Raw genomic sequence first — 70,392 nt, 5'->3', positions numbered from 1 at the left:
CTGATGAACTGGCTGAATTTCTACAGGAGGTGCCTACTGATATCCCTCCACATATCTTTGTGGCCCATGATCTCCAGCAATCGGCATATTTGCCGTTACTTGTGGTCCATTAACCTATTGGAAAGGATTCATCGGCTGAGCTGCCGATGCTTGATTCTGGAAACCAGCTTGCATATGACCTTGTTGAATCCCTACAACCTACTGATTTTGTTGAACTGTATGTTGAACAGGTAACTGTCCTGACCAACCATTATTAGAACTCATCGGTATAAAACTTACCGATGGCTGGTAATTTGCTGACATTGTTGGATAATTATAACCAACTTGAGGCATGAACTGAACCCCAGTTTGACTCATAGCAGGGGCTTTCTGCTGCATCGACAGTAAGCTTGCTGATGGACTTGAATTGGGTGTTTGAACCAAAGGCATCTAGAAACCTCCTGGAGTTAGTTGCACAGTAGTTGCTGTGGCATATTGAGGCACTTGAGCCATCGGTGAAACAGCCGATGGTATAGGAGCTTTTCCTACTGCATCAAACACTTGAGGTAACCCAGGATTGAAAGCAGATGACTCTGGAGGCATACCATATCCCCACCAATTAGCAGGAATCTGGCTATTCTGAGACACGGGGCCTGACATAGCTGATGCCGATAGATCTGTATTAAGCTGAACTCATCCTCCTGGTAGTACCGGATCTGATCGTATCGGTGTAGATTGAATATTAGGTAAGCCTGTCGATACTGGAGGAGAAGTAACTTCTGTACCCACAATGGCTGAGGGAGCCGATGGAGTATTGACAGATGCTGGCTCTGGTTGGTGATAGGCAGGCCCAACGTAATGCGGTGACGCTTGTCCTTTGAGAGTTCGAACCACAGCATTATGAACAGTATTGGACAGCACATTGGAATGATTAATCAAAGCATGATTTACTGCAGAATTAATCATCTCTTGAAGTTTACCAGGATTGGAGTCAAAGGTAACCTGCCGAGGCAACGACAAATCTTGCTTCTGGATGACTTGTCCACTCTTGTTTAGGCTAAATGATTTTAGACAAAGCTGCCTATATTCTTCTACAGCCTTTTCCATAGCCTGCCTCTGCTCTTCCTTAAGAGCTTCTTCTGATACCGCGATAATGTTCCCTGAATCGATCTCGGGATTGAACATATTGATCAGATTGATTTGTCCCACCGAGCGTGCCAAAAGATGTGTTGATGCAAAAGTGGATCTACAAACACAAAGGGCTAATACCCGAATCGATATCCAAAGCGTGCCAGTCGATTTGACCTGTTAATCGACAAGGATGAAGATACAAGCACTTTGGACCTGACAATAGTGATACGCCCGGAAGTCACGGCCAAGAGGTACTCACGCGGAACTCAAGAATCGCCGAATGTCGCACTAAAGCGATGCAACTCACCGAATCAATGAGAACTCGTAAAAAGGAAAAAAAAATATGCAAATTGACGAAGTCGCTGAAAAGTAAGTAGATGCAAATAGGAGTAAAAATTGGTTTTGATATTGATTGATATATATTACATTGTCCCTCAATCTATATTTATACCCTGATCTAAAGAGACATAACCAAATACGACTAGGACACCAAGTCCATATCTAAGGAAACACGTGACTCTTACATGAATCATACTCTAACAAATATAGAAAAGGAAATCAACTCCTATCTATTTCCCTGTCCGCCTCAATTACGATGGAATTCTCACCGACCTCCTTTCCATCGGCATACTTCCTGTTTCATCGGCAGTAGTTTTTAAGCCTTCATCGGCATCGACAATAACATCTCCAACCTTATCGGCAACGCCCGAGTCTAAATCAACCTTTCCATCAATCACCACCATTCATCGGCAACCATCTTTACAAGCTGATTTTCATCGACTGTCAGCGTATACAGTAACTTTCCTCCTACCGATTAGCCCACTCTGATCATTTTGACACGTGCAAAAAACGATGTCAACACATGAAGTATTTGTTGGTTGAAGTTAACAAGGTTTAGATCTATTAAAAATTGCGACAAAAATGTTAATGGTTACTTAGCCTCAAATGAAATCCTTAACTTTCCTAAGTATGGAAAAGTTGTAAGACAATGCTATTTTGACATTTAATTTCTAATAAAAATGTTTAAACACTAGCTGCATATTTTGGTATTATTGATTGCATCAAAGTGAGTACACGAGCATGGTGTTCTGCCATCCACAGTCGCCTTTTGTAGGGCCAGGCAAAGTTGCAGTGCTGCTGTGAGGCTGCCACATGCGCGCTGCTGGTGAAGCCATGCGTGGGGCCAAGCCGATGACACGGCAGTCGCCGTTTGGCCGACATGGCGCTCTTTCCGCCGCTCGAATAACCTACTCACCGAGCCACTGCCTGCCTCCGTAGTCATGTCACACTAATGCTCGTGTCGTGGTGTCACTGCCCTTCCTCACATCATCTTATTGCACCGGCCCTACGAGACGGCCCCGCGCGTGATTGTTGTTCCACTACCGCTGTCCGTGCCCTACCAAGACCAAGTGGTACCATCTCGGCACCTCACGGCACGCTCCCTCTGAGCCTCATAGTGTGGATGCTCCTGTTCATTTAACATAGCTTTGGTCGAGGTTGTCCGAGCCTAGAAGCCGCTGCCCTATCTGCCATGCCGCCAATGGAGCTGTGCCACTTTGCAAGCTAATACGTGTAGTTCGGGACACCACACCTCAATGTGGCATTCCAGTAGTTAGACAGGAAAGCCAGTTAGCAGCCCGACCATTACTTTGGCGCAACCGAGCACTACTGGCTGCCAATTTGGCATTTTTCTCGCCGCTGGCCAGGTGCGTCGCCGTGCCAGTCAAATTGGGGTAAGGTCCGAATTAGTTCAATTGCTTGTATCTAGGAGCTCACCTAGACCTCCTCTATCTAGTGCTCATGTCATTTGGCTAGGGCGCTTACTAGAGACGTGCTGATGCGCTAGTGTTCATCGTAGAGCACGGCCGCCCCGCTCGATCGCACATGACCAGACCGTCACAACGCTTTCTAGCTTCAACTGTCAATAGGGCGTGCACCACGGTGAGCTACGGGTGCTTCTCTGCCATCTCTACCTTGCCATGAGGGCATAGGCTTGCCAGAACAGTCATGCCGCCATCATGGAAAGCCGCTCACCGTTGCAGCTCACGCCAACGCGTCTCTCAATTTCTAACCGCCGCCTATCCTTGCATGTTTAGCTGTAGATGGTGGTTGGCCCCTTACTTCCATCGTAGTGAGACTAGTTGGCTCGGTGTAACCATCATTGCGGGCGCACCGAGGACCGCCTCGTTGCAAAGGCAACACATTCCAGGGTCTTTAATGCAAAGCGTGAGTCTATAGTAATAGTATTCTGTTGCTCTGCATGATTATCCAAAAGCCCGAGCCCTCTTTTGCAAAACACGAGCGCCCTCGACCTTCGGCTGTTGTTGAGCCACCATGACGCGCTGAAAGGTCCTAATATGGCTAGAGGGGGGTGAATAGCCTATTTAAAAATCTACAAATCAACTAGAGCAATTTGATTGGTATGACAAATAGAGTAATGCAAACTTGCTCTAGCTCTACAAGGGTTGCAAGCCACCTATCCAACAATTCTAGTTGCAATGAATACTTAGGCACACAAACTAGCTATGTAAATACTCACTAAGAGCTCTCAACCTTGCTACTCTAAAGAGCTCAACTAGATGAATGTAAATAATAAAGCAAGCTCTCAATTCTAATTACACTAAAGAGCTTGTATCAACTAGTTTGCAAGAATGTAAATGAGTGAGTAGAGTGATTATACCGACGTGTAGGGGATGAACCAATCACAAGATGAATATATAGCCAATCACCGGGAGAATGCAAATGACAAGAGACAACCGATTTTTCTCCCGAGGTTCACGTGCTTGCCAACACGCTAGTCCCCGTTGTGTCGACCAACACTTGGTGGTTCGGCGGCTAAGAGGTGTTTCACAAACCTCGTCCACACGATAGGACACCGTAAGAACCGACCCACAAGTGAGGTAACTCAATGACACGAGCAATTTACTAGAGTTACCTTTCGGCACTCCGCCGGGGAAGGTACAACTCCCCTTATAATCACCAGAGATGGCCACGAACAATCACCAACTCGTGCCGATCCTCCACCGCTGCTCCAACCGTCTAGGTGGTGGCAACCACCAAGAGAAACAAGCGAAATCCGTAGCGCAACACGAATACCAAGTGCCACTAGATGCAATCACTCAAGCAATGCACTTGGATTCTCTCCCAATCTCACAATGATGATGGATCAATGATGGAGATGAGTGGGAGGGCTTTGGCTAAGCTCACAAGGTTGTTATGTCAATGAAAATGTGCAAGAGTTGCCCTTTGAGCCGGCCATGGGGCTATAAATAGAGCCCCCATCAAATAGAGCCGTTATACCCCTTCACTGGGCAAAACGCGCTCTGACCGGACGCTCCGGTCATACTGACCGGACGCTGGCCCTCAGCGTTCGGTCGCCCGATGGACGCCACGCGTCACCAGCTTCAAACGTTGTTCGTCAGATTTCAACGGCTACAAAGCTGACCGGACGCTCCGGTCAAAACTGACCGGACGCTGAAGCCCCAGCGTCCGGTCGTTTCCAGTAAGCTCCCCGAGGCATGTTTTTTCGACCAGACGTGTCCGGTCCACCTTGACCGGACGCAGCCAGTGTCCGGTGCTCAACCCTTAGCCACTGTACAGACCAGTCAGTTTGACCGAACGCAGAAACCAGCGTCCGGTGCATCACAGGTCCAGCGTCCGGTGCAACACCGAAACTGGCGACTTCTCTGACAGCTCGACCGGATGCAGCCTTTTAGCGTTCAGTTGCTGAGTGACCCAGCGTCCGGTCAGTAGACCGACGCCAGCATCATTTCGACCAACTCCATTTCAACTCTAACTTCTTCACCCTTACTCAAATGTGCCAACCACCAAGAATTTTGCATCCGGCGCAATAGAAAATAGACATTTCATTTTCCCAAAAGCGCCTACAAACACCTTGCGCACATGTGTTAGCCTTTTTTCACAAATATTTTCAAGGGTGTTAGCACTCCACTAGATCCTAAATGCATATGCAATGAGTTAGAGCATCTAGTGGCACTTTGATAACCGCATTCCGATACGAGTTTCACTCCTCTTAATAGTACGGCTATCTATCCTAAATGTGATCACACTCACTAAGTGTCTTGATCACTAAAACAAAATGGCTCCTACATTTTATACCTTTGCCTTGAGCCTTTTGTTTTTTTCTTTCTTCTTTTCCAAGTTCAAGCATTTGATCATCACCATGCTATCACCATTGTCATGATCTTCGTCATTGCTTCATCACTTGGAGTAGTGCTACCTATCTCATAATCACTTTGATAAACTAGGTTAGCACTTAGGGTTTCATCAATTAACCAAAACCAAACTAGAGCTTTCAATCTCCCCCTTTTTGGTAATTGATGACAACCCTTATACAAAGATATGAATTAAAGTTCATTTGAATCCATGTTGCTTGCCCAAGCATATTTACCATGTGTAAAGGATATGGACAAGTTTCATGAACTCCATATGGTAGCAATTGCTCCCCCTACATATGTGCTAAGAGTTTGGATTGTAGCTTTGCATATATGCTTAGATAAGAAATATAGGAGTCAATTTCTACCAAATGATGCTAAGGTATAAGAGATGGACCTTTGAAGCGTGATACCAATCGGAGTGCACCAATATACCATCCTTAGCACCATTAGTAACTAGACATACACAAAAACTAGAATACCCCATGAGATCAACATTAAAAGCAAGGGTCTAGTTTTCATAATGTGAGCATGAGTCTAGTTACTTTTAGCCTATGCATGCTAGTTTTTCATTTCATCATTCAAACCTACAACTAGCATACACCACACAAGCATGGATATTGAAACTTAGAATTTGTACCATGCGAGCAAATATATGAAATGTTCATTCAAATGCATCATACAAGTTTATGAGCTTGCTCCCCCTACTTGTGTGCTCAAAATTTTAATTGATCCCTTTCCTTTAGCATATCTCTCCCCTTATGTCCAATACTCCCCTATCACTCATATCTTTGTTTCTCTCCCCCTTTGTCAACAATTAGCACAAAAGGTGAGCTTAAATTATGGATAGGTTGGGGTGAAACCATGTGAAATAAGGATCATTTTCTCAATTTTGGTTCAATCTAGATTACTTGCAAAAGATATTTAACTCGGTTTGATCCAAGGACAAGCTTCTTCACACCTCCAAATAAGGGTTATCTTGTACCATGTTGAGTTAAACACTTATAGCTCATTTTCTAAATCAAACACTAGGTCTACAAGCCCACAAACATGTCATATGCTACCACTAGATCATTTCAAACATACAAGCAATAGTGGTACCATATAAGCATCAAATTCATTTGATTTTCATGAATGAGCCAAGGACATGATAGGAATGACTAGATGCACTAAACAAGTCCTTAGTAATGAATGGATGACATGTCAATCAACTTTACCTTGCTTTGCTCGAAGGAGAGGCATGTCATATAATGGGGTGCATCAACACATATTGGAGAAGTCAAGTATGTTCAATTCATTCCTTAGCTTGCAAAACCTCTTTTCATCAAGTGGCTTGGTGAATATGTCGGCAAGTTGATCTTCGGTGCCCACACTCTCTATGCAAATATCCCCTTTTTGTTGGTGATCTCTTATGAAATGATGGCGGACATCAATATGCTTTGTTCTTGAGTGTTGAATCGGGTTGTTGGTGAGCTTGACGGCACTTTCATTGTCACATAGCAATGGCACTTGCTTGAACTTGATTCCAAAGTCACTTAAGGTAGCCTTCATCCAAAGTAATTGAGCACAACAACTACCGGCCGAAATATACTCCGCTTCGGCGGTTAAAAGTGCTACACTATTTTGCTTCTTTGATGACCAAGACACAAGTGATCTTTCCAATAGTTGACATGTGCCCGATGTGCTCTTTCTCTCAACTTTGCATCCCGCATAATCCGAATCCAAATATCCAATCAACTCAAATCTTGCTCCTTTGGGATACCATAATCCAACATGTTGTGTATGCTTCAAGTACTGCAATATTCTCTTTGTTGCCTTCAAATGACTTTCTCTTGGTGAGGCTTGAAATCTTGCACACATGCATACACTAAACATCACATCCGGTCTTGATGCGGTCACATAGAGTAGACTTCCAATCATAGACCGATACATCTTTTGATCCACCATGTTGCCACTAGCATCACTATCTAAGCTTCCACTTGTCCCCATTGGTGTACTAATAGCTTTACTCTCATCCATTTCAAACTTCTTGAGCATGTCCTTGATATACTTGCCTTGACTAACAAATGTGCCATTCTTCATTTGCTTGATTTGAAGACCAAGGAAGTAGCTAAGTTCTCCAATCATAGACATCTCAAACTCACTTGCCATCATCTTGCCAAACTCCTCACAAAATTTTTGATTTGTTGATCCAAAGATGATATCATCAACATAGATTGGCATTACAAACAAGTCATTTCCAAGCCTTTTGGTGAAGAGAGTGGTGTCAACCTTTCCCATCTTGAATCCCTTAGAGAGTAGGAAATCCCTCAATCTCTCATACCATGCTCTAGGTGCTTGTTTCAGTCCATACAAAGCCTTTCTCAACTTGAACACATGGTTGGGTTTCTTTTCATCTTCAAAACCGGGAGGTTGCCCAACATACACAAGCTCATTGATGTACCCATTGAGAAATGCACTTTTCACATCCATTTGGTACAACTTGATGTTGTGGGCACATGCATAAGCTAGCAAGATCCTAATTGCTTCCAATCTTGCAACCGGGGCATATGTTTCTCCAAAGTCAAGACCTTCAACTTGAGTATAACCTTGAGCCACTAATCTTGCTTTGTTCCTTATCACTATCCCATCTTAATCTTGCTTGTTCCGAAAGACCCACTTGGTTCCAATCACATTATGACCCTTAGGCCTCTCAACTAACTCCCATACTTGGTTTCTTGTGAAGTTGTTTAGCTCTTCATGCATAGCATTGACCCAATCAACATCATTCAAAGCTTCATCTACCTTCTTAGGCTCAATGGATGACACAAATGAGAAGTGCTCACAAAATGATGCCAATCTTGATCTAGTTTGCACACCTCTTGAAATATCACCAATGATAGTGTCCAATGGATGATCTCTTGCAACATTGGTTGGTTGAAGCACTTGCACTTGATTGCTAGCATTTGATTGATCACTTGGTTGAGATGATGAACTAGCCATTTGTTGATCTTGCACATTGCCATTACTGGTGTTAGCCTTTTTTCACAAATATTTTCAAGGGTGTTAGCACTCCACTAGATCCTAAATGCATATGCAATGAGTTAGAGCATCTAGTGGCACTTTGATAACCGTATTCCGATATGAGTTTCACTCCTCTTAATAGTACGGCTATCTATCCTAAATGTGATCACACTCACTAAGTGTCTTGATCACTAAAACAAAATGGCTCCTACATTTTATACCTTTGCCTTGAGCCTTTTGTTTTTCTCTTTCTTCTTTTCCAAGTTCAAGCATTTGATCATCACCATGCTATCACCATTGTCATGATCTTCGTCATTGCTTCATCACTTGGAGTAGAGCTACCTATCTCATAATCACTTTGATAAACTAGGTTAGCACTTAGGGTTTCATCAATTAACCAAAACCAAACTAGAGCTTTCACGCGCGCGCAGCTACGCCGCACTGGGCTGCCGGGCCGAAATGGTCGCCACCGGCCCTTTTCCTTTTCTAAGCATTTTCTAATTTAGCTTCTAAGGTAAATTTGTAAATTCAATATAAAATTGTGTAGTTAACAAAAAATTGTGAAACTAATTTTGTTAAGTTCCTAAAATCATAATCTATCTGCTAGTATATTTTGTTCACATAGTTTTATAATATTTTTAAAAGTGATCTAATTAAATTGAGATGCTTAATATTGTTAAAATATAAACTTATAGGAATTGTTGTGATGAATTGGTGATAGTGTTGGATCTGAAACTTTCACAGTAAATTCCTAACATTATTAGGTGCTTACTGTAATTTTTGTAGCTCCATAATAATTAGTTTGCTAGGTAGCTAAATGGGCCCTAGTTCAAAAATATAGGTTTAATCAATAAAATGCCGAAACACCTTGGGATTTTAAAACTAGAACATTTTTTCGAAGGCAATGCCTTACTTGATGATGTGGATACATAGACTAGCATGTTAGTGATTAAAGCTAGCTCGTTAGCTTGCGGAGCGTAATCGTAATTCAGAGTTGTAGTTGTCATTGATTAATTACATCTCTGCGTTGCATCCACGTATATCATAATAGGAACAACGATGGATCATGGAGTCAACCGAGGTAGCAGAAAAGATGATACCTTGATGATCGTGTCACTATGATGGAATGCTAACTTTTGGTTATATCTTACCCAGGCAAGCCCCGGTGCATAACCCCTATTATTCTGCACTTTATTTTATGCTTGTGCATTAAGTTTTAAGGAGTTGGATGGAAACCACTTCCATATATATCCTTATCCTATGAGTCCTACTAGTATGTCAGGATCATGTAGATTGCTATGCTATAGGATCCGGTAGAAGTCGAGTGATTACATGTCACTCGCGAGTGATAGGAAAGATATTATTGTTGTTATTATATTACTGTCACATGGAATATATATGAATGATAATTGGAGACCAGGCGAAATGGTACTTTGGATGTAGACTTGGTTAGGCATTCGAGCGAGGCTCGGATTACACTTGTTTCGCCTGTGTCGATTGAGGACCGTCCGTTGCTGTGGATGGTAGTTAGGTAACAGACTTATTATCCTGAGCACATACTTGCTTATGGGAGTAGGAAGGCTTGTTGCTCTCTTGTCGTGGGTTCCGACTCTTTTTGGACCAACTGATTGGAGGTGGGGATGCTGGAGGTCTAAGCACCACACTGAGTTCAGGACTTCGGAGCAGGGGCTTGGAGTCCATGTTTGGACAAGGACCTAGACCCCTTGACAGGAGAGTGGTGGGTTGGTCTTGCTTGTGCCTAGGGTACAAGCAAGGCGTGTGTTTTGGGGTACCTAGCTAGGATACATTGGTTCATGAATCACCGTGTGATACGATATGACTTGGTTATAGTCTAACACCGTAGTAAGAACTGGAATATGAAAGATAGTAAAATGGTTCTGATTGGTTACCACCTGCTTGAAAGTAGCATAGGTGCTTACATATAATGGTTAGTTAATGAACTATTGCTAATGAAATTGAATATAAGGACGCACGTTTAGTAATGCTTCCGCAGACGCAATAACCCACAAGCCAAATAGCCTTGCATATCCTTGGAGTCTTTTATTTTCCTCCTGTCGGGTAAGTCTTGCTGAGTACAATCGAGTACTCAGGGTTTTATTCCCCTGTTGCAGGTGATCGGAGGATACTTAGAGCTGACTCGTGTGTGGAAACCTCCTGGTGAGCTAAGAGAGGATTCCTTTCATGCTACGACCGTAGTGTTTATTTATAACCCTCACGAAAGGTCTTTATATGAAAAGATGTAAAATCTGCTAGCAGCTCTTGTATAAAAATGTCCACTATGTTAATGCTCCACCATGTCATTAAATTAATCCTGCTTCATCTGTAACTCTGATAACATTGTTATATTCCGCTGTTATAATAAATTGAGGTAATATTCTGGTACTGTAATAAAGTGATGTAAGAAATGACTTAAGAATGTTGTAAGCTTTATTCTCTCATTTATGATCCTGATGGAAAAATATGGATTTTTTAGTTCTCCCTTGGGTGTGCTCGACGGAACTGCGTAGTTTAGTGTCCTCTCTTGGGTACTTAGTGTCTAATGGAAGACAAGTACTCCTAGGAGGCATTAGATTAGGCGGTTCTGCCATAGAAAACCTTCCTAGAAGTGAAATGTGACCAAGATTTAATGTCTATGTTTGAGAAACACCATAAGACAAAGGTTGTGCATATGTTTGTTGCATATTGTGTCCCCTCTGAGATGTATGAAGCTATCACTGAGTGAAATTTTGATGAGGAAGAGCAACTCAATATGAACACAGAAGAAATGGAAGATGATTCTTACCTTCATAACCCATTACTAGAGAATGAATTTGTAGGTGTTGATGAAGAGGGTATGTATCTACAGATTGTTCCTATAGACAATGTGGGAAAGCATGTGGATGATGATGGTGATGAGGGAGGTGAAGGTGATGGGGGAGGTGATGAAGATGGTGATGGTGATGGTGAGGATGGTGATGGTGAGGATGGTGATGGGAGTGAGGATATGGAAGTTGATGAGGAGTTGGCTGGTTATGGGAAAGATCACACACCTAATGTCGATTATGATAAAATTGACCCTCCAATGGCAGTAGGCACCATGTATCCCAATATGAAAGAGTTCAAGGTTGCCCTTTCTCAGCATGCAATCAAACATGAATTCGAATTCAATATTGAGAAGAGTGCACCATCTTGATACTGGGTCTATTGCTCAAGGAGAGACAAAGACAATTGTCCATGGAGGTTACATGCATCTAAGAAAAAGGGGAAAACCTAATGCTACTTCTCAGGCATCGAAAAGGTTACTACCTGTACTTTTCAAATTTATATAATGACACATGAAAACTTGTTTGATTTCTAAGTTTCTTATTTTTTCTCAGTCAAAGACAAGGAACTACAAGTAAGAAGAAGGAAAATTGTGATAGGTCTGCTTCTGGACATTCAAGAAGGTAATACTTTAATTCGGAATATATATTATGATACATGAAATATATAGGAAATTCCAAGTTGCTTGCTTTTTCCTACAGTCCAACCTTAGAAACCACAAGTACTAATAAGAGAAAACATGCTAACTCAGATTCTGGAACATCAAAAAGGTAATTCTCTCCGTTCCTATATGTATAGCTGCTGTCCATTCCCTATAGTCCAGTATTGCTGTTGTTTTAGTCCCATGAGTTTCATCCAAAAAATATTGTTCTTTGAGATGTACAGGTGCAGATCAAGAAGTGGCTCCAATCAGCCGGAGCCGGTCTCCACTGAAATCTCTTTGGCGGGTGAGCAAAAAGCTGCACCTGTGAAGAAAAATGGTAAAGGGAAAAAGAAACAAATTGCTAAAAAGATTCTGATCTATCCTATGGCAAGCCCTGCCATGGGTACTAGAAGCAAAAGGAGACTCAACTTGTGATTTTCGCCAAAAACTAATCATATGTATGCATGTCGATTTGATGTAATGTTTGAACATATATGTACGCGAACATTAAGAGTGTAGGTAGCTATGGACCATTTGTATTTGCTACATGAAGTGAACTGTTTGAACCAATTTATATTGAGATCTCATTAGTGTTTATCTATATAATGTGGATAAATTTTATTGCACAAATAATGGAGACCGTCAATACATCTCTTTTTTGATAAATTTTAACCATAGTAGATAAGAGATAATGTGGATGAATTACAAAGCTTAGATAATGCATATTATCATAACAAAATTATTTTTAAATTATAATATAATGTGGATGAATTTTAATATCAAAACAAACCATACAAATACTCACTGTTATAGAGGTAATATTGTAAACATCAGATGAAGCAGGGCCATACAAGTAATCAGCACATTTTCCTGTAACAGGGGTATTATGGACAATTCACATGGCACTTAACAGTGTTAGGGTCCAAAACTGACGGTAGTGTCATATAGGTCATTAAAATTCGAAGACATGGCTCCATGCCGCTCCAACCGTACGCCGCGTCTGCAGTCGTCAGTGTGCCTCACTCAGATCGAGCTGCTGAGATCTCGCCGCTGTTCCTCGCCAGCTTCCTCCTCGTTGCTGTGTCCTCTCTCGAGTCTCCTGTCTGCGTCTCACTCATCTCAGGAGTCAGGAATAGTCCAAGTCCAGGCTGTTCGACCCCATACCAAAATGGACCGGATCGGACCAGCCACCAAATTAGGCTTTCGTTCGTTCCCTGCCTAGCGAGAAAAAGCTCCAATTGCTTAGCTAATTAAGCTTGCAGATAGAGATAGCAATGTTGTTATACTTGTGCGTGCAGTCTCTCTCTATATATAGTTTGGTGCGCTATTTCCACACTGTAGCCGTAGACGCTTCGTTATTCTGCTTGACAAATTTTAATGGGACAATGCAAGGATTGGATGATAGTGAAGGAAACACAGTGCCTCTGAAACGTAGATTAGGGGATAAACATCTTACTTAGATGGAGAAACTTATTTCTCTACTTCGTTCTGGCGCAGTTGTGTCGCAGCTGCGTGGACGCCGGTGTCGTGGGAGCTCGGCGTGGTGGAGTCCAGCGTAGTGGTGGCGATGCAAAGGTGACGGTGACGCGAGGTGCCGCTGTCCGGTGGTGACGGCAAAGTCAGTAGGTCTTCCCGTCGCTGGCAGCACTCTCTTTAGATCAGGTGAGGTTTAGCTGTTGGTGGGTCACGGCGGCTCCGATCAACCTCGTAGTTTGAGCCATGGTCCCCATCTCTCTTTATAGTATTATGCGACAGGGGCTCACCAATCATGGAGTGGTTCGACGCCGCCGATCAGGGCGTTGATCCAAGGGTCCAATTGGTCGTTGGGCCAATTGATGGAGATCAAACTAATATTCTCCCCCTTGATCTCACACCATCTTTCAATTTCATATCATTTACTTTTGTTCATTCCATTATAGATTAGCGCATAGAGCATGTTTCATCGTCACGATCAATTGCCGATAGATTTAACAACTACAACACACTACTCTATTATGAAATAGTAACTTAACTTTGGGCCTTCTTTTATCCAGGAATTATAGGCTTTCTCTTAAACCCATGCCGGCTACATGTTCTCTGAACACGTTGGGTGGTAAGCCTTTTATAAACGGATCCGCGAGTATCTTTTCGGTACTTATATGCTCAAAACTTATGGCATGATCCTGGACTTTATCTTTCACAACATAATATTTTATGTCAATATGTTTGGCAGCACCACTTGACTTATTGTTGTGAGCATACTATACTGCCAGATTATTATCGCAGTATAACTTAAGTGGTCTATAGATGTCGTCAACCACCTTTAAACCGGGTATGATCTTCTTTAGCCAGTTCACCAGCCCCGTTGTCTCATAACATGCTATAAACTCGGCATACATTGTGAACGATGTAGTGACGGTTTACTTTGAGCTTTTTCATAAAATAGCTCCCCCTGCGAGAGTGAATACATGTCCAGACGTAGATTTTCTATCATCTCCCGCATAATCAGAATCTGAATATTCCACTATATGGAGTGAATCAGATCTTCTATGCGTCATCATGAGGCTTTTCGTTCCTTGCAAATAACGCAAGACTTTCTTTACTAATTTTCAGTGTTCTGTTCCAGGATTGCTCTGTAATCTGCCAAGTAACCCGTAACAAATGCCAAGTCAGGGCGCGTACATACTTGAGCATATTGCAAGCTTCCGACAGCTGAAGCATATGGAACCGTTTTCATTTGATCGATCTCATACTGATTCCTGGGGCATTAAAAATCCACATATCTGTCGCCCTTAACTATAGGAGTAGGTGATGACTTATAATTTTACATACTGTATTTCTTTAGAACTTTTTCTAAGTATAATATCCCTTTACTTCTATCTCGGTGAATTTCGATCCCTAGAACGAACGAAGCTTCACCAAGATCTTTCATATTAAATTTTAAGGATAAAAACTTCTTTGTCTCTGGTAGTAGACTGACATCACTACTAGCAAGTAAGATATCATCCACATACAAGACAAGCAAGATAAACTTCCCATTCTTAAACTTTGCATAGACATAATTGTCCTCTATATTCTCTTTAAACCCAAAATTCCTTATTATCTGATCAAACTTCAAGTACCACTGTCTTGAAGCTTATTTTAATCCATAAATTAATTTCTTTAGACGGCATCTCATTCGTTCTTTTCCTTCCATGACAAAACTTTTCGGTTGTGCCATGTAAACATTTTCCCCCAAGTCCCCGTTGAGAAATGTCGTCTTTACATCCATCTGATGTAATTCTAAATCGTAATGTGACACTAATGCCATTATAATTATGAAGGAATCCTTACATTAGACTGGAGAAAATATATTATTGTAATCAATGCCTTCTCTTTGCGTAAAGCCTTTTGCCACAAGTCGCGCTTTATATCTCTCTATATTCCCTTGAGAGTCAAGTTTTGTTTTCTAGACCCATTTATAGCCTACTGTTTTGGCTCCTTTAGGAATTATTTCCAAGTCCCAAACTTTATTGGCATTCATAGATTTCAATTCATCTTACATACCCTCAAGCCACTTTGATGAATGATCACTTCTCATGGCTTCTTCAAATGAGGTGGGATCATCCTCCATTTAAAATTCCTCAGTATTGTATACTTCATAGTCAGCAAGAATAGCTGATTTTCTAACTCTTTGAGACCTTCTAGGGGCCTCCACATTTGGCACATCTTCTGTTTGAGGCTGTTGTTGCTCCCCTTCATATGTGGCAATAGATTCTACAGGATCCTAAAGAACAGGTTCATCATCGTCATTCATTGTTGTCATAGGCGAAATAACAACAGGTGCTAGTACCACAGTATCTTGCACTGTCGGTGCAGCGACAGCAGGTAGTGAGAAAAATAGCTCATGAATCATCGGAGTGGGCGCATACACCCGCTTCTCTTCAAGGTCAATTTCTCGAGCTACCATGCACCCTCTCATCACTTCACCCTCTAGGAAGACAACGTGTCTTGTTTCCACAAACTTTGTATGTCTATCTGGACAGTAGAAATGAAAACCTTTTGACTTTTTTGGATAGCCAATGAAATAGCAATTTACTATTTTGGGATCTAGCTTCCCAATGTTTGGGTTAAATACTTTATCCTCAGCAGGACTTCCCCACACACGTAAGTGATTTAGTGAGGGTACTCTTCTAGTCCACAACTCATACGGTGTCTTGGGCACCGACTTACTTGGTACTCTATTGAGAATATGAATGGCTGTTTTAACGCCTCCATCCACAGGCTCAACGGTAAGGTGGAGTAACTTATCATACTGCGCACCATATCCATCAGGGTACGATTGCGTCTTTCAGCTACTCCATTCTGCTGAGGTTCGTCCGGTGTAGAATACTGAGCTACTATGCTATTCTCCTGTAAGAACCTTACCAAAGGTCCAGGAACTTAGCCATATGGGGTATGCTGACCGTAGTACTCCCCCCACGGTCGAACCTGACTATCGTAATCTTTAAATTATGTTGGTTTTCAACTTCTGCCTTAAATATCTTAAATTTATCCAATGATTCTGTTCTTTCTTTGATTGGATAAATATAGCCATAATGGGAGTAATCATCTGTGAATGTTATAAATGAATCATAACCATCCACACTCTTTACAGGAAACAGACCACAGACATCTGTGTGAATAATCTATAAAATTCCTATGCTTCGTTTGACATCTTTCTTAATTTTCTTTACATACTTTTCTTTTATGCATTCTCTGCATTGTTCTAAATCTGAGAACTCTAATGGAGGAGGAATATCATTCTTAACTAGTCTTTCTATTCTCCCCCTCAAAATATGGCCTAAACGACAGTGCCATAATTTTGACGACACATCGTGAGCTCTCTTTTGTTTTCTGTTTACATCCGCAGATGAGGATACATTTTCATTATCGCATGCAACATTCCCATCATCGCATACAACATTCACATAATCACATAGTGATAACAAATAAAGCTCATTTTGTAAGATAGCATAACCAACACATGCATTATTAAATGTTATCTTACATTTGCCATTTTTAGAGTACCTCTCTGTCACCAGCTGCTTTATCAGTTGGGTAACATATGTCTTTGAAGAGCTAGTGAATTGACTCTTTATTCTATTAAGGTACTCGGTGACCATGTCACACTCTGGGATTGAGCCCATAATTGCAGGCTCAATTGTGTTCTTTATCATAGCCAAACATTTCTGGTTGGTAGTGACCCACTTCCTATGCTCAAGGTCATAGGACTTCTTTTGGGATTTAAACTCCCTTTCTCTAGTTGTCCAAGCAGCATCAACCTCGTTTGTCTCCCTCACCGGTGCCATAGGCTCAGTGGGACACGGTGAGGTGACTACCCAGTCCACCTCAACCAAGATGAAGGCCAGGTCAATATTTTTCTTCCACTCCGTGTAGTTGTCACTTTTGAGAGTGGGGATCTCTTTGATACAACCCATCAAGTTGTATCCGCTTAGCAACACAATTCACATAGAGTGAGAACATAAACATAATAATAACAATTGCATGCCTTAGTTCTAACGTTGGTCAAAATTAAAACATACAATTGTCCTCTACACTAATTCTACATCACCGTTTGGCAGAAATAAAATTAATGCATGAAATCATTAAAATTACGATATTATTATTAACAACGTTGGTAAGAAAATAACAACATCATAATCATGTCAAAATCTCTTTTTTCAATTAAATATCACGTTGGTTCAAAATAACTAGAGAATAAACAATTTCTTTAGCAGCGAAAAAACTAATTCAATTTAATAAATTTTGCCCACAAGGAAAATCTCTTTTCTATTTTCTTTGAGCCATTTATCTATTTTCTAGGAAATAAAACTTTTACTGGAAAAGGAAAAGAAAAAACTGACTCATTTCTTTCACTGTCTTCGGCCCAACCGGCAAAGCGGCCCACGGCCCATGGCTGCGCGCGCGCTCTCCCTCGCGCTCCCCCGCGCCCAGGCCACAACCTGGGCCTAGGCCGAGAAAGTGGCCCAGTGCTCGCAAACCGCCTAGGCCAAAAGCCAGCCTGACCGTTCATAGCCGCTCGATCAAGATCGACGGCTCAGCATCTTTTTTGCACGAACAAAAATAGCGGTTGCAGCCGGCTCCCCCAAAACCCTAGCTCAGTCTCACTCCCTCCCCTTCCTCTCTGACCGCCGCGACGAAGAGCAGAGCGCAGTGTGAGAGACCAGAGCCAAGAGAGAGAGATGGTGCCATCGTTTGCGGCGGCGAGACCTCGCTCCCCCCACGCGGCTGGCCCCCTTTAACCCTAGCCTCACTCTCCTCCCTCCCCTTCTCTCACTTCAGCGACTGAGAGCGAGAGCGCAGTGGAGTATGGCGTCGTCGTCGGCCCCCTCGCCGGCGTGCGCGCTCCCCAATGAGTGAGCGTGCCTCCGTCAAGCGAACTAGAGGCGGTGCCCTTCGTCGGAGCTCGCACGGCTCGGCCATCTTCACGCGTGCCTGTGAGGCGGCAGCGTGGTGAATAGCGAGGTAGGCCCCTTCCCCTTTTTCCCCTTTCTCCTTTTCTTCATCTATTTTTGGATCTTCTTCAATGTTCTTCTCGGATTTCATCCGATTGGGGGTTAGGGTTAGGGTTACATCAAGTTAGGGTTAGGGTTTGACACACTGGAGTCATTGTTCATCTTCCCTATCGAGTTCTTCGTGGGTTTGAGCTCGGATTCGGGTTCTTCTTGAAGCCGAGTCTCTCTTCTTACTCCTTTCCTTCACCCAGTTAGGGTTAGGGTTTCACTAAGGTTAGGATTAACCCAATTCATTTTTTCTTTCGGTTTGGGTTCGGTTGAACCCTCTGATCTTTTCTTGCCACGTGCCGGCAAAGATGGCGGTGCGGCACCTTTCCCCACGCGGTGGCGGTGGTGACCGGCAGTTGAGTGACGCCCGCTACCCCCTAGTCTCTTTTCATTTTCTTTTACCCGGTTAGGGTTAGGATTTCAATCCAAACCGGATCGAACCCTCTGTTACTCTTCGATTTCTTTTCAATTCTCTACCCCATACTAGATCTACACACTGGCAACCCGGCTCTGGTACCATTGAAGGGAACACAGTACCTCTGAAACGTAGATTAGGGGATAAACATCTTACTTAGGATGCAGAAACTCATTCCTCTACTTCACCCTGGCGTAATTGCGCCGCAGCCGCGTGGACGCCGGTGTCGTGGGAGCTCGGCGCGGTGGAGTCCAGCGTAGTGGTGGCGATGCAGAGGCGACGGTGACGCAAGGTGCCGCTGTCCGATGGTGACGGCGAAGTCAATGAGTCTTCCTGTCGCTAGCAGCACTTTCTTTAGATCGGGTTAGATTTAGCTGTTGGTGGGTCAGGGCGTTGATCCAAGAGTCCAATTAGTGAAGATCAAACTAACAGATAGTCCACATATACTTACAGTCTCAGTCACAGTCCTAACTTTATTATGTGTCCTTTAATTGCTGTTCGTCCAACAGTGCATGGCTCCCCTATAGGAGTAGCTAGCTAGATCGATGGTAGTAGTACACGCGCGAACCAACAGCGTCCACAGCAACTGCACACGCGGACAGTGCTGCCAGGACGATCGAGGCAGCCATTATTGCGCCCAATCATGGATCAAACCATGAGCTTAACATAGTAGCTGGCTTCTTGAAGTGACTTGTTGCGACCCAGGCCGGTGCCCCCATCATGCGTTGGCTATATGTAAGGGCGAAGGGCCACCGTGGTTCATCATCCAATTCCACATCGCATAATCGCTCAGCTCGATCGATCTTGCTTCACATGCATACATTAATTCTTTGGCTAATTCGCAACAACTAACTGGTTGGTATAGTATATAACACGATGGACCAAATGGGCAAGCACCTGCAGATGGCTTCCATGACGAGCGGCGGCGGCGGCTGCCAGTCGTCGTCGTCGTCTTCTTCTTCTTCGCAGCAGTACCGGGGCGTGCGGAAGCGGAAGTGGGGCAAGTGGGTGTCGGAGATCCGGCAGCCGGGCACCAAGACGCGCATCTGGCTCGGCAGCTTCGAGTCGGCCGAGATGGCCGCGGTGGCGCACGACGTGGCCGCGCTGCGCCTGCAGGGCCGCGACGCGCAGCTCAACTTCCCCGGGTGCGTCGCCTGGCTTCCCCGCCCCGCGACCTCGCACCCGGCCGACGTCCGCGCCGCGGCCGCCAAGGCCGCCGACCGGGTGCGCTGCGACCCGGCGGCGCTGCTGCTGCAGCAGCAAGTGCAGGTGCAGGCGGCGCGGTGCCACGACCACGACCACGAGTTCGGAGCCGGGCCGGGGCTGGTGGTCGAGCTCGGGAGCGACGAGGAGTTCGAGCTGGGCCTGGACTCGCCCAGGCTGTGGACCGAGATGGCGGAGGCCATGCTCCTCGACCCGCCGGGCTGGGCCACCGGCGTCGGCGAGGCGGAGGTGGCCCAGTGCTGGTCACACGGCTCCCTCTGGGACGCATGCTAGCTCAGCGCCTCGCCGGCTGCTCACTCTCAGTTGCCTTGGCTTTGGCTGCAAAGTGTTTGGGCATGGCCAAGGGCCACTAGACGCTGCTTAACCTCACACGTGTCGCAATGCTTTTGGTGTGTGCCGGGCTGTTCACTCTCTATTGATTCTCCCGTGTGGCTTCGTTTTCCTGCTGCTGTTGGGCTTGCCGTTTTTTTCGTTCCCTGTTATCATCTTACCTGTATTAGGAAAAATGATGACAGTCGAGATCATTTGAAAACAAAAATAGTACTGATAGTATGGTTTGGTCTGTTCCTGCATTTGTACTAATTTGTGCAGTCAAATTGGAGATGACCGCGCATGTAAGTACTCACCAAAAATGGTCTTGTATTTTAGTATTTTATTATTTATAATAAATATGTATGGTGATTTTTGTAGACAATTATATCTAATATGAGAACCGTGCTGGTATCAAAACCACTATATTTCCTCGATCTCAAAATTATCGATCTTCTAACTTTGTCCTAAGTCAAAATTATTTTAAATTTAACTAAATTGTAGGACAGAATATAAACCATTTATGGCACCAAATGGGACTTAGATATACTATAAAAATATATTTCTTAATAAATCTAATAAAACTTACTTGATATTATATATTAAATGTTAGTATTTTTATATAAATTTAGTTAAACTTGAAATGGTTTGAGTTAGAATAAAGTTAGAACATCTATGGATTATTTTTTAGACTGGGAGAGTATGTTTAGATGAAAATAGAGCGACTCTTCTATATATTTATCTAAAGACATTAAGGTGAATTCTTGTGGTCACCTTGTATGTTTTTTCACGGGCGCAAATGTAATCATTTGATTGTTGGGGCATGAGTGCATGTGTGTGGAGTTGTTTGCGGTCTTGCCCTTTTTCTCTTGTTGATATAATGATGTGCAACTTTCATGCATTTTCAAGAAAAAAAGGTGAACTCCTGTGGTTATCTCCTTACCTTACCTAGTTCGTACCCGTACCATACTATCCACTTCAGAATATAGGACAACATATAGAGTGTGTTTGGTTTGTGGAACCCTGACATGCTTTATGAGGTGGTGCATCATGAATTCATTCTATGAATTTTGGTGAAATCAACTCATTCCTCGTGCATATACTAATTTTTAGCTTGTGAGAAATGAGATGATGATAGATCAACTCATTGTATTCCACAAACCAAACAAAAAAGTGAAGAGTGAGAATTCATTCTATGAATTTTGGTGAAATTAACTCATTCCTCATGCATATACTAATTTTTAGCTTGTGAGAAATGAGATGATGATAGATCAACTCATTGTATTCCACAAACCAAACAAAAAAGTGAAGAGTGAGAAGAAGATGGACCACCTCATTTCATTTCTCAAACACATAATGATTTAGCCACGACGATATAGGGACTACTTTTGGTGCAGGAAAATAACTGTTGCTAAAATCTGAATCAATCATATGCAGTGAGCTAGTTGTTCTAAAATAAGGCAGTATATGTCGTTCCATTTTGAAAAAAAAATGCCATAACAAAAGTTGTTGGACCCAAATACAAATTGACTAGATAACATGTACGTGATGGGTGTTGAGGTGCATATGCACATGAGCAGTACAACTTGCGTTACACAAAATGTCATGTGGTATTGATCTTATATTAGGGGGAACTGATCTTTCAAAAGGGGGAGGGGCTAGCAGGCTGTAGAGTTATCGATTCCTTTTTTAATGGAAAGGGTCATGTATACATAATATTACTCCAAGAGCTTCTCTAAACTTCAATCTCTATATCTTTATTTAAGAGCCATTCCATAAATATTCTCATCATGTCTTTTATATCTCCAATGGACTCTTTAAGTTTCATTCTCTAGCTATAATACAATGGCTTGTCATAATTTTTTTATATGAAAAAATCATAACAAAACTACCATATATTGAATTTAGAGAGCAATGTAACATCTCCATTAGTGGAGAGTGAGAAGGGTAGTTTTGGAGAGTGGGTTAATCGTTTAAGTCTATTTGAGCCTGATTTTTTTGGTTTGTTTTCTAAGTTTTTGTGGTAAAGAACCAATAGGGGGATCTTGGAGATGCTGGTGGCGGAGATAGAGAAAAAAGATAATGGAGAGGTTACACTACTCTCTAAATTTAGTATATAGTAGTTTTGTAATGAACTTTTCAACATATGAAAATTTGTGATAAGCCATTGAAGTATAGAGAACGAAATCTTGAATATATAAAGGAAATATTAGTGGGTTGGCCCTCTAGATAGAGATATAGAGAGGTTGTATCCCTTTAACATGACTTCAACCAAATAGCCAATAAATTGTTTGTTTGAATTTTAAAATATAGTTTCATGATGTTCAAACCCACAGTAACATGGTCCTTACTTGTTGGCTACTTGATTGTAGTTTTATAGTAAGTCAATATGTCAACCCATCACCAATACTAGAATCAGTATTAGGTAGAGCTAGTAATGGTAGTATAGTGAGAGAGGATAGTTAGCAGGGGTGGATGTATAGAGACAATTATGGGTTGTTTGGTTCAAGAAATGTATTGATCTACTATCTTCTCATTTAATTTCTCACTTTTTTATTTTGTTTCTGAAATGGAATAGGTTGGTTCATCTCCATCCCATCCTTCACAAACAAACAATTAGTACAAGCACGAGGAACATGGTTATTCTACTAATGACAATAAATGAATATATGATTCACTGCCTCATCTAGGATCAGATAGTTCCACAAACCAAACATCCCATTAGGTTTTATTTGAGAAAATCCTAAATTCTTCACCCACTTCTCATTGGTCTTAACCCATCAGCATGTTGCAAAAACCATGTGGATTGTTTGAACTAGGAGAGGTGCTACCAAAGAGTGTGATTCGCGCGTGAATTTTTCCTTGATTCTTTGTCACAGTGAAATAATTAGAAACATTTTCCAACATTTTGTTCAAAGAATACTCATCCATCATCAGACCGTTGACAAGGATTCTATAGTTATTGGGTCTGTTTGGTTGTGAGGTAGTATGGAATGTGAGAAGTCAAGGTTGGGCCCTTGACTGAAGAATGATCAGCGATTATCAAGATTATTTGAGAATTTCCTGGTTAGGATCTTAACTCATATGTGCTTGATTATGCTAATGGCTAACTGAAAGTGCATTTGCCCCCTATGTGGGTTTTGGTGTATTGATGACATCCAAATTAGGGACTAATGAGATCTTAATGAGATATATTATAGCTTTAGTTCCTTGAAAGTTTTAAAGAGTTGATCTAAGATGAAATGGTATCCCTCAATTCTTCAAGTGCAAAAAGCAGACGAACCCAAAGCACTCTCCAAAACTTTTATATTTTGTTTTGGGTTTAGGTATATTGTACTATAAAGAGAGATGTAAGTTTAGGTGGTCTGAGGAAGATAGAGTGCTCAAGCACAAAAATCAAATCAAAAGAGAGACACAAAATCACCTAACGAACACATAGACATAGTTTTGGACTTTTGGTAGTCAGAAATCTCGGTGTGAGCTAGGAGTTCTGACTGTCGGAAGTCCCGACGTTTGGTGCCGGAAGTCCCGGCACTTGCTGGCCTTGCTGCCAGCCCGCCTGCGCACCTTCGCCCGTCGAAAGTCCCGACGAGAGTCGGGAGTTCCAAGTGCCAGAAGTTTTGGCTCCCGCCGAAAGTCCCGATGCCCTGGGACTTAGCCCCCTAGCTTGGCTGTGCGTCGAGAGTCCCGACAAAAGTCGGAAGTCCCGACTGCCGGAAGTTCCGACATTCCGCCGGGAGTTCCGACTCTGGTTGTGTTGACCACCTTTGACTACGCCATGAATAGTGTTTTGTAGAAGGGCCGGAAGTTTCGACGATCTGTGTCGAAACTTCCGACGCAGATCTGAACGGTTGGATTCTACTATGAGTATAAATAGCTCTATCTTCTCTTCTAACCGTCAACCACTCATTCATTGCTCACCAACCTTCGTCTAAAGTAGCTCCCAAGCATTCAAGGCTCCCCTCTCCTCTCTCCTTTGCTCCAATCTTCGATTCCCCTAGCGTTTTGAGTGAAAGAAGAGTGGATTGAGTGAGAGAATCACTTTGGCAAGCTTGAGCACTTGATTTCTTCATCAAGCTGGTTGAATTTACATCTATTACTCTTGGGTTCTTGGAACCTTAGCCGGCTAGGCGTCGCCCAAGAGCTTCCTTCTTGTGGAAGAGCCTTGGGAAGTTTGTATTACCCTCGATTTCTTAGTGGAAAGCTCAAGTGACCTTTGTGGTTGCTTTGAGAGAGGCAAAGAGGTGGAAGAGACTCCGACCTTTGTGGTCACCTCAACAACGAGGACGTAGGAGCTCCTTTATGGGTTTGTCAAATCTTGGAATAAATCCTTATGTCCCGCGTGCTTGTTGTTATTGAGATTTGTGCTATCATATTTGTTCTTGTTGGTTTGTCTTCCTCCCCAACACTCCTCTTAGGGTTTGCACTCGATCTACGGAGTGGTGTCCTTCCGGCATCAAAGGAGCAGTCCCAACACTTCATCTTACCACTAGGAAGTGGGGTTGTAAGATATCTCGCACTCAAAGTTTATTTTAGCACTTGTAGTGAAATTCTCGTAGGTGCCGGAACTCCTGGCTGTTTGCATCGGAACTTTCGGCTGTCGGAAGTTTCGGCCCAAACTGTCGGGACTTTCGACTGTCGCTGACATTTGACTTTGAGATTACACAAAAAAATTTAGGTACGCCTATTCACCCCCTCTAGGCACTATTTAGATCCTTTCACTAACCAGCGATGTAGTGTTGTGTTGTTTTGTGTGGGGAGACATGTCTTCTATGTTGTGTCTCTTGGCTTGTGATGTGGCAAAGTGTAGGTGATAGATGTGTCCTGGTGATCGATGATAAAGGGTGAAGATCAAGCAAGGTTTAGGTCAATGGACCAAGAGTAGTGAAGGGTGAGCAAGGAGGCTTGGGAGCTTGGACCAAGTAGGGCCATGGAGGATCCAATTGCTCACATGAAGAGCAAGAGTACATGGAGACAAGAGGATGATGAAATGGCATTGGTAAAGTCAAAGAGGAAGACGATGGCGTTGTGACACCTGGTGTAGGCTGGACACGCCTCTACATCAAGATGATGAAGATGGTGTCTATCAAGTCAAAGAGGAAAATGAATGCATTAGGGCATTGGCGGAGGTTAGACATGCATTGACATCAATGGGTCACACTTTGCAGGATGTGCAGTGGGTTTGCTAGTTCGGTCCTCAAAACTAGGTGTGTATGGTTTGGTGATTTGGGCCTCAAAACTACTAACAGTGGGTTTGACCGGTTTAGGGGTCAAGACCAAGGTGACAAGTTGGATCACACATGGCACTATCATGAAGTTTATGTCAAGGTAAGGCTCCAAGTTTGTTTGATCCACCAACAAAAATATGGACGGTTTACTACCTAGGGTATTTGAATTCAGTGCTTATGTAAGGACATTTTGGAAAATAATCAAGTGGTTTGTTCCTTTGAGGTGTCTCCCTCATTTGTGTGTCAGAAGGCTAAGGTTAAAGGAAGAGAGGGAGACAGAAGTGACTTTTTGTTCTTAAATTTTTTGCCATCCTTGATCTATGTTAGAATAGGAGAGGTTTTTAATCGAACATTTTGAGGTAATCCAAGTATCGATCTTGTGCAAGTTTGTCCCCAACTCTCTAAATCTGAATTTATCCTTTTCATTCTTTCATGAGTATTTTGGGGGAGTTTGGTGTGCTACATTGGCTGAGTTATAGGCACAATTTTAGAGTGTTTTAGGGTCCTTGGAACATGTTTATATCATGGCTTGAAGCCAAAATCTTATCTCCCAAGTCCCTTCCTCCAAAAACCCTCTTTTCCTACCCCTTTTGGTAGATTTCATGAAAAATCTTTGAGCTGGAGTTCTTGAGTGTTATTTACTAGCATCTAGGTGTCATGAGGTCTTGGGAGAACATATTTAGGCTTTCCCTTTAACAAATTTCCAACAAACCACCTTCAACTCCGTCTTTTGCGCTTTCTTGAGAACACCCTGGTTTGAGAGAGTAGTTCTTTAATTCATGGTTAAGCCTAGAAATTTTTTGAAAGATTCCATGGGATTACCTTCGCCATAAGTTAGTCAAGATTTGGACCTAGTTTCATGATTTTGTAAGGTGATTTGGAGTGGTTTTGGATTTTTAGAGCTAGTCCTCTATTTTTTTGGAGAAATAGGCTATGTTGGGTTTTTAAATCGGTTAGACTAGTTTTTGCAACTTGCTTTTTTGGAATTAGATCTCATAGATATTGATTTATCATGATGTTGTGGTTCAAATTTCATATTCTTTGGAGATCATTTGACTAGTTTACTTTTTTTCTTAAAAACCTACTAAGGTTGTTTATGAAGAAATAGGTTAGACTGGTTTCTATAGTGTTTTAGTGTTTTTTTGAACGCATAGTGTTTTTTCCGTTCTTCACTTGTTTGGCTTCAACCTATTTCTAGTCTCGTTCCTAAGCCCACTAGTTACGTTGAGACTACGTGATCATAGCGAGATACGCAAGAGAAGCTTGGGTTCAGCTTTAGCCCATATCGTCATCTACTCGGCGAGAAAATTTGATGCTCCCATTTACTCCCCTCCCTTTTTTTATCCTTCGTGACGATACCATTCTGTATTTTAATTGTTCTGTGTCTCTATTTGGTTGGAGGTGAGTAGTTCCATTTTGTTGTTTCGTTGGAGGGGCACAAATAAATGGATACAATTTTTTTGCGAGCAAAATAGGATGCAAATTTGTTAGCCCAAATCAACGTGTGGCCCACCTGTTAGTCAAAGACCCTCCACTTCCTTATCTTGTTCCTTTAGCTAACCCTTGTCGCATACGTAGGCCCAACAACGACCACCACCCACCTGCCCACACATAGCTCATCCGTCTCTCCACTCAGTCTGTTCGGTTGGCTGGTTCGTATGGTTGCCGGTTCGTAAAGAAGTATTGCTAGCTGGTTTGTGTGAGAGAAAAATACTATTCTGACTGAAAATTTACGATCGTTTACGACAAGCCACAGCCAAACGAACAGGCTGACTATCATTGCGCTCTCGCTCAACTACACGAGACACTGGAGCAGTAGCATCAAGATGCAGGTCACGCAGATAAAGGCTAGCGACGTTTGGAACGAGAGCACTCGGAAAATTTTGCATGGGGCAACCGTTCCTAACCTAGGAATGTTCCACTTTGAGGTTAACTCTAACAATATGTTCTGGTACGAAATATTTCAAAAACTAAGATGGAATTGTTCTATCCCATACCGTTTCTAAACCAAATGCTATATAAGAACTTATAGCAAATAACGCCTTATTTTGAACAATGTATATCATGGTATACTTAGAGCATTCGCAATGGACGTATCCAAGTTAGTTCTATACAATAAATAAATGTCGCTATAGGAGTTGGTCATTTACACTGTAGAGGTGTTTCCATGGAGTAGTAGCTGCTATTCATGGAGTCGGATCTTAATGATTAAAAAACACAACTGGCACTGCAGAGCATAACGGTCTTTTTTTTTTGTCAGCATAGATCCTACTTATGGAGCCAGTTCTAGATCTAAACACTATCGGCCAAATAGTAAATGACGTTTAATCATTGTGGAGTCTATTCAATGCGGTCGCTCTTAGGCCCCGTTTGGTACAGATCCGGACGGCTCCGGCTCCCACCTGTAAGACACTGTAGAAATACTGTAGCTCGGAGCCGGTTCCTCTCTCCTGCTGCCTTCTCTCACTGTAGCTCGGGTACTGTTCACGAAGCCAGCGGAGCCAAAATTTCGAGCTTCGCCGGTGAAGCCGCTGGCCGTGACTGTCTGTGAGAGGGAGAGGGAAGGAGAGAGAAAACGGCTCTTGCTACAGTGGATGAACAGTGAAATTGCAGGCGGGAGTCGGAGCTGTCTGGAGCAGTGCCAAACGGGTACTTAGTGTATGTTTGGCGCAGCTCTCTACGGCTCCGGCTTCACTGTGCGCTGCGTGAAATAGGCTCCGACTCCGCCTGCCACCAGAGAGGAGCCCAAGGAGCCGGGTATTCGGTGCTTCGACCGGCTCTGTCACAGTGCATCTACAGGGAAGGAGCCGGAGCCACCAAAAGCTACGCCAAACACACTCGGGCGTCCCCATCATGTCGCTAGCGAGAGCCTAGCTCGCATGTCTTTCCGAGTCTCTGACATGCATTCGATGTCTAGCTTTTTTTACTATTTCTAGCTAGCATGTTAGCGGACGATTTATAGCATGTTCGGTTGGCTGGTTCGTATCGTTGCTGGTTCGTGAAGAAGTACTGCTGGCTGATTTGTGTGAGAGAAAAATAATGTTCCGGCTAGAAATTTACGATCGTTTACGACGAGCCATAGCCAAACGAACATTTTATTAAACGTGCTTCTTGGGATACCCTTACAAAGCAGAAGAAAAGGGTAGCAACCTGTAGTGTCGTCAATGGGATGGCAAAGTGCAACACCGCTAGCAGCAGAGTTATGTAGCGTCGATGCTAGACCCCATATATATTTATTACGGAGAAAGAAAGAAAAGAATGCGGTACTTTATGGAATGTATATACGAGAGATCTCAACAGATTATATGCGTAAGTACAACAACGGCGAAAGATTTACTAACCAGGATTTCTCACGAAATTGAACCGTATCTTTAAAAAGCAATATAATAAGAAAATAAATTAAAATACAGCTGAACCGTATCTCTAGAAAACCAATAATAGGGAAATATATAAAATAAAATAATAAAATACAGCTGTGAGCAACTGTCCTGTTTGGACCAACCACCTCTCCCCCCCCCCCTTCCGTGTGTCTCCTCCTTTTCCGTTCCAATTCTGATTCTCACGAGGACAGACATCGAGCCTCGCCTTGCGGGTGGAGGACACATACCGATCCCAGCGGCGGCGCGGGATAGTGCACCCGCGCGGCGCGCGCTCTGTCGCCGATCGCCGTGGCCTACGGCCGACACACCGGCGCTGGGGGTTCGCTAGCGCGCCGCTGGTATCCCGCTGCCCCCGCCTCGGCGCTCCGGTGCATTGTTCTGCCGCCGCCTCAACCGACGCTTCCTCGGCTGCTCAATCTCGCAAATTCGTTTGGTAAATTACCTCCCAACTTCTTCTTTTCTGATGAAAATACCTCCCGACTTCGTTTGCTCTTCCGAAGCAATTTTGATGCATCGTTATTAAACTGATGACCTAGGATTCAATTTGTTAGCATTATGAGTTGAAATTCTTCGAATCGTACGGTTAGGGATTCTATTCTGCGGACTTTATGATCGCTCGGTTCTGCTAAGGAATTGGGTGGGCGGGGGATAGATTGTGTGCCTTATATTAGAACCTTATTGTTAGTTCTACAGTAATTTTCGAGAATTTTGCTTCTATACGTCCAAGACCCTTAGGTAGTTTATAGATAATGCAGTAGATTTACCTCTCTGAATAGGTCAGCTGATCCTGCATCAATCTGGATAGTTTTTGCTTGATGGAGTCTTTACTGTCGTCTTTTCTTTTTCCCTGTCGTGTTGGTGTTATATATGTAATTAGGTAATGAGCAATGATCACCCTAATCATAACGCAATAGTTGGTGGATCTGGAGAGGAGTTCCATCCATAGAAGTCACCGAAATTTTCAAAGGGAAAGTGAGACAGAGCTTTGTTAGACAATTCAAAAGGGAGTTGTAAACTTGTAATAGGCTTGTGACGCTGAACACGTCCAATGTTTGGTGGACAGAGCCATGTCAAAGATAAGCATGAAGTACTAGATTGGAAGCTTCATTTGTTATTGTTGCCCATTTGATGTCTACCGTTGACAAGTATTATGTTTCATCTACTGTTGCAAATAAATAGATGTGTTGCTAGCACCTACTTTTGTATGTGTTCCATCTGTTGATAAATGTCTTGCTCCCTTTCCCTTGCAGGTTTCCTTTCTTAGTGTTTTGTTCGGTTTCTAGGATGTGAGAACAGCCTCTGTGTTGATAATAAAAGTGAGAATGCTTGGTGGTCTGGAGTTGTGGTGCTTTATGTAATGCACCTGATCACATATTTCACCAATATCATTGGTGTGGTGACCATTGCTCTCATCTCTATAGTCTCCATCTTGGGCCTAATTTGCCTCTGCCGCTCAGTGTACTTCCAACTGTGGATCAAAAGAAGAGGCTACCAGCGGCTTAGCTACTTCAACGGGCCATGGCTGACTCGGATAACATTGATGCTGGTTGCATTCTGGTGGGGTATTGGCGAGGTACTCAGGCTCACCTTTGTGAACGGGGAGGGAAGGCTAATCTCTAACCGGGCATGGCAAGTGAACGTGTGCAAATTCTACATCATCTCAAATCTGGGGTTTGCAGAACCAGGATTGTTCCTCTTGCTCTCTTTCCTTCTTAGTGCAGCTTTGCAGAAGCAAGAGCTTGGTACCTTGAATAGGAAATGGAACCGGAAGACTATACGTGCAGTATTCATTCTCTGCTCGCCTTCTTTGATCTGGGAAGCTTGTGTTGTTTTCGTTGGTGGTCGTGTTTCCTCAGATGACGGTCAGCAATCAAAGGTTTCAAAGTACTGGTATTCTGCCTCTGCAATCCACAACGGCGACATTACATGCACGTATCCACTGTTGAGCAGCGTATTTCTTGGGGCGTTTTACATCATTTTGACTGTCCATGTCATGTTTGTCGGACGTCAGATGCTGTCTTTGGTGATCAACAAGGGACTCCGGCGAAGGATATATATGCTCATTTTTGCCACCGGAATATTACTTCCCCGAGCGTCACTTCTTGGGTTATCAGTTCTTCCTTGGCCTGGTGAATTAGTCCATGAGGCTCTTGTGTTTGTTTCCTTCCTTGTGTTGATGCTTGCTGCTATGGTCGGTATCGTTATTCTGGTTTATTTTCCAGTCGCCGATACTTCTGCCATAGGTGACCAGGAGCATATAGAGATGCAAGCAAGTCGTGACATATCCTATGATAGCCTTTTGACTTGATGTTCCGCTTTTTGTTCAAGGACTAACTGAGGGGGATCCCATGCTACTTCCCCTGGCTCTGGCCATATTTAGTCTTGAAACTCCGGCTGTGACTGTATCTCCAAAATTTTGTGAAGATAGAACAGGTTAAAGTAGGGATAACATTCTGGTGTTTACTTTTTCCCCCTTCATCTTAACTCATGTGGCATGAGAAGTCCTGTAAAATAGTTCCTTAGATAGTGAAACTTTACTTTGTACATTGAGGTAAAGCTTTAAATATCAGCCTTTTGGATGAGCTATATCTTTTAAGCGATGCCTACACCATTTAGCAGGATATTGTTTTCTGCGCGTTCTGTGAGAATGTTTAACGATGTCCAAGATCTATACCAGCTTAAATGTGCTTTGACATCATCAATTATTTGGTAATAATTTGGCAGCTGAAATCTGTTGTTAGCAATACTCCTTTTGTTTTTAAATATGGAATTTTGGAACTAATTAACTTGTTCTGATGATCTTTTTTGTTATTAAAGAAGATGTAACTCGTTAAGCTTATTTGAATGTATTTTATCTTAGGTTTTTTTTATGTGTAATTCTAGGAAGCTGTTTGGTTCTACCGTTGGTAACGCAAACATAAATGAATTAAAGCTGCAGCCGTTACTAATGAGAGATACAATTGAACTAATTTTATTTACATTTGCGTTATTGTTGAACCAACTAAACAACACGTAGGATGTATTTGCTGAGTTTTAATATATAATTCTCCCTTTCCTCTGAAAAAATACTGGCATATAACCTAGTCAAGTGTTGTAGATACGTTAAGGCATGCTTGGATCCCTTGTTCGTGCTCCTCTCGCCACATTGAGTAAGAAACTAGAATAGGTAGCGCGTTTGGTCACTTTGTTCGCCTACCTCTCATGCAAGCAAGGTTTTTCTTTCTAGCTTAGACAAGTTGATTTGGCTCGCCTCACTAGATGAGGTAAGAAAATCCAGTGAACCCTTAGAGCAATACCAATTCCTTGTCCTATCCTGATCTACCTCTCTTTTAACAGGCGGAAACAAACCTCCAACTAGCTCCTCATTCAAGCCTAGATGGATAAGGCCCTCTCATTTCTCTGTCCTCACTCCTCAATCCCCACGTGTAGGAGCCCCTGGTCTAGCCATGAGCAACCATCAAGCCTCCCACGTTAGACATTTCTGTCATAGGGAACTCCTACCTTGTCGGGCCATGAAGGGAAGAAAGAGACATTAACATAGAGAATACCGTCACCGAAATCCTACTAAAATCCTACTGGTTATCACCTCCGTCTCCTGGTCCTACTTGCGTCATGTCACCCTCGTAGTAGAGCCACTCGTGCTGGCTCACAGATTCACAATAGATCTGTCTAGGCTTGCCCTTGCCACATCCGTCCGCTTGTGGCTCCTGCTTGAACCACCCTAGCTGTAGAAGGGACGAAGAGGATTGAGTGAGCGGGGGAGAGAACAGCGGGGCATTGAGGAAGGAGAAGAATGAGAGAGCACGCGCAAGAGGTTGATATTTGAATGTGTTGTGTTTTTTACTTATGTTATTATTTTCATTATTCTTAGGTCGTTTTATTTTTGTTTTGTGTTGTGTGTGTGTCATATGTCATTTTTTCTATTTATAACCACATTTCTCTACTAAAGTTTAACTTGCAAGTTACAAGACATGTATAAAATATATAGATGGGTGAAATAGGGAAAGGCAAGTAGGTAGAAAGGCAAATAGGAGTGTTCGGTTGGAGTGCACTTGGAAAGTAGGGGCTGGATCTTGGACGAGAAAGTCCTATTTGAAGAAAGAGCTAAAATTTGATGTTCTGAGTGTGTTGGTTTCACGAAGCAGAAATGCCGGAAACCAGCTGTCCCACTAGGCGCAAATAAAAATGTTTGGGCTTCTACACCGGATTAGTACTGTACTTCACAGCCGAATTGCTAACCATGTAGGATTAATTTCAAATGTTTAGGCACAATGCTTGACAGACGTTTTATTTTTGGGCTTTTTCTCCGTCTTCAGCTGCTAAATACTACAGTATGTTTGGATTTGGTACACCTTTCACAAAGATCATCCATGCACGGGCATAGTTATTTGGGTTTTTGCTCGTTTCGGCTCCGTGGCAAAGATAATTTGTGTGGCTTTTGAAAATTGCTTCTCAAAGCAGGCTTCTTCGATTGATACCCACTAAGCTTGTCGAAGCCAGCAGATAGAGCTATCATAAAGTGCTTATCCTGCTTGATAGGAGTATAATAACCTCACGGAAAGCATTACAATGCACTCAGCTTTACATACAGACATACAAGAACCCTCGTACAAAAGACACCGGCAGGTCGCAGAGTGATGTCATAAACAAAGTAACTCATGCGACATGGGGGAGTTTGCCACCAGATGATGAAACCAATGATTGATTGTTCACGCTTGAATGATCATCTTGAACCTTTTTTTCTCTTCGACAGGAAGAGAACTCGGATAGGCAGATCTATGCATCATTTTCCTCAACACTGCCAATACTTTATGTCTAGTGCTGCCATTTTTTAATTAGCCCAGGTATCTGAGAAAAGTGAAGTGCCAAATATTAGGTCAAGGCAAGGAAACGAAAAGGGGGAGAAATTGCATATATTTCATCAAATAGTAAAGGTGAGATCAAACGATAGGTTCATTACTGACCTCGACACCGTTCGGCCCTATTCTGTTGCGGGATATGAAATTCAGTATGTGCGATGCGAATTCTTCAGGTACATCTTCCTGAAATAACAATTTGATGATGTGTCAAAAGTGGTAAAGATTTGTAATTCGTTGGCTAAAACCATATTCCTAAACCAATGCTTCCAAAAGAAAAGAAGTTCACAGACCAATAAACAGCACTCGGAGAATGAACCTTTCATTGCTAGTTCCTGCTGTTGCTATGTGTAGTGAAATTTTTAAAGTAGCCCTAGAGCATTCAGGCAGAGCAGGATCATCACAAGCTCTAGAAATAACCACTGAACTGAATGAATCTAGAGGAATGGTACAAAAGCTCCTAACCTTGAAAGAATTATGCAAGGGACTCATATATTGACATAACTAAAACATACTAAGAACCAACCTGTATGGCATGTCCAGTGTGCCGAACCACCACCATTTGAAACTTTCCTTGCATTTGACCAATTGTTAAAGCTCTGCAAAATGTAAAGCAAATAACCAATAAATTACACAATTTATCTTCAATAGTGTATCGTCGAGTGATCGAAGGTGTTTGATGTTTCAGAACACTTAACTATAACGACAATAGGATTCCACATCCAATGAAAGCGACATTTCAGAACATGACAAACAATTTTACAAGAGGCTTCACTTCAATAAAAGCAGCATTTTGATAATTGATTAGCACCCATCTGTTTGTCATTCAAAAGCTCTAGCAGCAAAGCCTGGCAAGAATTTCCATATTTTGTGAACCATAATCATGACAAGCAATTGACTTTTGCTACCTTTTGATTTATAGTTTATCAGTGATAATCAACAGCTGATAGACTAAAATTCATAAAATATATATGCTACAGGCTGACTTTGCAAGCCCAATCTCTTGCAACTGACAAGCAGCAAAACATTGAATGCTAGTGAGTTGAGTCACTAGCAAAAGGTGATGAAATTAAATGTTGAGTAAACATCATGAACATGGACTAGAAAATAGATAATTCCTCATACTCGAACATAACAAACCTGTCTAGTCTGTCAGTACCAGCTAACAACAGGATCTTTTGCACTGGGCAAGATAGGAACTTGTCTGAAAGACCTTCATACCTAACAAAGAAACACATGCACTTTAGTATCAACTAATCACAGAAGAGAATTAGTAAAAAAAAAAAGGGGCATCAGAAGACAAAACGATTTTACAAAACATGAGTAAATGACAGATTTTCTTTTTTAAAAAGGAAACATCACATTGAAAGCATACCATCCTTTCCAGTACTTTTCTGTTTGCTCAAGAGGAGTGCGATATGTATAGCTGAAACAAAGTATGACAGCATAATTAGTTTTGGAAATAATAACAATACTACATTTGCAATGGTGGCCAACAGGCCAGCATGATTCTTTATGGGCATAGACCTGTGAGATACAGTACTAAAAACATGCACTACTCAAAGTACTGCTCACCATTCTCGTGATTCATCGTATTTCAAGGTAGATGGAATGGACACACGAGCAGACTCGACGTTCCTTAATGGCCCACCTTTGACACTCCACTCAGTCTGCATAATTCCGAAATTGACTGAACAAGAAATAAGGCGGGGAAATAATTTTAACAATATCAACTGCTGCCTTAGCAAGAATGGTTATAATTGCATGGTTTAATATGCATGACACTGATTCAAAATGGAAATTAGTTTCATTGTATAGTTGTTCTTCCATTTTATTTTCAGCCTTTGCATGTTTGTGTCCATGTCGTATATACACAACTCAGGCAAAATATTCAGTGCAAACCACATCTTCGGTGCAATCCATGAAAACCCCATTAAAACCATACTTAGGAGTTTTCAAAAAAATTGAAACTATGCACACCAATAGTGCATCTGTAGATGTGCATTGTCACAAAATTTGAGATTCAAACTCGTTCTGCAAAAATTCATATAAAAATAACAAATTTCATTGGCATATGAATTTTGTCCTCTACTAGTGCATATGCCAATGAAATTTGTCATTTTCATATGAATTTTTGCAGAACGAGTTTGAATCTCAAACTTTGTGACAATGCACATCTACAAATGCACTATTACAAAAACTCGACCGGGGGGTTAAGACTGCCCCCGCAGCATTACAAATAAGAAGGACCTTCTCACCCGGCCGAGAAAACCTCCGCCCCCACCCTTACACGGTGGCTTTCCGTCGCCCAAGTGAGAATTGGGCCGGTGCCCCCCCAGTGCTTTGGTTATGGGGACGGACGAGGGGATTTTTTTAACCTCAGCCTGAAATTCGCTTTTTTAACCTCAGCCTGAAATTCGCTCCCACGAGGAGTCGAACCCAGGACCTGAGGAGTGCCGTTGGGTCACCTAACCTTTGAGCTAGGCGCCCTTTGGCTACAAATGCACTATTGGTGTGCATAGTTTCAAATTTTTTGAAAACTCCTAAGTATGGTTTTGCAAAGGGTTTTCACGATTGCACCGAAGATGTGGTTTGCACTGAATATTTTGCCACTCATATGTGACTGACAGTTACTCCTTTCAGCTTAAAGTGATGAACGAGATATCTCTTAAGATACTGAGGACAATGGATAACTACACACATTCAAAGCTGATTTGAGGTGTCAGAAACAATGTAGATCGAAATCAACATACTGCTTTTTCAATGCTAGGAAAATGCTGTGCACGATTTGCTAAGATCTTCTGCATATGAACCAGTGAAGCCATTGCTGTTCCCTGTTTAGAATAAAGATATGCCAGAATCAGTAATAATGATTCAGATTGTACAACCACAAAGTAAGATGCCAATAAGGAAAAACTCTTACTAACCTCAACAACATCAACGACAACAAGCCCATGAAGATTTCGAATTTCTTTTCTTGCAGCCACATGTACAGCCACTGAACCACCCATGCTAAAAAGGAAGTTCAACCATTCTATTAGTAAGTTTTTTCAATGCTTTAAGCTATAGATAGAAATAGAAATATTCTATACAAACGGGCTGGCTGAATTTAAAAGATAAAAGGAGGAATTCTATAAAGCAAAGCGATAACATATATTAAGCTGGAACCGACTAAGAGCAAGGTGTTTCAGTGGAAGTTTCAAAAAAATAACTTTTCAGGGTCTATTTAGGTAATTCGCTCCTCTGTTTATATTGTCTTTGGAAAGCCTCATCTAGGGTTAGTTAACCATTTGTAGACTAATTCAGATAATGTGGGCACAACAGAAGAAAACAAAAGGGAAAAATGCATGCTGCTGACTCACCTATGCCCAACGAGTATAATTGCTGGTGGCAAATCTCCATACATTGTACGTATAACAGCTATGACATCATTGGTAAGAGTCTGCAGAGGCAAACAAAAACGCTTTTAAAGACTGAAATGGTCCAGCAATGAGCCAATCACAAAACAACTTATGTAACAGAAGTGCAGCCACCAATTAACTAAATAAGCATGAGAGTGTAACCATTATGATTATAGAAAAGAAGTCTGGAAACATGATGAACATACTTCGATGGACAAATCCAGATCATCAATCGTTGTTGATTTCCCATGCCCCCGTAGATCCATGGCAACAACATGAGCCTTGTCCTTCATTCGACTTGCTGCTAGAGCAAATGAAAGCCTAAGGCAGATCAAAGAATAATTGCAGCAAAGTAAGCACACCTTTTTCCAATAGACAAGTTTGCTATGGCAATATTGCATAAGAAGGCAAGTCATTTAAAGCAGGCGCTACAAGATTATCGGGAAAAATTGTCTTTACATGCTTCCCTACCAAGCAAAGCCTAAGGCAGATCAAAGAATAATTGCAGCAAATTAAGCACATCTTTTTCCAATAGACAAGTTTGCTATGGCAACATTGCATAAGGGAAGTCATTTAAAGCAGGCATTACAAGATTTCGGGAAAAAAATGTCTTCACATGCTTCCCTACCGAGCAAGGTTTCAAATTGTGTTTGTAGCGGAAAGGCACCAATATATACTAAAACACCTATAGAGGCATATATAACACAGCTATAGCTAGCTATTTAGAACCATACCAAGAATAAAGATCAATTGTGAACATTGTCGGGAAGAAAACATTTGATTGCAGCATCTGTACATTCAACATGTGCCCTACTGTGGGTTAATAGTTAACCAAAAATGAAATTCAACAAAATGTTTGTGATTTCTACGTTTTCAATAACACACATAGGGAAAAAAAAAGGTTCCAAAAGGATTGCTCTGGAAATCCAGCAAGATGCACACACAACTCTTAATTTCACAAAATAAGCATTTCACACTGGTTTATTCAAGCGCAGCCCTTAAGCTCATTAATATGCACTAACTTTGCCCCACGACTTTGAATGTCACAGATAGCAGCTGTTGCTTAAAAATTCTTTTATGCTCCATCCCCAGTTCCTCACCAATACGTTTACAGTGCAAGAATAAAGACTATTTAGAGTTCAGATTGAACCCATCCCAATCAACCTCAGTGCCCATGCTAAGCATTTCCTGCAAGTCCCAACACATGGACATTCGCACAATTCACCAGCAAAACGTGTAGACTATTCGTAGATAAACCTCGGCGCCTACTTACCCTGAGTAGCCACCTCCGTGCAGGCAGAACACGACGGGCCCCTCCGATCCGGCCGTGTACACATTGAAAACCTATAATAATTAGAGAAAAAATATATATAAGAGAAGAGGAGGATCCAACATTTAGATCGCATCGGGTAACAGAAGCACCCGAGAGAACTCCGGCTAAGGCCAAAAGCCCAAAACCCACGTCGTCGGTGTCGGGGATGGCTACGCGGCGCTCCTCGTCGAAGTAGGCGGACCAGTCCAGCGGCGCGTACTTGTGGAGCGAGTGGCTGCTGCAGAGGCACCGAATTAGGGCATCGCAGTTCCGAAAGGGGAATTAGGAGGTGCGAGAAGTGTGTGTGTGTGTGTGTGTGTGTGTGTGTGTGTGTGTGTGTGTTACGTGTTGCGGGGAGAGAGGGCGGGTGACGGGTGGCTTACTGCGTGGCGGGGCGAGGCGGGACGGCGGCGGCGGAGAAGGCGGACGAGTCCTCGACGGTGGGCTCCTCCTCCCCCTCCTCCTGCAACGAGGAGAGCGGCGGGGGGTCCATGGACGGCGCTGGGACTACGGTGGCAAAGGAAGCGGCCGGTGGTGCCCGCGAGAAGAAGCCGCGAGACTCAGAGGGGAACACGACGGCGAGGAGTGAGATCCTCTGCAGTTGGCCAGAGAACTTCTCTCTACGGTTGCTGGAAATCTGGCCGCCCATTCCTATCTAACGGTGACCAAAGCATATACAGATGCCCCCCTCAGCTCGCTGGGCCTGGCCCAATATCTTTCCGAATGTTTTGAGGTTGTATTGTACTCCTCCGTATAAAGTCTCCTCCAGCGTCCCCTTCTCAGGCCAATATACTAGTAGTACTAGTAGTCCATTGACGCGGACGGAGATGGCCGAGGAGCAGCAGACCAAGGTGGTATTGTCCGGCTCCAGCTGCCCGGTCTTGAGTGCCGGAGTGAAGGAAGAACCGGAGCAGGGAGGCGTAGCCCACGCCCACGGCGGCGGAGGATCACACAAAGAAGCCGCGGCGGCCGAGCAGGCAAGCCAAGCCTTGGAGCGGCCGCGGATCACCATCAGCGTCGACGTGAGCCTGCTCCACTGCGCCGTCGCCGAGTGCCACCGCCCCCTCAAGCCTCCCGTAGTCAAGGTGAGATGTCACGACAACCAAATCTAGGCAACAGATGGTTTGTTTGCTTTCCTTCAATGGCCTTGGATTGGATAGAACGAAGATTGATTCTTTTGCGCCACGGCTGTGTCTTCTTCATCCTTCTGGCTGGCTGCAGTGCGAGGCCGGGCACCTGCTGTGCGGGGCCTGCCTCGACGGGGGCCACTGCCGCAAGTGCGACCGCGCCACCGCCTTCGCCCACTGCGGGCCGGAGCTGGACCTGTTCGTCGGCGACGCCAGGGTGCCGTGCCCGTTCAAGTCCTACGGCTGCGGCGCCTCCGTCGCGTACCACGCGACTGCCGCGCACCAGGACGCGTGCGCCTACGCGCCCTGCCACTGCGCGGTGGCCGGGTGCCCGTTCACGGCCACACCGCCGAGGCTCCGCGACCACCTCGCCGTCGACCACGCCTGGCCCCTCGACACGCTCCCCACCTACGGGAAGGCGCTCCCGCTCCGCGTTCCGGCGCCGGCGTCGTCGGAGCCGCAGCCGCAGCAGCTGCACCACCGCCTGCTGGTCGTGGAGGGCGACGAGCGCAGCCTGTTCGCGCTGTCCGTGCGCCCGTGCGGCGGCTCCGGCGCGGCCAGCCCCATCCTCGCCGGATCTGGCGCATCCGTCCTCTCCAAGCGCAGCGAAGCGGGCGTTTCCTCTGCAGGTAGCAGGTCGGCGCCGCGGCACCATCCTCGCCATTGCAGGCAGTAGGTCGGCGCGGCGGCCCCATCCTCGCCAGGCGCATCACCAGATCGGCGCGGCGCTCCCTTCCTCGTCATGCGCGGCACCGGGCCGGCGATGCAGCCCTCGCAGGCGCGGCGCGCCCGCCGTTGGTGTCGGCACTCCTCTTCTACTTCCTGTATGGGAGATGCACCTGCTTACGGATGGAGAGCACCATAGCAGCATAGTCCGATCGCCGCCGCACGCCCTTTCGCTCCAAAAACGTAGTCCCGGCGCCAAAAGTGACGAGCAGCCGCGCCAGGAAATAAAATAGGAGTCTCTGGTACGTGAAAGGCTACGCAATATTGGGCCCCAGGCCCAGCGAGCTGAGGGGGGGGGGGGGGGGGGGGGGGGGGCATCTATATATGCTTTGGTCACCGTTAGATAGGAATGGGCGGCCAGATTTCCAGCAACCGTAGAGAGAAGTTAGGAGAGTGACCAAAGGAAACAGAAGAACCCAGAGGCCAGAGAGAACGGCCGATTCCGAAGTCAGAAAACGCTCTCTACGGAGGAAGTGGTTTTATGTTTGTCTTTTTCTTGGGTAGTCATGTTCCTAAATAAATACACTTCTACTGTACAATATTTTGAAAAAATAATGTACTATAATGTAAAACTATAAATACACATACTTTTCCCATCTTATAATAAGTTAATAAATAGCATCAACTTCTTAAATTTTACAAATTTTATAAGATAGAAAAATAACATCTAGACACCCAATAACCACATTAAGAAAATATAATCCATAGCGAACCTAGTAATACTAGTTCAGTGTCATATTTTTTTATAAATTTAATTAATTTTAAAATAGCTTGACTTATGACAACTCTAGAGGTTGATTCAATTTATGATGAAGGAAGTGATAGTACCTAAATTGTTCCATCATGTAATAATTACACTTTAACAACTGAGAAAGTAGTAAAACCTGTAAAATCTAGATAGTCCATTGTCTAGAAGTGTGCGTATTTATTATAGGATAAATTTTAAATGCTAAAAGTACACATATTTTAATACAGAAGCAGTAACTCGTAGCAATTGTTGTGTACCTGAAAAATCGTAATGGCATCTCATCATGTTTGTAAAATTATAATTTCTCTATTTAAATTATAAGATATTTTGGCTTTTCTAGATACATAGCTTTTATTATGCATTTAGATTTATACTATGTTTAGATACATATTAAAAATAAGTGTATCTAGAAAAGTCACATGTCTTATAATTTAGAACGAAAGAAATAACTCGTAAGCAATAAGAAATTGTTGTGTATTATCTAAGAAACATTTTACGTGGTTTTCTATATTTATATTTATACCTAATATTAAAAGGTTAAAAAAATCTGTGTACCATCTCTCACTCTCTCCTACGTCCATCCATCTCTGCTCTCTTCACCGTCCTTATTGAGTTTGGAGCTCTTCTGTCTCTCACTCTCTTCCACGTCCTTTTGGAAATTGGATCTGCAAAACTTTCATCGGTTTCCTCTCTCACTCTCAGCACTGCCCTTTAAGTTTGGAGTTACATAACCTTCGTTCGTTCCATCTCTCGCTCTATCCCATGTCCTCTTTAAGTTCGGAGCTTTAAAACCTTTGTTGGCATTGCACCACTCATAATATAGTTGCCTTTCACCTTTCTTAAACTCACAAGGGCACACAATAGTCATCTATTTAAGTTAAATCAATATCATCTCAATTTGCCATACATGATTATCTTTTATAGCTCTAGCATTTATTATGGTTCTTGGGATTTATTTGATTTAAGGTTGGGCTAAGTTCAATTAAATCCAACAAAAGTTACCTCATTATCATTGGCACAAGTGCCGGCCAACAAATTGTACATCAAATTATAATGCACGAACATATTTGTTAGCTGTCGGGGACCAATACTAGGGTACCCGAAGAGGAGGAGCTAATGACCATCAACATTGATTCGTCTGCGCGATCAAGAGCGCAACTACGCCACTTGCCGGGCTCTGCCTCGTCCGGTCACCGAGGCCATGGGCCATGCCACGTCTGATCCCCGAGGGTTGGTTCCGCCTCGGTGGGCGATGCGGCCGTGGGGCCCGTCTCGTCCGACCCCCGAGGGTTGGCTCGGCTGGCTCCGCCTAGCCCGACGTCTAAGGGCTGGCTCCGCCTCGCCCGACATCTGCGCGCGACTCCTTTACAACAACGCGCGGAGTAGATAAGGCAAGGCGCTCAAAGTCAACCGCAATACCGAGGACCGTACCCTATACACCTGTAGGACAGTACCGTCAGGCCATGCCAGAAGGGTGCTTTGCAACCTTCCAGGCATGTCAAAGCCCAAACAGTGTTGTAGACGCCGACATTTGCCTCACAGTGTTGTGGGTGTCGTCATTTGCCCTCGAGCACGGATCCTTACGGAAGCTCACAACAACCACAACGGTCCAGAAGGTGTGACCCAAGGTCAAACTTCTGGAGTCGTGCAGGGAGCGTTCACACCTCAGCACAACCCGTCCCCGCGACATGTCATTCTAGGGAGCTCACATTGCCCAAAGTGATGGACACGTGGTCATTGTGCTGCCTACTCTCTGTATGGCTGCTGATCAACACACTGGTTCACCGCGCCGCCCGCCGGGATGGAGTGAGATGTGATGACCCACTAACAATGCCAGGGCGTGGCGTTGCCAGGGGACAGGTGCCCGGTGTGGCCATGTCATGGTCAGTAGACAGGCGCCCAACGTGAGGCTATCTCTGTCACCGCCTGCCATGTCAGCGGGGCCCGCATGGAGTAAAAGGAAGTTCCAGCGACCCTGAAGGACTTCCTTTGCCTCTCGTTTTCCTTTTTTTCTCCCATCTATAACACATGCTCTCCCTTGGTCTATAAAAGGAAAAGCAGGACACCCCACTAAAGGGATCGATTCATCGCATCACGCATCACGCCGCATCACAGCAGAACCACTAACCTCGAACACATAGCTGAGCAGCAATCAAGCTCTCATCACCCATTCGACCTTTCCATCATAGACTTGGGACCTATCCCTCTCTCGCCTATTTGTAACCCCTACTATGAACTTTTCAGTGCTAATAACACAAGCAGCAGCCATGAACTGGATGTAGGGACATTTTGCCCGAACCAGTATAAACCTTGTGTCTTTTTAGCACACCATCCGGGCCAGATGTGCAATAACACAAATTTACTCGTTGGTGTTTACTCAAAACATCAATAATTGGCGCGCCAGGTAGGGGGTTTGTGCATCCCGACATTAACATCAAGCCATGGATGTCTAGTCATGGCATCAGCTGGGTCCCAGGTGCACACGTGCGCTTCGGGGACCTAGACTTCGTCATCACAATGGAGGGAGAGCTAGCGCGAGCGCCCGTCGTTGTTTAGCCCTTCCACTCCACTGGCCTCGGCGTGATCACCGAGAGGCTCGAGGAGCTACGGCCACATGCGCTGGAGGCCCACACCCTCGGAAGCGGCCAGCTCCTCAACTTTGACTATGGAAGGTTGGAGCGTCAACTCAGCATCTTCCTAGGACCCCAACCGTCCTAGGAGGACCTGCGCCACCTCGCCTTCTCGTTTGCCAACCTCATGGTATAGCTTACTGGAGGAGAGCCGCTCTCCCTAGAATGCCTCATCCGGAGCACCTCGACAGTGCTCCCGTTTGGTCTCTGCAACGCCGTAGAGACCATTGGCCACCTTGTGGCGCAGTGCATGATCCCATCCCCCATGAACGATGAGTTTGTGGGGGTAATTGAACATGTCGTGGAGTCTTTCCACGATCTCCTCGTAGAGGAGCTGGAGTCACCCTCTAGCTTTGACTCCAGCAGGGGGAGCCATCACCCTTCTCGTGAATGCTTCATGACAGGTACCCCCGAGGGGCGCATCGAAAGCATCCACGAGGAAGAGGCTACCCCGATGAATGACCTCAACGATGAGGCTGAGGGGGAGACAGCAGCCCCACCTCACATGAGGGTGGAGCAGCTAAAAGCCCGACATCAAAAGCTCGAGGAAGCATGACTCCAACTCGAGCAGGAACATGCGAAGCTTGATCGGGAGATCGAGCGCCAAGGAGACGGTGGGCGCTCATGCGCCATGGCCCGCGACGTGAATTGGAGGATCATCACCGACGATGAAGCCCTCCCTCGGTTCGCTCGGGAGAGCCAGAACATCACCACTACGGTGGCCTTGCTCCATGGTCTTCCAGAGGCTATGACGCCCGAGGATCATTGGACCCACCACAAAATTTGCATGCTGCTTGAGCACGTGGCGGCGCAATAGGTCGAGACTTGTTGTCTTGGCGACACGAGCTCAACACCAGCTAGTGCATGCCTTCGAAGCGCCCTAGTAGGGACATGTTGGTCCACCAGGTGCCACAAGGCGGTAGGCAGCACACCGCGGTCCTGGTGTGTCAGCGTCTCGGCCACAACCGTGACGCACTCAACACCCTCGATGCTCGCAGACGTGCCTACGATAACCCGAGAGAGGGAGCTAGCTATGGCTATCACCCTCATTATGGTGGGCGCTATGATAGCGATGAGGACCAAAGCCCGAGCCCTGACTTACCAGGGCCTCAGGCCTTTAGCTGACACATCCTTAATGCTGCCTTCCCGCCATGGTACTGACCACCAACCAACATCCCCGAAGTACTCTGGGGAAATGAACCCCAGACTATGGCTCAAGGATTATCGGCTTGCCTGCCAAGCTGGTGGTGCGGATAATGATGATTTCATTATCCGTAACCTTCTATTGTTCTTGGTCGATTCGGCAAGAACATGGTTAGAACACCTCCTGTCCGATAGAATCCAAAGCTGGGCGGACCTAAAGGAGATCTTCATAGGAAACTTCTAGGGCACATACAAGCACCCTAGGAACCCATGGGACCTCAAGAACTACCGACAGAAGGCCGAAGAAACCCTCCATAGGTACATCCGGTGCTTCTCCCGGCAGTGCAACGAGCTACCTAAAGTCACCAACACTGACGTTATAGGAGCTTTCCTGTTTAGGACCACCTGTGAGTCCCTAGTTCACAAGCTAGGACGCAAGGGCCCGCGAACCACCAAGGAACTCCTTGACATTGCCACCAGCCATGCCTCAGGCAAAGAAGTGGTCGAAGCAATCTTCGACCGCCTCAAGGACAAGGTGAGGTAGGACGAGGACGCCGACGAAGGCACCTCCAATCGTCTTGCTAAAAAGAAGAACAAGCAATGACGTGAGGGCTCGCTCATGGCCGCCGCTGACCGCAGGGGTGGTCTGAAGCCCACGGAGGGCACTCCGAACCACTTTGAAAATTGCTGCCATGACCAAGTCATGAAGGAATTGTGGCAGAACCACCTAATCTAATGCCTCCCAGGGGTGCTCGTCTTTCATTAGACACTAAATACTCAAAAGAGGACACTAAATTACTCGGTTCCATCGGGCACACCCAGGGGAGAACCCAAAAATCCACATTTTTACCATCAGGATTACAAATGAGAGAATAAAGATTTTATCATTCTTAATCATTTCTTACATCACTTTAATACAACATCAGAGTATAATAATTATTATTATAACAGCGGAATGAAATCATATTATCAGAGTTATGAACAATTTAATTGAACAATGGAATATAAACATGTGATCAGAATTATAGCAGAAATAAATATCTATTCATGACATGTTGAAGTATTGATATATAACAATTATGACAACAGATTATAAACTTTCATTTATAAAGACATTTGGTGAGAGTTATAAATAATAACTACGATCACAGCATAAAGGAATCCTCGCTGAGCCCACCAGGAGGTATCCACATACAAGGGTCAGCCTTAGCATCCACCTATCACCTGCAATAGGGGGAATAAAACCCTGAGTACTCAATTGTACTCAGCAAGACTTACCCAACAGGAGGAAAAAAAAGACTCTAAGGATATGCAAGGCTATCTGGCTGGTGGGTTTATTGCATTTGCTGGAAGCATTACTAAGCGTGCGTCCTTATATTCGATTTTAATTAATAGCCGCATTGGTTAACTAACCATTCTATGTAAGCATCTGTGCTACTTTCAAGCAGGTGGTAAGCAATCAAATTTCCTTTTCTTCCATCTTTCATCTTTTAGTTCTTACTACGATGCTAAACCGTAGACAAGCCGTACCGGATCGCCTGGTGATTCGCAAATCAATGCCCCTAGCTGGGTATCCCGAAAACACACGCCCTGCTTGTACCTAAGGCACAAGCAGGACCAACCCATCACCCTCCTATCCTAGGGTCCAGGTCCCTGTCCAAACTTGGACTCCAAGCCCTCGCCCCTGAGTCCCGGACTCAGTGCGGTGCAAGGACCTCCTCCACCAAAAAGAAACCCTGACAGTCGGTCCAGAAAGAGCCGGATCCACGACAAGAGAGCCACAAGTCTTCCAAGCGCCTATACACAAGTATGTGCTCAGGATAATAAGTCTATGACTTGCCTAAAGTCTTATGCAATGGCCGATCATTAATCGACACAGACATGGAAAGCAGTGTAACCAATCCATGCCCTGCATCCACGGCGACACAACCTCTTAAACCCACCAATACCCAAACCATATCCCTGCCCGGTCACCATTTTCCTTTCCACCATTTTATTTTCCAAGTGATAGTAATACAGTAATATATTTCCTATCTCTCATGAGTAACAAGCAATCACTCGACTTCTATCAGAGTCCTGTAGCATAGCATTCTACACAATCCTGTTATACTAGTAAGACTCATAGGATAAAGATATATATACAAGTGGGTTTCATTCAACTCCTTAAAACTTAATGCACAAATATAATTTAACTATAGAAGAGTAGGGGTTATGCACCGGGGCTTGCCTGGGTAAGATATATATTAAAAAGTTAGTATCTGCATCTTCAGATCATCCACCAACAACTGGATAGAAAACCCATTGCATCATCTCCTAGAGAGATTATCATTACACCATCTTCGGATTCCCAATCATCCTTCAATTGATCCGTTGATCCATCATCGTACCTATATGATATGTATTAACGCAAATGCATAGATGTAAATAATCAACGATAGCCGGAATGCTTAGAAACCCGATCACGCCTCACAAGCTAACAAGATAGCTCTAACGCTGGTCTACGTATCCTTGTTGTCGAATAAGGCATTGCTTTCCAACCAATGTTTTAGTTATACAAAATCCAAGGTGTTTCTTTATTTTATTTTATCAATTTGATCATTATTCAAAATAGGGCATCATTATCTATCTAACAAACTAATTATTTTGGAACTACGACAATTACAATAAGTACCTAATATTGCTAGGAACCTACTATAGAAATTTCACGTCCAATACTATTACCAATTCACCATAACAATTCCTACAGGTCTACATTTTAATAATACTAAGCATGTTAAAATAATTAAAGCAACCCTAAAATCATACCAACCCTATGCGAACAAAATACACTATTAGGTAGATCATGATTTTAGAAACTTAATAAAATTAGTTTCATAATTTTTGGACTCCTAAATAATTTTATATTTACATAACAAAGCCCGCTCAGAATTTATATTAGGAAATCTACTCCAATTCACTGGAAACGGAAAAGATCACCGTGGCCCCAAAAGGCCCACGGCGAGCACGGTTCCAGCGCGGCCCAAGCCGATGATTTAGCGCGGCCCGTAGGTGCACAACGCGGCCCAGGCATGTGGCACCAGTCGGCCCAGCGTGGTGCAGCGGCCCAGCAGTCCAAGGCGACTCAGGCAGCATGGCGTGCGCGGCCCAGGCGCAGGCCACAGGCCGGCCCAGCGGGGCAGGCAGCGGCCCACGTGGGCGAACGGCCTAGCAGCGACGGCAGCCAGCGGTAGGCCAGCCCAGCAAACCGCGCACGGGCAACAGGCCGGCTCAAGCAGCTTGGCCCAGTCTCGGCACGCGTTTATGAAGAAAAGACCCTAGGTTTTTAACTAATCAACCTACCATCAAGCGCACTATTCAAATGAGTCACGTATTTCGCAAGAACAACCCTGTACAATATTTTTCTTGGATCCTTACCCTTCTCTTCATCTTCTTCAGACAGAGGAGCAGAGGAGGTCCGGTCGGGCGCTGCAGGATGTCTATGGGGCAACGCGGCCGATGAGCATGCAGGACCAGGGCGCGGGCGGTCGTGGTTCGGCCGGCGCCGTGGCGTGGCACGCTGAGGACAGCAGGCGCTGTGGAGATGGAATGGCGTGGCCACATGGCCCAGGCGTGCATGCGAGGGGACCGGCCACAGACGGCGTGAGGCGTGGCAACGGCGTTGGCCGGGCGGAGTGCGGGTCACGTTTGCTATTACGCTGGGGTGCAGGGCACGGATGCTGGGGTGCTGAGCGGATGGAGGCAAGGAAGAAAAGGGCCTCGATGGCAGGAGACGCATCGGCGCCGTAGCTGCGCGTGGCCCGAGGCAAGCAGCCGTGGTAGGGAGGGGCGGCGCTGTGGCACGTTGCATGATGAGCAACTGGGCACAGCGCACCTGGGAGAGGCAACGCCGTGGAGTAGAGTGGCGGTGCAGCGTGTGGTGGCTGGGAGCAGCGCTCGCGAGGGCCGGTGATGGAGGCTCAGGAGAAACAGGAGCCACTTGTAGCTGCAATGGCTCGGCTGCTGGCTGTGAAAATTCACCGCTGCAGGTGCTCAAAAAAGGTGAGCCGCTATCGGACTATTGTGCTCCCATTAAAAAAATATTGGACAAGACCACTCGCTGTCCCAAGCAAGAGAAAGCCGTGCGAGCAGCATGGACAGCAGCAGTAGTAGTAGCTCGACACATGCAGACAGTGAGAGTGTATATATATATATGGCGAAAAGTGGTAGCCGCTGAGACAATGCTAGAACGTGCAGTCGAGTGCCAGCTCGTGTACGTTTATCTGCAGCAAGAAACCAAAGCAGAGAGAGAGGGAAAAGCAAAGGCCGAGGATAGAGCGAGCAACGGTTCGGCATGGCAGACAAGACCAATGCAGCAGAAATAGAAAAGGAGGAAAGCAGGTCGCATGGTCATCTGCACGTCCAGTACAGCAGCAGCAGTACCAAGTAGAGAAACAGACACGTAGAGGCCGGCAAGGACACGTAATGCAGAGACAGACAAGACCGAGGCAGGTGGAGGCAGCGAAGGTAGCACGGCAAGATTATTAGCTCGATGAGACAACGGTGGCAGAGTGATAAGGCATAGCATGGCCGTTAGTTGTGCGCCTGCGCTCGCACAGAACGCGAAAAGACATGGCGAGGACTGGGGGAAAGAACCACGTGCTTTAAATAAAAAAACAATTCGGACTAGATCACCAGCTTTGAAAGCAAAAGATGAGCAGTCGGTCAACTTGTATCGTCTTATGTAGAGACGACAGATAGGGACAAGTTATCACTGCACTAAGCGCCACTGTTACACATAGGAGTATATTTTAAATAAAAAATCAGAGAAACTCATTTCGAAATTTTACTTAGGCCTAAATCGCGGTGCTAAACAAGCTCATAACACCAGGGGTGTTACAGGAATCAAGCTACCATGACACCAAGATGGCTGCATACTACTGAGAAGTCTGCTAGCTACTGATAAGTTCAACGACCTCGAGCTCAACCACATCTCGAGGCGCCTTAACGAGGCGATCGACGGGCTGGCAAAGGCGGCATCTGCCCGGGAGTCGGTACCAACGGGTGTCTTTGCCAGTGACCAACACAAGCCCTCGGTTTGCTATGAGGGGTCGAAACAAGCCAGTGATGGTCCACCCGTTCTAGGCTCAGGGGCTGACCAATCGTCGGCTCCATCTGGCCCTGAAGTCATGGAGCTTGAAGAGGACTCAGCAATAGAGCCCGACCCTCTAGTCGACTGGAGGACGCCCTACCTCAACTACCTCATCCGTGATACACTGCTGACGAACAAGATGGAGGCTCGATGGCTTGCATGTCACGTTAAGTCCTTTGTTCTTACAAGCAAAGTAACACTGGGATCCTACAACACTGCATCCCTATCGAACAGGGGAAGCATTTCTTGAGCGATATCCATAGTGGGGTCTATGGTCACCATGCCACACCCAGAACCCTAGTCAGAAACATGTTCCAACAGGGCTTCTACTAGCCTAACACGGTAGAAGCTCAGCCGATCTCTATGATGAAATCCGAGCAGGCTGTGCTATTCTTCCTCGACATCATCCATCGCTTTAGAGTCCCGAACTCCATCATCATGGACAATGGCACGCAGCTCACTAGGAAGAAGTTCCTCCGATTTTGCGATGAATATCACATCTGCGTCGACTGGGCCTCCATAGCACACCCCCAAACGAACAGGTAGGTAGAACGCACAAACGGCATGGTCCTACAGGGTCTCAAGCCTAGGATCTTCAACTGGTTGAACAAGTATGGCGCAAGATGGGTCGCTGAGCTTCCCGTGGTGCTCTAGAGTCTAAGGACGACCCCTAGCCGGGCCACCAGCTACATGCCATTCTTCATGGTCTACGGTTCTAAAGCCGCCCTCCCAACTGACCTTGACTACGGAGCACCGAGGGTCAGGGCATATGATGAACAAGGAGCCGAGGCATCCCTCGAGGATGCCATGGACCAGCTAGATGAAGTGCGCAACATTGCCCGCCTCCGCTCAGCTAAGTACCAGTAGGTGTTAGGACGATACCATAGCCGTTGAGTGTGGGGTCAGGCCTTCAATGTCGGAGACCTAGTTCTTCACCTCGTCTAGAGCAACAAGGACCATCACAAGCTCTCCCTGCCATGGGAGGGACCATACATCATCATAGAGGTGCTCTGGCTAGGTGCTTACAAGCTGAAGACCATCGACAGGGAGGTCTTCGCCAATGCCTAGAACATCAAGCAGCTATGTCGCTTTTATCCTTAATAAACACACACTTTCTTTTATTAGTTTTGTTATCGAACTCCCCGATCTTTTAGGACATCCGACCCTAGCAACGGTAAAGGGTTGAGCCTCACTCGGGGGCTAATATGAGCACATTTATCCAGCAAGCATTCTCTGTGTCTGCCCCCCTTTTTATGTTAAGACCTAAGAGCTAGGTTTACAGGAACAAGCTCTGAGTATAACTGGTCGGACTACGAGAGACCTACGCCCCAGTGGCTACGGTGTCTTTGCTCACCAGTGTTATTAGAATTAGCTCACCCACACTTCGAGCTTTTACAAATTTAATGACGGAAAGGGTCGGAGTATGCTAACCGTTTTATACAAAAAGGCGAGAAGAGCTAAAAAGATGTTTGCTATAACAAAATTTGAAAGCCTATCCATTTGTTACAAGTTTCTCTGCCTGGCTTATCTGCCTAACTAAATTGTTGTGTGGGATGTTCTCATCCTTTATCTCTGTAAGAAAATCTTGTCTCAGCAGGTAGCACAAGTCAACTCGATGGCTTAGCCACCGCCGAGAAACGATTTGGGAGCAGACATGGATCCCGCTCATCTCTGGTGGAGTCTTTCCAGACCCATCACTCTTACCATCGAGGTAAAACTGGTGCCCAGGTCGATCGAACGGCTCAAAGCCACTACCAAGAGACAAGCACCTTTACTTTACACATTAATTTTGCTACCGAGCCTCCGACCCTAGCAACGGCAAGGGGTCGGACATCGCTCGGGGGCTAGCAAGAGTGTCTACCTGGTAGACATTCTCTATGACCGACCCCACCTTACATTAAAAATTGGAGGCAGGGTGTGCGGACACAAAGTCTAAGTAAACCTGGTCGGACCGCTAGGGCCCTATGCCCTAGCTGCTTTGGTATTTTTGCTCACTAGCGTGATTAGAGTTTTTGTCTCCGCACCCCAAGCTCTAGCCTCCACCTTCTCGGGATGGGTTTGGAGGGGCCTACCTATGGAATCTTCATCGAGGAGAGGCCATCAAGTCACCCAAAGTCGATCGAACGGCTCAGGCCACTGCCTAGAGATAGATAGGGAGTAGTGGGATACACCATGCAGGTTACGCCGGCTCCACGAGCGTCGGATCCAAACCCCGCACAGACATATCCGATAAGCGCTCCCCGAATCCGTCTCTAGAGCCATCGAGGTAACTTTATCGACCCCCGCTTTTTCTTTTCCATTATATGATCATCCATTCATCCATTCTCATTCATTCATTTATCCATTCATCCAATCTCATGCATTCATTCATACATTCATCCCATACACCCAAGCATTGCATATGTAATTACTACATCACAACGCTTCATGTCGCGTCATGAAGCGGTAGTCATCTCATTTGATATGAGCAGCGACCGACCGTGGTTCGAAGGTAAGCCCACGAAGGGCTCAAGGCCGCCTTGCGTCAAACAGAGCTAGGGAAGAAAAACCGAGATGAGCCCCAGCGGCCTTGCCCGACCCCGCTCAGAAGCAGACAGGGACATCTTGACCTTTCTCGTTCGATTCTAACATCGAACCAAGCCCATAGAATCTCCATCGAGGAGAGGCCAACGGGCCACCCGAGCCTATCGAACAGCTCGGGCATCTGCCGGGAGGCGGGTTAAGAAGTAGTAGAATGCCACATGAGGGCTCTACCGACCCCGTCAGCGGATGACGGACCTAGATTCTACTCGAACATGCCCATTAGCAAGCTCACCAAGCGCGATACTTGAGCCATCCAGGCAAGTGTCGTTAGCTCAGCCCCTCCGATTGTGAAAACCAAGGACGGGGTGACACATGAAACCTGGCCGACCCCTACCGAACCCTGTGAGGCTCGGGGGCTTGGGCCGCTCTACCCTAAATCGGGAGACCGGGGTTTGAAGGCCGGCCTATGGAGGGCCTAAGGCCGCCTCACGTCCAACAAGAGCTAGGGGAGAAAACACAGATGAGCCCTTATGGCCTCATCTCGACCTTCTCGTTCGATTCTAGCCTCTAGCTAAGCCCATAGAATCTCCATTGAGGGGGCATCTGTTGGAAGGTGGGTTAAGGAGTAGCGGAATGCCATATGAGGGCTTTGCTGACCCCATCAAGAATGATAGAACTAGATTCGGCTCAAACATACCCATTAGCGAGCTCATCGAACACGTCACTAGAGCCATCAAGGCAAGGGACGATTATCTCAACCCCTCTGGTTGTGGAAACCTCGGATGGGGCAACAATCACAAAGACAAGCCGACCCTCGACTAAACCCTTGCTACACGTGGGGGCTCAAGGAAGGTTGGACTCATAGTGAGACTGAACGTGCGGTTATAGAACAATAGCTCAGATCCTAGGGAGGGGGTACATGCGAATACAAAAGATGCTTTCTTCTACTAGCATCGCTATCCTCTCCTCGATCTTCAGTGACATCTAACCCCAGTAATGGCTAGGGGTCAGATCTCACTCGGGGACTGATAAAGGTATAAATACACCTTTTCTGAAATAGTCGTCGTGTCAGACCTCTTCCTCACATTAAGCCTAGCAGCAAGGTTTGTGAAAACGAACAACTAAGCATCCCTGGTCAGACTACAAAAAGCCTACACCTCAATGGCTACGGTGTCTTTGCTCACCAGCGTGATCAAAGTTTTGCTCTTACACCTCGGGCTCTATGATCTTAACGAACAGAAGGGTCAAAATACGTGAGCCCCTTTGTCGCTTATAAAAAGGAAGGAAAACAAGTTCAATCAAACGAAATGATGAATTTGTTCTTTACAATACATAGGGGTCGGCACTTGTCCTTTGATTACAATAATGATCATCCGACCTACTTGACTAACTAGCCCCTCTGGAGAGAACTATATCTTCTATTCTATTTGCCAGGTCCTATGAGAGAGGAGCCACCACCGTCTCTATCTCATCCAACTCATGGGCTTTGTAGCCAGGAGTGAAGCCAAGGCTCATCGTCTCCAAGTCAATGCTGTCCACATAATGAGAGCGAGCAACTGCAAAGGCTTGGTTGATCCTGGCATGAAGGGAATTCCTTTCAAGTTGGCACACCCACACCATGATCTCGACGGCATGGGCCACGAGTGAACTGGTCCCCTCTGACCGCACCACCTTCAGGTTGTCGTAGACCACTCCAAGGGTGATGCTTAGGACACTGAGCTCATTGCTCTCCGCCTAAAGGTTCCTCCTCGCCTCAGTGAGCTCCATGGCCAGCCCGGCAGAGACACCCTTGGCCTCTAGCCTCTGGGTTGTAGCTAGGGATGAAAATGGTACAGATATTTTCTGACCGTACTCAAAACTGAATCCGTTTAGAGGGGTTGAGATCTGTCCATATCTGAGTCTAGATATCCAACATCCGATACCATATCCGTATCCAAATACTCAAATAGCATATTTATGATGTCGATATCCAATTGTATCCTATCCGACATAGTTGACACTATCCGTATTCAAATCCAAATCCGAACAGAAATATGAAAACAAATGTAATATCGGTGATATCCATTCGTATCCGATCCATTTTCATCCCTAGTTGTAGCGGTTCTGAGCTTGACCTGAAGGGAGCCAATCCTCTACTGTGCCTCATCGCACTCTTGGATGGCCTAATCGCGCTCCTCGTGGGCCACACCACGCTCTGAGTAGAGCCTCCCCATGGTTTGGAGCAGCTCATCTCGCTCCTTGTGTAGCCAAGCGACTGCCTCAGCATCTAGACTCGCCCTTCGCTCTAGGTCTGCGAGCTTCTCCTTGGCTACTAGCTTTAGCTCCTACTCCTTCTCAGCCTTGGCCAAAAGGTCGAGGATCCACTGGCGGGTCTCAGCGTCCCTCTGAAGCAGCTCATCCTGCTCCCTCCTGACTCTGGCGGCCTCCTCCTCATCTTGTCATGCCCTCACCGATAGGGCCTCGAACGCCCTCTTGGTCTCCTCCTCATGCCGATGGGCCTCAGCCTCCCACAGTCAGAGATTGTCCACCTCCTCAGCAAGGGAAGTTAGCTTGACCACCCTCTATTGGATAGCAATGAGCTAGGTAGTCATATCCCCATGCAGCCATGCCTCTTCAATGAGGCAGTCCTAGTTCTCCTTCTGCTCATGAAGGAATCGGGATTTCTCTCGACTGTGAGCAATAAGGGACTAAAAAAAGATAATGGTCAGAACACAAAAATACATGAAGAAAGAAGAAGGCGAGAGGCAAGGTCAAGTGAATACCTAGCTAGTGGGAATGACAACTTCACGTAGGCCACCCCTGGCATGGTCCAAGGCTTTTAGCACGGCCGCAATCCCCTCATCGAAACTCTCCCACTCCATGCTCTCAGTGGCATCGTCGAGGGTGAAGAGTGTCGACGTCGGGTCCTGTGTATTCGTCCACTAGAGTAGGGGCTCATCCTATGTGGGTGAGTGGTTGCCCCCTGATGTCAGGGCCAGGGACGATTCCCCACCAGTCTTCTCTGCCACCGCCGCAACATCTAGGGACCCCTCGGCCGCGTCCCCCTCCGTCCAGCCCACGTCGGGCGCCGTCACTTGGGCCGCCAGTGACGCGGATCACGCCACTTCCTCGAGTGCCACTAGGGTTGCATCTAGCTGCTCTCCCCCATCATAGTGGCTGCCATCTCCACCTGCATTGGTGGGTCCTCGACCGATGGTGTCGCTCCCACTGCGGTCGGTAGCTCTGTCTGCCCTATCGTTGGCAGCGGAATCACCTCCAATGCCAGATGCTCAGCGACCTCTGAGGGTGCCCCTCAAGCTCGGTGCCCGCCTATCCCCCCGAGGGCACAGATGCCACCATGGGCGGTGCATGACCGGCCGACAAAATAGTCGCACTGACGCCGCTCCCACCCAAAACAGGGGTGATGTTAGCTGATGGCTGCCGCCTCACTTGAAGGGCGACGCTCTTTTTTGGTGCCAGCGCCAAAAGATTGCACCGCCACAAGACGCTATGAGAAAGAAAAACATGAGTCACGGTGAAAACAGAGAAAAACAGAGGAGTTGGTGACTTACATTGGCGCTGTTGGGCGGTGGATACGTTTGGGGGACGAACCCCTAGATCCCTACTCCACCTCATCAGGGCGGGGCCGTTTTGAGCCTACCCCTTGCTCCTGAGCAGAGGGGCTCGCCCACCTTGCATCTTGGGGCGCGACGGCGGAGCCACCCTCCTCCGTAGGCACCTCTGACGCCACGGCAGGCCCGCTCGCCCCTGTTGGCTCCTAGGGTAGACCGATGGTCCGGCCTGTCTCCACCGGCCTCTCGGATGCACCCTCCCCTCCATGGTACGGGAAGGGTCCTAACCCATACAAGGACAAGCAGATACCTGTCAGCATATCCCTCCCCTTGCTCCCACGCACGCATTTTCTACTGCCTCTTCTTCCTCTCGTTCTTTTTTGCCTTCCTCTACCGTGCGGCCTCAGCACGGTTCGCCACCCTCATGGACGGATCCCTCAGCAACAGAGCCGGGTGATCCGTGAGGATGAGGTTCCTCGGCTGGTCCCCCAATCTCAATGTCAGTATTAAGGGGTTGAGAGTTCAATTGAAGAGAAGGCATGAGAAAGGGAAAACTTACAAGGATGATGTATCCTGATTCCGGCCGCATCGGGGGATGCCCCAGCACCAGGTACACAAAATCAAGGAGGCCGCCCGCGCTGTCCCAAGAAGGCTCCATCGCCTCCTTGATACGATGCGCGACTTCGGAGGAGGAGAGTGCCCCCTCGGTAAGCATTATCCCATCGAATGACGCCTCAGGCACCATCGCGTACAGGGGAAGCATGTGCCTCATCAGTGGTGCCACCCTCCTCGTGTGGTAGGCACCGATGATGCCTGACCCTTTTAGCCCCTTCTCCTTCAGGATGCAGATGGCGGTGAGGTGGTCTAGGATTTTCTTCTTGTCCTTTTCTGGGACACTCCACTTCCTCCATGAATCCAGGGCCTCTTCGATTAGGCGCCCGGTAAACTCCAGCAAGGGGGCGGTGGCGTCATTCTTGAGATAAAACCAATGTGAATGCCACCCCTTGTTGGAGGTCGATAGCCACATTGACGGGTATTCGCCGATCCAGTTATTTCGAAGTTGGATGCCGGTGCATCCCATCGGCATATTCAACTCCTGCTTCTTTTCCCTCTTCTTCTGGAGGGTGGCGGTGAAGAAGTGCTACCACAGATCAAAGTGGGGGCTGATACCTAGAAATCCCTCACACATGGCGATGAACACCGCCATGTGTTGGATCCCATTGGGATTGAGGTGCTGCAGCTCTATCTTGTAGTAGTGCAGCAGTTCTCGAAGGAATCTGTGGGCAGGGATGGCAAACCCATGCTCATGGAAGCGCGTGAACAAGACGATGTAGACATCGAGCAGTGATGGCACGTCCTCCTCACTGGGCAGTAGCCACTCCTTAGCCACTGTCTGCGCATAGAGAAGACCACGGTGAACGAGGCCCTCCAAACACAGGGAGGTGATGTCAGAGCGGCACCATGACTCCATTGGAAGATGGGGGTGGGATGATGCGAGCTCGACGACGGCTAAAACACGGATGCGGGAAACCTAGGCGATTGGCAACGGAGGTTGCAGATGCGAAGGCAAGGAGGCAAAGTATGAAATCCTAGGGGCGAACCTTTTGGTTTTATTGGGGTGACAGATGTGAGGAAACCAATCGTCCGCCTAGATCTCCATGCCTACCACGATCTACCATAACGTCACGTCGCGGGATATGTGCACGCAATCCCTATCCTTTCCTTTGAAAGACTCACCGGACATTTCACCTCCACGGGTGGACCAGGACTCGTTATGAGTGAGAGAAATATGGATAAAAAATGCATCTACGACCCATCTGGGCCTAGGAGTTCGACGGTTGGCCCATCAACGGGTCCAATAGCCGCTCCAAGCACCCCTACAAAAAGGGATGGTAAGGGATGGGCCCCGCAAGCGACCAGCGCCTAGGCGCATGAGCGCTATAGGCATCTTGACCCAAGATTGAGTACCAGCCAGGCTGACCCTGGCTAGATCCCCACGAATGGGATGCCAGGACCCCAATCAAACTATCCAGCTAACAAGCCACCCAATCTCACGGCCGTACCCGCAAAGGGTTCGACCTCGACAAAAAGGAATCACCATCTTCAGGACATGCCATGGGCAACAATAGAGGGCCAGGGCCCCTCAGAGTCCCCTCTTTTGGAAAAATCTCCAAAGGAGTATTTTACTCCTCCATCGGCTCAGGGGCTACACCCACCGGGTGTGCTCGCGTGCACCCGCTGGCATATCAAAAAATCCCCCAGGCGATTCTACTCGAATCGTCCGGGGGCTTGGGGGCTACTATCGGGGACCAATACTAGGGTACCCGAAGAGGAGCTAATGACCATCAACATTGATTCATCTGCGCGATCAAGAGCGCTACTACGCCGATTGTCGGGCTCTACCTCGTCCGGCCACCAAGGCCATGAGCCATGCATCGTCTGATCCCCGAGGGCTGGGTGCGCCTCGGTGGGCGCTGTGGTCATGGGCCCCGTCTCGCCCAACCCCCGAGGGTTGGCTCGGTTGACTTCGCCTCGCCTGGTGTCTGAGGGCTGGCTCCGCCTCGCCCGATGTCTAAGGGCTGGCTCTGCCTTGCCCGACGTCTGAGGGCTGGCTTCGCCTCGCCCAACATCTGCGCATGACTCCTTTACAACAACGCATGGAGCAGATAAGGCAAGGCACTCAAAGTCAACCATAATACCGAGGATTGTACCCTATACACCTACAGGATAGTACCGTCAGTCCATGCCAGAATGGTGCCTTGCGACCTTCTAGGCATGTCAGAGCCCAAACAGTGTTGTATGCGCCGACATTTGCCTCGCAACGTTGTGGGCGCCATCATTTGCCCTCAAGCACGGATCCTTGCGGAAGCTCACGACAACCACTATGGTCCAAAAGGTGTGACCCAATGTCAAACTTCTGGAGTCATGCAGGGAGTGTTCACACCTCAGCGCAACACGTCCCCACGGCATGTCATTCTAGGAAACTCACATCACCCACAGTGATGGACGCGTGGTCACTGTGCTGCCTACTCTCTGTATGGCTGCTGATCAGCACACTGGTTCACCGCGCCGTGTGCCGGGATGGAGTGAAACGTGACGACCTGCTGACAATGCCATGGCATGGCATTGCCTGAGGACAGGCGCCCAGTGTGGCCCTGTCATGGTCAGCAGACAGGCGCCCGGCGTGAGGCTGTCCCTGTCACCGCCTGCCATGTCAGCGGGGCCAGCACAGAGGAAAGGAAGTTTTGGCGACCCTGAAGGACTTTCTTTGCCTCTCGTTTTCCTTTTTTTCTCCCATCTGTAACATATTCTCTCTCTTGGTCTATAAAAGGGAAAGCATGGCACCCCACTAAAGGGATCGATTCATCGCATCACGCCGCATCACAGCAAAGCTACTAACCTCGAACACATAGCTGAGCAGCAACCAAGCTCTCAGCACCCATTCGACCCTTTTTATCAGAGACTTAGGACATGTCCCTCTCTCGCCCGTTTGTAACCCATACTACGAACTTTTTAGTGCTAACAACACGAGCAGCAGTCATGAACTGGATGTAGGGACATTCTGCCCGAACCAGTATAAAACTTGTGTCTTTTTAGCACATCATCTGGGCCAGACGCGCAATAACACAAATTTACTTGTTGGCGAAACACCGACACTAGCTATCATAAAATTTAGAAAACAGAAACATGCTTCAATAAACTCTCTGTACCACCACTCTCTATCTTTCCGCAGTCTGACTAGAACCACCTTTCTTGCTCTTCACTTTTGGAGGAGCTATGTGGCTTTTGGAGGAGCTATGTGGCTCTCTAAATACAAAATATTGTTGTTTTCTTGTAGAATTTTTATACGTAAGTAAAATTATAATTAACTATTACACCCTGTTTAGATCTTTGGAATTGAATTCTTTTTTATAATAATAATTTAGACACATGTTAATTAACTAATATGGTTGTATATGAACTATATTCATATATTATTGTTGGATATATGATTGATACTTACATGTTGCATTTCTACCGTAGATGAGCGAGAGAAGAGCGTGTTATAAGTTACAAAGTAGAAACATAACATGGTGATCTATAGAATTCATTTTCATCCCTCATCCTATGAATTTGATATATGCTTATATGTGAACTTTAGAAAGTGGTGAATATCAAATTCCAAGCCATATAGCTTAGTTTATTAAGTAGATTTCAATTTCTCCAAATGGCCTTTAGAGTATACGGAATAATTTTTTTAAAAAAAGAATCTATTATTAACACGTGAGATTTAAAAAGAATGTGAGTGGGCCACCGAAATCGGACCCTTGCTCGGTTGCCCCGGTGGCCAGAGCACGAATGCACTAGGAATGGTCCGAGCGTCCATGCACAACTTATGGATGACCTCTTAGGACACTTAGACGTGTTATATTGAATATTTTTTTATCTTAATATAAAAACACGTAAATCTTTTACGTGTCCGAGAAAAATAAATGCAAACGAGAGGGAACGCCGCAGCAACCGTGCCGGATGTGCACAAAGGCAGCAGACCTCCGAATCGACTTCGCCTGCTGGCTGCTCCGTGCACGACGACGATTAGCTCATGCTATGCTACTGGCCACTGAGTCTATTATCGGTGACAACGCCTGTACTCATATTTGTTTTTCAATATATAGTAAGTAAAGAACCCTTACTGCAGATCTGGTGGACGTGCCAGAGTGGTTATTGGGCATGACTAGAAATCATGTGGGTTTCGCCCGCGTAGGTTCGAATCCTACCGTCCACGTTTTTATTTTTAAGTTCTTTTGCGTGTTCGTGTTCTTTTTTGTTTTTTACATTTTGTTTTTTGTGTGTGTTCGTGTTCTCTTTTTTGTTTTTTTTTCGTCGGATAACTCGCCAGGATAATGCAGCCCTGGATCCTTATTTCTCGTCGGTATATGCAATTCCGTTCCCTGAGCATCCGACATGGTAGCTGTTCATTCTCCTGGGTCCTCGGCTTGCATTCCTACGCATGTCTAAACTCTCTTCCTGTATCTCCCATCCCATCCCATCTCACATACGCAGTTTCACGTTCCCCTCGTTAGATAGCATTCAGCCATACTGTATACTCGAGAGCAGGAGCAGCCACTTCTGTCCACCCATCAGTAACTGCAGCTAACCATCATGTTCGCTTGTTGGTTTCAGCCAGCTCAAACCAGCCAGCCAACAGTGTTTTTCTCTCACAATAAACCAGCACCAGCCAGCCCAAACCAGCCCCCTGATTCCACCACTGTCCTGCACCTTTAAGTCACACTCAAGCAACCCCCGCCCCCGCCGGAGCGATCGCAAGCTCCGAGCCACAATATAATTCCGATCAAGAAACACAAACCGAGAGAAGATCCCGCTGAACGAGATCGTCATTTAAGTTCTACATCTACTACTAGTCTCACAGTACCATTCCTCGAAAAGACCCAATCACAGATTTATTGTTCTGAAGCTTCCCTTGCAATATGATTACCTTCAGAGCAATACTCCAAACACTGATAATGGAGTTAGCAACGCGCCACATCATCATGAACAACAGAGGATTATTAGGACCAATCTTGGATCATGTATCCATGCTACCGCAGTTACTAATCGGCGGCTCTGACTCGCGCGCTTCTCGGAGCAAGATCGAGCTCGACTGAGATAAGATGATAACATAAACAAAGCCCCCCCACCATGCAGCAACCTCGCCGTATAAAATCCCCGCGCGCCGCGATGCACTATACACTCGCCCGGGAGCGTTGCGCGGCGGAGAAGATGATGATGAGCTCTGCCTTGTCGAATCGAGCTGCATTGGCAGCACGATCGAGGACGATGCCGTCGCCATCATCACCGCAGGCTCTAGTGCTTCTCGCCGTCGCTGTCTGCTTCCTTGCCCGCTCCAGCCATGTCGCTGCCGGCGGACACCCCGATTACGCCGACGCGCTCGCGAAGGCGATACTCTTCTTCCAGGGGCAGAGGTCCGGCCAGCTGCCGCCGGACCAGGCCGTCACATGGCGGTCCAACTCCGGCCTCTCCGACGGCTCGGCCGCAAACGTACGTGGGCCCGGCCTGCACACTCATCCAATACTTCCTGTTGTAGAAGACGTGTGTGTTTGTTTGAACGTGGTCAGCGCTTTGACCTGGTTCAGTGGGGCTTGGACTTACGTGGACCTTTCTTGTTATCTCTGAAACCGTGAAACGTGCGCGGCAGGTCGACCTCACCGGCGGGTACTACGACGGCGGCGACAACGCCAAGTTCGGCTTCCCGATGGCGTTCACGACGACGATGCTGTCGTGGGGCGTCCTGGAGCACGGCGGGAAGATGAAGGCGCGCGTGCACGACGCTCGCGCCGCCGTGCGGTGGGGCGCGGACTACCTCCTCAAGGCCGCCACGCAGACCCCGGGCGCGCTCTACGTCGGCGTGGGCGACCCCGACTCGGACCACCGGTGCTGGGAGCGGCCCGAGGACATGGACACGCCGAGGACCGTGTACGCGGTGTCCGCGTCGGCGCCGGGATCCGACGTCGCCGGCGAGACGGCGGCCGCGCTCGCTGCGGCCAGCATGGTGTTCAGGGCGGCCGACCGGGCCTACTCCAGGAGGCTGCTCGCCGCGGCACGGGGCGTGATGGAGCTCGCCGTGCGGCACCAGGGGAAGTATAGCGACTTCGTCGGCGGCGACATCGGCGCCTACTACCAGTCATACTCCGGCTACAAGGTCGTTCCCGAATCAAATCGAACCTCCGGGATCAACCAGTGATCATTGATTGATTGACTAATTCGAGCGTGGTTTCCCCTTTGCAGGACGAGCTCTTGTGGGGGTCGGCGTGGCTGCTCTGGGCGACCAAGAACTCCTCGTACCTCGGCTACCTCTACTCGTTGGAGGACAACGACAGCGTCGACATGTTCAGCTGGGACAACAAGCTCGCCGGAGCGCGCGTGCTACTGTCACGGGTACGTGGCACGAACAAATCACGCTCAAGCTAGGGAGCAACCATATTGGCTGCTCGATCTTCTCTGCGCCATGCTCATGTGTTGTGTGTGCGTGCCTGCACGGCTGCACCTGCAATCCTGCATGCAGAGAGCTCTGGTGAACGGGGACAAGAGGCTCGATCCGTTCAGGCAGCAGGCCGAGGACTTCTTCTGCAGGATCCTGCGCGACTCCCCTTCCTCCACGACGCAGTACACGCTCGGCGGCTTGATGCACAAGTCCGGTTACGCCAACCTGCAGTACGTCACCTCGGCCAGCTTCCTGCTCACCACCTACGCCAAGTACATGGCCGTCACCAAGCACACCTTCTCCTGCCAGAGCCTCCCCGTCACCGCCAGGTCCCTCAGGGCTCTCGCCAAGCAGCAGGTAGATCACGGGCACGGCAACGAAACACTGTAACTGTAACGATTTTAGTTCAGCAGGTAGACCTACATTGGCGATGTTGTTTCAGGTGGACTACATCTTGGGTGTCAACCCCAAGGGCATGTCCTACATGGTGAACTTCGGCGCGCGGTGGCCGCGGAGGATCCACCACCGGGCGTCGTCCCTGCCGTCGGTGGCCGCCCACCCGGCCCACATCGGGTGCCAGGAGGGGTTCCAGAGCTACTTCTATTCCAGCGGCGCCAACCCAAACGTGCACACGGGCGCCGTCGTCGGCGGGCCCGACGAGCACGACGAGTTCCCGGACGACCGCGCCGACTACGCGCGGTCGGAACCCACGACGTACACCAACGCGCCCCTCGTCGGCTGCCTCGCCTACCTCGCGGGCACGTACAGGAGCTAGTAGCTCATCACTGACCACGAGTCCATGACGACGATGATCGTTGAATCATGTAATGGCGAAGAACTTAGCTTCACTGTCACTGCCTCACGGTCACGGGTGACGAGAATATAATTGGTGGAATATTGGAGTTATTGCATTGGGTCTTATGGACTGATTATATAAGATATATATATGACTAACACCTCACGTAGGTTCCTATTTGCTCTAATACCACCCCGCAGTCACAGCAAGAGCGCTGCAGATGGTGAGACTGGAGAAGAAGCTGACAAAGCTAACATCCCCCGCCGCCATAACAGTCGATGCGTCGCGTATGCTGTGACCGGAGAAGAAGCCGATGACTCCTCAAGCAAGGCGGTAGCCCTTTGTGCCAATGTCGAGGTAGCCAAGCGTGAGCGGGCAGTAGCCGTGGTCGAATAAGCCATGCTGAAGATGGCCGAGGTCGACGTAGTTGTGATCGGGTTGCCATGTCGATGGAGCTATAGCCGCACAAGGGGCGCCTTGGTGATGACGGAGACGCGTTGAGACAGTCGTATTGGGAGGAGGTGATGCCGAAGTCGACGCAATCGAGGCAGACGGGGTGGGAACGGGAGGGTCGATGCCGAAGTCGATGCAATCAAGCCGCCTGAGCGCCGAGGCGCAGGCTAGGTTTGCCAGACCCAGCAACGCGTCGGGGACAAAAGCACGCATTGGTGTTGCCAATACTGGGCGTACAAGGGAGAGGGTCTCAACCATAGTGACGCTGACGATGTGGTTGTGCTGGACGAAGAAGAAGCATTGCGGTAGTGACGCGTCGGCGAGCAGGGCTCAGCGACGACACGAGTGGTGCGACCGGCGAGCATGGCTCAACGACGGCGCGGGTAGTGGCAGCTCGATAACGAAGACCCAATCAGCTGGACGAAGACCTTGTGCAGACAGATGGCACAGCATAGTCATCGATGCACAGGTGACGGCGATGTAGATGCAACGGCGAAGGGACACACAGGCGGCGATGCTACGGCCCGATGTGGTGACACAGCAGCAGCCCTATTGCTCAGAGAAGATGCGCGTAGTACTCGGCGATGGTGTCGATGACGAGCCGATAGGGCGTGTAGCCGTGCTAGGATGGCCGATGCACAGCCGATGGCGTGCCGGGGCAGCCGATGGCCCAGTCGATGCCGATGCCGGAGTAGTACGCACGAGGTTGACGGGCGGTGGGCGACTCAATCCCGATCAGTGATCAGGCAAATAAAAAAGATACAGCAGCAGGGGATCGGGTGTACCTAGTGAGACGGCACGACGGCGGCGGTGCGACCCGATCAGGCGGCGCAAGGCGCACAACGGGTTGCAGACGCGTGGGGTCAAAGGCGCCGATGCGGATTGACGTGGTGGAGATGGGCAGATCCGCCGGACAGTAGCGACACGCTAGATTTGGCTGCCTTCATTGTAACATAGGGTCAGGGCGTGTGGCTAGGCCTGGCCACTACCACGGCAGCACGGGACGGGGCGAGATCCATCTGCCTCCATGCGACAAAGATCAGGAAGGTGTTGATGGCGACAGCCAGCGACGAGCCCGGGGACAAGGCGGCGACGACTCGATGATGACGTAGGGGAGATCCCGATCCGCTGCGCGACAACGACGATGGCAACTGGACCAATAGGATCGGGCGCCTAAACGAGGGCACTGCCCCCAGCGGAGATCGACCTTTCCCCTAGGGCGCGCGGTGCGGAAGCGGGGGCGACTAGGGTTAGGATCTAAACCTAGGCAAATGATACCATGAAGGAGAATATAATTGGTGGAATATTGGATGCATTGCATTAGGCCTCATGGGTTGATTATATAGGGTACATAGGGCTAACACCGATACATAATGTGGTACTATTCCTATTTACTCTAACAACGGGCAGTACCAGACTACCAGCAGCTGAAGAGTTCAGGATTCACTAGTGCACTTACCAGTTACTGGTAGAAAAGTGAGAAATTTGCATGTGTTTTTTCAGTTTGAGAGAACCAGTGCGTAGAAATGGGAATAGAGTACCGTGCACAACAATTCTTTGTCGGTAATGCTAAATGCTATACAACACACATGTGTTTTAACACAAAAAACACATGGATTTTTTCTCTTGCCAATCAGTGTCTCGCCACGCCATCCTATCGGAGTTGCAGGGCATGGACGCCACGCCACTGTGGCCTCGGGCGGGTACCAGGTGAGCGCCTCGGGCCTGGTGCAGGGCGTCGCACAGTGCAGTGACTCAGCAGCAGTTCCGATGTGTACTTGGCGCATAGTAACTCAGAACGGATCCAGCTCCAGGTACCTCCTCCTCGGCTGTGATTTGTCCTTCTATAAAAAAATTATTTCTTATGATCTATGGATCTATTGATCTGTGATCTTGTGATTGTCTAGAGGTAGAAGGAGGGCGGAGACTGTTGGATCTTAATTCTATGTGTAAGAAAAATGGACCCTAGGCCTATTTACTTTTGATTTTGGTGTTTGATGACCAACACAACCAAATTGGACTAATGAATTTGCAAGTGTTTGTTTTGTAGTTCAATAGGGTGCAAGACGTGACTTAGACGAAGGCGACGTGATGATCCGATGATCAACACCACAAGCAAGACCTTAGGAGTATAAGAGAAGACCCAAGATATCAAGCAAAGTCCAAGCACGAAGATAGGAACCAAGCCGTACGCAAGATCGCAAAGAAACGAGCTCACATAAGTAACCGGACGCTGGATCGAACGCTGAAGGAAAGTGACCGGACGCTCCAATCAGTGGCTCGACAACAGCAGGCGTCAGCAGCAGTGATGGGATGCTGAACAAGTAAATTGACCAGACGCACCGATGGCGCTGTTTATCAGCCCGACAACACACACAGCATTGACCGAACGATGGCGGCAAATCGACCGAAAGCAGGACATCAGCGTCCGATTGAGTACAGAGAGGTTCTAGAGCGGCGAAATTGCGACCGGACGCGTCCGGTGGCAAGTGACCGGACGGTGGCAGCGTCCGATCAGTTGTTCGTAGCTCCAACGGTTGGGACGACCGGACGTGTTCAATCAGGATGACTCCAGCATCCGGTCAGTAGCAGAAAAGCGAGATTTCGTCCTCAGCGGCTACTTTCTCAGTGGGGCTTATAAATACAATCCTCAACTGGCCATTTGGTAAGAGTGGAGCTGAGGAAACATACCAAGGGTGTTGATACACCATTTTAGTGATCTCCACATGCATGGTGCTTAGTGTTTTATTAGGTGATTAGCGTAGGTACTTTACAAAGTGCTTAGGTTGATTAGACCACCACTTATGCGCTTGCTCTAGATTTAGGCCTAGTGTTTAGTGAGGTTTGCATATCTCTTACCACTCGGTGCTTGCGAGCACCATTATTGTACATCGAAGGGGCTTGTAGTCTTGCGAGATCACACCAACCGTGTTTTTGGTGTGGCCGCCACCGTGTACCGGAGGGAACAAGGCCTATGGCGTTTCGGTCGAAAGCTTGATTGTGAAGATGGCGGGGAGCATCCGAGAGAGGCTTGTCGGAAGGCACGTCGGAGACCCACTTGCGCGTGGGGAAGGCCCGAGGCTATCCATGGAGTTACCCGACCAGGAGCTTGGCCCTTGCGAGGGGCTCCAATAAGGACTAGGGGTAAGCTTACGCGCTTCTCGATACCTCGATAAAAATACCGGTGTCGTCGATGAAAGTTTGCATATCTCTACCTTGCTCTTTAGCTTCCGTATTTACATTGATTACATTACTCCTTTTTGCGGTAGAGATAGCAACACACTAGTAAAATCGTAGTTGCACATTTAGATAGTTTATCTTTTGCATAGGTTTAGCTAGAGTTAGAAAAAGATGCCATAGTTTTGAGTTAGAATTTTAAGTTGCCTAATTCACCCCCTCCCCTATTAGGCGTCACGGTCCCCTTCAATTGGTATCAGAGTCGGTTGGCTCAATTTAGACCTTTGGCTTAACCGCCGTTGAGCCAACGCTATTTAGAGTGGTTGGGATGGATATCTCTAGGCCTCCGCACTTTGACGACACTAACTTCCCCTATTATAGAGCTAGAATGGCTTGCTACCTTGAGGCGGTTGATTTGGGAGTTTGGAGAGTCACTCGAGACGGGATGAAACCCAATAAGAATCCCGATAAACCCATGAAGAGTGATGAAAAGAAAATTCATTTCAATGCTAGAGAAAAAAATTGCTTGTTTGAATCATTTAGCATGGATGTGTTTAACCAAGTGTTCACTTTAAATATGGCACATGAAGTTTGGTTAAAACTTCAAGAGCTCTATGACGACACAAGTAATGTCCGTGAGCAAAAACATTGTCTAGCTAAACAAAACTATGATTCCTTTAAAATGAATGATGATGAGCTTGTTCGTGATATGTATTCTCATTTGAATCTAATTATCAATGAGCTCCATTCTATAGGATTAACAAAGCTAGATGATACGGACATCGTGAGGAAGATCATCTCCGTGCTACCACAAAAGAAATATGCAAGCATCATCACCATCCTTCACAATATGGAGGACTTGAGCACCATGACTCCAGCCATAGTCATTGACAAGATAGTGACATTTGAAATGTCACGCAAGATGGGTCAAGAAGAAGCCTCTTCATCAAGCAAAGGCAAAGCTCTTGCATGTGGCAAGAAGAAGATGAAGGGCAAGCAAATTGAGACAAGCTCAAGCTCAAGCTCCTCAAGTGAAGAAGAAGAAGAAGAAGAAGATGATGATGATGATGATGATGAAGATTCAAGTGATGATGATCAATCTTCCTCTTCTACCTCTGACCTTGATGAAGAATCAATCAAACTTATCAACAAGGTGGAGAAGATGATCCAAAGGCTCAATGTCAAGGGTGTGCCCATCCAAATTCAAGATATCATCTTCATAAATCAAAGAAATGAGCAAAGAAAAAGAGGATGTTATGGATACGATGAGTTGTGGCACTTTATGGAAGTTTATCCAAATAAGCCCACACCCAAGACAAAGAAGAAGGCATGCAAGAACTAAGCCCTCACATCAATAAGATCATAGGATGATTCTTCAAGTGAAGAAGAACACCATCACAAGAGGCGAGGGCACAAGTACTCATCATCAAGCTCTTCACGTGTGTGCCTTATGGCATGAGGTAACGAAAACTCATCCTCTAGTGAGAGTGATAGTGATGATGAAATGTCTTCTTATGAAGAAATTGTGCAACAAAATCTTAACTATGCTAAAGTTTGCATTAGTCAACAAAAAAAAGCTCGGAAAGATAAAAAAAGCTAGATAGTTCACAAGTAGCCTACAAAACATTGCTTGAACAATATGAGAACGTTGCTAATCTCAATATTGAACTATCTACTAAAATTGAGCGACTGGAGGCTAGTGCAACAACAAATGCATGCACAATCAATGATGAGCAACTTGTAAAGAAAAATGAAAAATTAAAAGAAAAGTTAGCTAGCTCACAAGATGCTTATAAAAGTTTGCTTGCTAAAATGGAAACCATGTGTAAACATTGTGATGAGCTAACTAATAAAGTTGCTAATCTTGAAGCCGTTAGCACAACCCCCATCAAGGCATCTAAAAAGAAAAGTTCTAACATGTCTAAAAATAATGCCTCTATTTCTTGTAATGATTTATGTTTAGACTTATCCTTGTGCAACCAAGTTTGTATTGAGAAAGTTGTTGTAGATACATGCACACAATAGGTTGTAAAGGAGAATGAGCAACTCAAGCAAGAAGTAGCTCTCCTCACCAAGGACTTGACTCAAGTGAAAGGCAAGACGAAGCAAGCCCAACTTCATCACGATAACACCGTCAAGGGAGTGAAGAGGCTTGATGAAGGACAAACCATGGTTTGCTATGTGTGCCACAAGGAAGGCCACAAGTTCTACGAGTGCAAGGTGAAGAATGTAAGAGGAGCAAAGAAGAAGGACAAAAAGTAAACAAGCAAGCTCTCCAACACCTACACCAACAAGGTGGACAAGAAGGCCTCCACACCATACTTGCTAAAGAAGAAAAATGACAAGGTGATGGCTATCAAGGTGAACAAGCAAGCCAACAATGGGGTCAAACGCTTTTGGGTGCCAGAGGAAATCATCTCCAACGTGAAGAGCACCAAGAAGGTTTGGATCTCAAAAGAGAAGTGAGAAGTCCAATGGACTTCGGGGAATTTGGAGACTTGGCAAAGTTTGGATGCATTTCATGGGGTGCATCATGATGGACAAAATCATTGCCAAGTGGGTTAGTGAATACTATGGACCCAAATTCCCCTTCCCATGTTAGGTAACTAGATTCAATTTACTTCAATTGGTATTAGATTTAAATTTTCCTACAATTGGTATCTTTAAGCATCTAGTTACTCTTCATGCCTAGGTTTGCATTTGCATGCTTATATCTTTTGTCATGCATACACTAGGTATATCATATGGTAGGCTTGCTCGGTTTCACTCTTAACCTTTGGAGCAAACCTACATGATTTAAAATTGTTTAGGAGCATGACACATAGCTTGTCTTACAATTGTTCATCTAATATGTGCTAAAGTCCAAATTGTAGATAATCTCTCCCGGATATCACCTCCAAAAAAGACTCTCACATTCATGTGATGTCATCTTTCAAGTGGTATTTTTTATTCTAGAATCAATGTGCATGTTTCCTACAAGTATTCCACACTTATGTGCACAAATT

At 46.3% G+C, this 70,392-nt stretch overlaps 6 protein-coding genes and 1 non-coding gene across 9 annotated transcripts; 6 read left to right on the top strand and 1 right to left on the bottom strand.

Annotated features, from left to right (window-relative positions):
• Positions 1-11,073: 11,073 nt before the first annotated feature.
• LOC136491903 (uncharacterized) lies at positions 11,074-12,189 on the top strand. Its single transcript, XM_066488108.1, has 4 exons — positions 11,074-11,387; positions 11,666-11,734; positions 11,813-11,881; positions 11,997-12,189. The coding sequence occupies exons 1-4, from the start codon at positions 11,074-11,076 to the stop codon at positions 12,187-12,189; spliced, it is 645 nt and encodes a 214-aa protein (XP_066344205.1).
• A 7,259-nt stretch (positions 12,190-19,448) lies between these two features.
• Positions 19,449-20,340, top strand: LOC136494937 (ethylene-responsive transcription factor ERF021-like). Its single transcript, XM_066491099.1, has one exon. The coding sequence runs from the start codon at positions 19,570-19,572 to the stop codon at positions 20,188-20,190; it is 621 nt and encodes a 206-aa protein (XP_066347196.1). The 5' UTR covers positions 19,449-19,569; the 3' UTR covers positions 20,191-20,340.
• An 8,512-nt stretch (positions 20,341-28,852) lies between these two features.
• On the top strand, positions 28,853-31,422 carry LOC136493070 (uncharacterized). Its single transcript, XM_066489109.1, has 2 exons — positions 28,853-29,267; positions 30,085-31,422. The coding sequence occupies exon 2, from the start codon at positions 30,192-30,194 to the stop codon at positions 31,140-31,142; it is 951 nt and encodes a 316-aa protein (XP_066345206.1). The 5' UTR covers positions 28,853-29,267; positions 30,085-30,191; the 3' UTR covers positions 31,143-31,422.
• A 1,922-nt stretch (positions 31,423-33,344) lies between these two features.
• On the bottom strand, positions 33,345-40,681 carry LOC136493055 (uncharacterized). 3 transcript variants are annotated; one of them, XM_066489088.1, is made up of 14 exons: positions 40,649-40,681; positions 38,787-38,989; positions 38,554-38,641; positions 38,365-38,435; positions 37,298-37,412; positions 37,053-37,132; positions 36,618-36,702; positions 36,444-36,524; positions 35,266-35,360; positions 35,066-35,116; positions 34,831-34,911; positions 34,217-34,289; positions 33,799-33,876; positions 33,345-33,682 (listed from the first exon to the last, which is right to left on the bottom strand). In XM_066489088.1, the coding sequence occupies exons 2-14, from the start codon at positions 38,894-38,896 to the stop codon at positions 33,650-33,652; spliced, it is 1,041 nt and encodes a 346-aa protein (XP_066345185.1). In that variant the 5' UTR covers positions 38,897-38,989; positions 40,649-40,681; the 3' UTR covers positions 33,345-33,649. The 3 variants fall into 3 exon arrangements, with proteins under 3 accessions (XP_066345185.1, XP_066345186.1, XP_066345184.1); XM_066489089.1 differs by lacking the exon at positions 40,649-40,681 and having other exon boundaries at positions 38,554-38,638; positions 38,787-39,006; XM_066489087.1 differs by lacking the exon at positions 40,649-40,681 and having other exon boundaries at positions 38,787-39,005.
• Positions 39,231-40,206, top strand: LOC136491902 (uncharacterized). Its single transcript, XM_066488107.1, has 2 exons — positions 39,231-39,488; positions 39,625-40,206. The coding sequence occupies exons 1-2, from the start codon at positions 39,231-39,233 to the stop codon at positions 40,204-40,206; spliced, it is 840 nt and encodes a 279-aa protein (XP_066344204.1).
• Positions 40,682-60,662: 19,981 nt separating the features above from the next.
• TRNAS-AGA (transfer RNA serine (anticodon AGA)) lies at positions 60,663-60,744 on the top strand. Its single transcript has one exon. It is a non-coding gene; the product is annotated as a tRNA-Ser (tRNA).
• Positions 60,745-61,742: 998 nt separating this feature from the next.
• On the top strand, positions 61,743-63,736 carry LOC136493929 (endoglucanase 11-like). The gene is made up of 5 exons (XM_066490052.1): positions 61,743-62,018; positions 62,176-62,679; positions 62,766-62,915; positions 63,043-63,318; positions 63,404-63,736. The coding sequence occupies exons 1-5, from the start codon at positions 61,743-61,745 to the stop codon at positions 63,734-63,736; spliced, it is 1,539 nt and encodes a 512-aa protein (XP_066346149.1).
• The last annotated feature ends 6,656 nt before the right edge of the window (positions 63,737-70,392 follow it).

Source organism: Miscanthus floridulus, chromosome 11 (genome assembly GCF_019320115.1).
Source record: "Miscanthus floridulus cultivar M001 chromosome 11, ASM1932011v1, whole genome shotgun sequence".
Lineage (NCBI taxonomy): Eukaryota > Viridiplantae > Streptophyta > Magnoliopsida > Poales > Poaceae > Miscanthus > Miscanthus floridulus.
The sequence above is the reverse complement of the archived record's forward strand: the minus strand, read 5'-3'. Positions and strand labels throughout refer to the sequence as shown.

Excerpts from the sequence above, each read along its gene's own strand:
- LOC136494937 (XM_066491099.1), top strand. The coding sequence starts at position 19,570 with ATGGACCAAATGGGCAAGCACCTGCAGATGGCTTCCATGACGAGCGGC.
- LOC136493929 (XM_066490052.1), top strand. The coding sequence starts at position 61,743 with ATGATGAGCTCTGCCTTGTCGAATCGAGCTGCATTGGCAGCACGATCG. Across the intron at positions 62,019-62,175 it reads CCGACGGCTCGGCCGCAAAC|GTCGACCTCACCGGCGGGTA; the intron begins GTACGTGGGCCC and ends CGTGCGCGGCAG. Across the intron at positions 62,680-62,765 it reads AGTCATACTCCGGCTACAAG|GACGAGCTCTTGTGGGGGTC; the intron begins GTCGTTCCCGAA and ends TCCCCTTTGCAG.
- LOC136491903 (XM_066488108.1), top strand. The coding sequence starts at position 11,074 with ATGGAAGATGATTCTTACCTTCATAACCCATTACTAGAGAATGAATTT. Across the intron at positions 11,735-11,812 it reads GCTTCTGGACATTCAAGAAG|TCCAACCTTAGAAACCACAA; the intron begins GTAATACTTTAA and ends TTTTTCCTACAG. Across the intron at positions 11,882-11,996 it reads GATTCTGGAACATCAAAAAG|GTGCAGATCAAGAAGTGGCT; the intron begins GTAATTCTCTCC and ends TGAGATGTACAG.
- LOC136491902 (XM_066488107.1), top strand. The coding sequence starts at position 39,231 with ATGGCCGAGGAGCAGCAGACCAAGGTGGTATTGTCCGGCTCCAGCTGC. Across the intron at positions 39,489-39,624 it reads TCAAGCCTCCCGTAGTCAAG|TGCGAGGCCGGGCACCTGCT; the intron begins GTGAGATGTCAC and ends GGCTGGCTGCAG.
- LOC136493055 (XM_066489088.1), bottom strand. The coding sequence starts at position 38,896 with ATGGACCCCCCGCCGCTCTCCTCGTTGCAGGAGGAGGGGGAGGAGGAG. Across the intron at positions 37,133-37,297 it reads ATCTGGATTTGTCCATCGAA|ACTCTTACCAATGATGTCAT; the intron begins GTATGTTCATCA and ends TTGCCTCTGCAG. Across the intron at positions 35,361-36,443 it reads TTCCTAGCATTGAAAAAGCA|ACTGAGTGGAGTGTCAAAGG; the intron begins GTATGTTGATTT and ends GGAATTATGCAG.
- LOC136493070 (XM_066489109.1), top strand. The coding sequence starts at position 30,192 with ATGCACCTGATCACATATTTCACCAATATCATTGGTGTGGTGACCATT.